General features: G+C 34.2%; 2 protein-coding genes across 2 annotated transcripts in view; both read right to left on the minus strand.

Moving 5' to 3' along the window:
- LOC128547114 (uncharacterized) overlaps nucleotides 1-18884 on the minus strand; it is a 19328-nt gene extending 444 nt beyond the window's left edge. The window contains exons 1-4 of the mRNA XM_053518838.1: nucleotides 18775-18884; nucleotides 7888-8104; nucleotides 3980-4126; nucleotides 1-1796 (exon numbers count right to left, since the gene is read on the minus strand). The exon at nucleotides 1-1796 is cut by the window's left edge and continues 444 nt beyond it. Of these exons, the coding sequence (XP_053374813.1) occupies nucleotides 1627-1796; nucleotides 3980-4126; nucleotides 7888-8092 (522 nt within the window). The 5' untranslated portion in view covers nucleotides 8093-8104; nucleotides 18775-18884 and the 3' untranslated portion in view covers nucleotides 1-1626. The remainder of the gene's footprint in view (nucleotides 1797-3979; nucleotides 4127-7887; nucleotides 8105-18774) is intronic.
- Nucleotides 18885-30836: 11952 nt separating this feature from the next.
- Nucleotides 30837-54563, minus strand: LOC123534410 (claudin-18-like). The gene is made up of 4 exons (XM_045316646.1): nucleotides 54496-54563; nucleotides 44613-44826; nucleotides 33456-33602; nucleotides 30837-31247 (listed from the first exon to the last, which is right to left on the minus strand). Exons 2-4 carry the CDS (start codon nucleotides 44812-44814, stop codon nucleotides 31075-31077), a joined length of 522 nt encoding a protein of 173 aa, XP_045172581.1. The 5' UTR covers nucleotides 44815-44826; nucleotides 54496-54563; the 3' UTR covers nucleotides 30837-31074.
- Nucleotides 54564-72089: the final 17526 nt, after the last annotated feature.

A 72089-nucleotide genomic window follows, 5' to 3' on the forward strand; every position in this document is an offset into this window, starting at 1 on the left:
TCTCCTATTAACACTACGCATTAGATCTGGGGACAACTGGTAGAGGCTCACGTTCAGACGACCTTTCCGGTAGCAAATCAGAGCCTCGCTTTCAACGATTTGAAAGTAAAGGTACAAGTTAAAACATTGTATATTTAGTTTCGGTATGTGATTATATCGGGTTTACAATTCTTATGACGACAATATCACGACTGTGCCCTCGTGTTTTTATAAAAATAAAGCAAAAAGAAGAAAGTTTTGGCGGACACCCCGCCTAGGAAACAACACGTTGCAGTCAATAAATGTGTTTTGTGTAGTTCTGTTTTTCTATATATTTGGTCATATTACGAACACCAGAACTAATGTTTTTGATTCTAAACTATCTTAAAAATCTATAAAATATCAAATAAAAAAAAACATTCCCGAGTCAAAAATCAGTCTCGAGCTGCCTCAGCAGTAAAATTTTCCTGCGTTATTGACAAATACACTAGGGAGGAAAACGTAGTTACCGGTATATTATATAAATGTGTTTCTATTACATATTATCTGTTAGTAACTAAGTTCAAAGCCTTCTAAATATAGCAACCATTTTCTTATGTATTTTCTTCTTGTTGTCATATGATCTGGTTGAAAAGTAAGCCAAATCTTGTTGAAACGAGTCGTCTAATTGGTTTAAATAAAATAAATGGAAATAAATATAGAAATATCGGAAATCCGATTATGTATAAATATGAATGTGAATGAGCAGCATTCAGATCTTACATCTAAGAAGGTTGAGTTTTTAGATGTCAGATTGACCAATAATCGCCCTGTGATATTAATGTTTATAACAGATATTTATCAGTAGCATATCCCTTACATGATTTAAGTCTAGGGAGTATAAACAATATTATGTTAGTTAGTTTGCAAATGGCCTCATGTTAATATACACATCATAATCGTGTGACATCACAATGTAACCAACTGTTATCTAGTTACATATATATAACTCTTCATACCAAACATTTTAAGATATAGCATTTATCTACTGCTAATTGTGTTGTTTACAGATACAGAAAACATCCGAATAGTAATGATCAAGGTAGCTCTGCATGTTTGATAAACCGGAAGAAATGGCTTTACATCATTTATCAAGATATATCGTAGAATAAAGCCTTGACTCGGCCTACGGAAATGAAAAAAAAATTCTAGCAACAATTGAGTAAATTTACTAAAACTTTATCTTTAATTTTATCTTTTTATGAATATTGTATCAAAACTTTTGACACATAACTACTTCCGAAAAACATCTTAACGTTAGCTTGAAATGTACGTCTCTTTAACAGCAGAAAATATCTCAATTACAAGCGTATAGACCTATTTATTTTATTTCAACATATTACATATAATACACTCATTTACGACTATGCCAATTCATTTAATTCTATCTCTCGTACACCGTGAAAATATTCTGTTTGCGAAAATGTGATCAAAATTGTGATTTTCCATAGACTTCCGTTATGAAAACGTGTGCGTGGTCCAAATTCTACATTGTAGAAAAGTATTCGTACGTGCAGAACTACCTTAACGAAAGTAAACCGTTCAAGAGTACAAACAGTTACGTATTATCATAGACAGGATAAGTGATACTAGTTTTGTTATTCAACTTTAAATGTTAGAGCTATATCCTCCACGGCGTTTCGAAATTGCCAAAAGTGCTGCAGCTACGAACCCATCTGCTCCGGACACCAGGGCTAGGTAAAAACAAGCGTGGAAATATGCTCTTTGATCTCTACCTTTCACACCAAACACAATTACAGCTACGATCAGCGCAATACCTTAAAAAAGAAATCACTTTCGTTAAAATATTTTGTTTTGATGTTAAGCCGGTGTAATAAGATATATTTACATACACTTTATGTTTTGTATAGAAGGAAATACAAGAAAACTTAAACAGCATATTTTCCTATAGTCTTCCGTCTAAAACATCTTTCAAAACTTGACCCCTAAATTTCAAAAATAACATTCATTCATAGCTAAAATAATTTTTGTTGATACATATCCAAAGTTAATCGACACGACTATATGATAACTCCTGGTTTGAATGAAATTTTAAATAAAAAATAGGTACTGTTGGCTAATACGATTCATGAGTCTGCAAAAATTCCTGATGTGGTATATACAGTCAAAACTCAGAAAAATAGCATTTACTTCTTAAAGGGACTAACCCACACATTTTAGGCGAAAAATAGTTGCTCTCGAAAATGCATAAAAAGTGAGTACTCTGAAAGTGACTAATGGTATAAACTTCTTTACATAAGATATAAATATATAAATAAATAAACTTCTTTACATAAGATATAAATAAATAAATAAAATGTCCGTAAGACAGCCAATGCTCGACTATTCGAAATATTGCCCCAGAAGCAGGAAAATATTACCCATATTATTAAAATATCAAAAGAGTTTCAAGTTCAAAAGGGGACATAATTTGACCAAAATGCACGTCAGAGTTATGGGACTTGATGCTATCAACTAGTTTTATAACCCCGAAAGTACATGTGAAGTTTCAACTTAATATCTGCATTTGTTCTGCAGATAGTAACTTGCACGCAAAACTCCAAAAGGGTGCATAATTTGCCCAAAATACATGTCAGAATTATAGGACTTGATCCAGTGAGGTTGGTAATTGATCTAGAAAACGAAAAAAATAAGTTTCAAATCTATATGCCTTTCAGATATAGCTGTATGTACTTGCACGCAAAACTTTAACCAGGATTTTCTAAGTCCAAAGGGGGGCATAGTTTGGCCAAAATGCAGGTCAGAGTTATGGGACTTGATGCTATCAACTAGTGTTATAACCCTGAAGACACATGTGAAGTTTCAATTCAATATCTGCATTAGTTTCGGAGATAGTAACTTGCATGTAAAACTTTAACCAGGATTTTAACCAAGTCCAAAAGGGGGCATAATTTGCTCAAAATACATGTCAGAGTGATGAAACTTGACCCAGTGAGGTTGATAATTGACCTAGAAAAAGAAATTATAAGTTTCAAAGCTATATGCCTTGAAATGATAGCTGTATGTACTTGCATGCAAGGTGTGACGCCGACGCGGACGCCGACGCCAGGGTGAGTAGAATAGCTAGACTATTCTTCAAATAGCCGAGCTAATAAATATCAATTAATATTAGTATCATTGCTTTATTCACATTCATGCGTGGCATACTAGTAATAAAGCAGTTTAAGAATCATAAATAATTGTCTAAACTGTGAATTGTGGACACATTGTGAATACATTTTTGTTTCACGAATCTCTTCTGAATGTTGTTTTTGACTTTGAGACACACATGTTTGAATTTTAAACCTTTTAACTCCAATGCCGGCAAGTCTGTTTAAGAAATGTGTACAAAATCTGGTTAGAAATTCCGTTCTGAATTTTGACACCTTTGTTCTGGATTTTGACACCCCAACACTTTATGACAAAGAGGGTAATACACTAAAGGCAGGCTACCAGTAAGTGCTAGAGATCTTAAAATATATTCAAAGAACACATTTATGCTTTAGTTTACCAGTAGAAGAACTGTACAGCATATAGTCCACGGTTACGACTGCAATATATAAGTATTAGATCTAGACTTGACTTCAAAATCATCTCAAAACTGTGCTTTAATATTTTAAGGACTTATTTTTCTATGTTTCATTTCCTTACATACTACTAATTCCACACTAAAACGTTTATGTTGGAATTAGTTCAACCCCAAAAGTTAAAATGACCTAAACTATGGGCGAGTAGCTTTAAATACAAGAAACTATACAAAATACGTAAATGCAATTTTCAAGATAAAGAAAATATGAAAAAGTTTAAAACAAGTTTATCATTTACCAATCTAAATACAAAGCATCTGAGTGGTTAAAGTCATAATACTTAATACCTTAATTGTGTTTGGATGTTTCTTTTTACTAAAAATACATTTTAAGGAATATGTTTTATCTAACGTTATTATAATGGAACTACAAACCTCCAAGTACGGCTGTTAACATAGCACCATGTAACAGGCTTTGTCTGGAGTCGTCTTTGCAATAAAGACATCCGAGAAATGTACTCAGAGCCAGGAATAGAATCCCAAGATTCATCAGGGCCTGAACTGATTTCCACCAGTCTTGTACTAAGAACATAAGAAGATATTTAATAATGACTACAATTTGATGTACGATATTTGTCTTTGTGGACCAGCAGAATCTCTTATCTTATCATAACTTAAAGCCCCAACATTTACTACCCTGGCAGCGAATTTGGTAGGAGGAGCCTATCAAATAACAATGTTTCTGTAGGTTGCCTGTCAGCTAAAAATAGCCCCCTTTCAATGATTCACAAGCAAAATTTAATGTAAACAATGGGCAGTTGAAGAAGAAAACGTGATAAACTTACATATTTTGAGGGTTACAAATTAATATTTTTCATATTTTGTGCATCTTTATTAGAATCAAACTTTTGAATAGTTCAAGGTTGAGACTGGCATTCCTGACATTTAAACTTTTCTTGTAAATTGAACAGTGAAACTTCAAAATCTAACAGCCATTAACCTTTTCTGTCGTAACTGACAGGCGGCCCATTAATTGAGATAATCAAGCATTCAATGTAGAAAGAAGTCAAAAGATTTTCCGCCGCCAGCAATGTATATTCGGATCAGTCATAATGAATGTCTTTTTTTTTTATTGTGAGCAATATTTTGTGGGCTAATGATCTCAAAAACAATTGGAGTCACTACAGGGCATGGCAATCTAAATATATTAAATTATATCCCAAAAATCTAATATCTATAGTTTATTAAATCTAAGCACGCTTTCCGAACCAGAATCCTAACAGATGTAATGTAAACACATTTCTATTTACTCAACAAACTTTACATATCTCTATCAAAGGTTATCATCTCATTGAACAGCTGATTATTTGTTTGCATGTTATGTACGCAGATATTGATGACGTCACACGCATCAATCCGTTGTTACAATTTCATATAAACAAAGCGCATTATTCAACTATCGCCGATAATCGTGGTAATCCTACATTACAACCAAATTATAAAATTCTTGTATCCAAGCCAAATGTACCACATGAAAGGCGAAAATTGTAAAAATAAAAATGTAAACAAAATGACAGCCGTCCGAAAGCGAAATTTGAAGATGGTCGTGTTATGAAGATGGTCGAAACGTGTCACGTGACCCAAGTTTTGTTCTTATTTTCAAAAGAATGATGTAATATAAATACATAAATATAATGTTTTACCATTTAAATAAAGCATTAGTGTATCACACATCTACGAATAAAAAACATCTGTACAGTATCGAAAACCTGTCACGTGACTTGCTCCATGTCCCACACGCGAAAGAAATTTAACATACTAATAAACCCACCGCCTCCTGGCGGCGGGTAATAATAAACTACTAAAGTCCGGAATGTAGAATAATACACACAAATTAGCAAATGTTGCTGTGATAATGTCTTAAAAATGATAAGTTATTTGATATAATGTATCACATTGTGTCTGTAGTTTAGTTGTTCTTAACATTTTGATTTGAAACCTGTTTTAAATAACATAAAAATATAACCGAAGAAATGATTGTGAAATTCTACTCAGTTTAAAAATTTGAAATTACTTCTCTAGCCAGAGATTTACAATGCATTCTAGGTGTTAATTCCATTGATACATGAAGCATTTGTTGATAACATTTAACCACATGGGAATTGTTTACATTCTCTATTACTCTAGGGTTCATGGTCTCATCAGGGCCACCAGGAAAATTCAAAATTTTGGCAGTTAGGTTTAAATTATTTTTTGAAACTGTACTTCACAATTTTTTGTTCTAAAAATAATTACACAAACTGATTAAGAATGTTTCAATGTGTATTTATGCAAGTTTTTATAACTTTTTACTCAATAGTCAATTCAAAATTTTGAAAAAGGGCTCTCTGATGTGAAGCATGCATAATTTATATAAAACCCTGCCCCAGCGCCATCTTCTGACTTTTATATGGCATATGGGGGATTAACGCTAAGTATTGGAAACAGTTATACGCTTTTGTGTAAAAGAACTTTTCTTACTCAGCACTTGAAAACTAAAAGTTGTTTTTATGGTTATTAACTTTGTTAGAATACAAACACCGAGATGTAGTTTTGCATCTCATCTGAAGATCTTATAAAGAATAAAGTCTGTTCGTTGGACTAGCTACTCTGCCTTACTATGACCTCACTGTCTTTGTCTCTTCGTCTCTCTCGTGCGGTAGGTCGGGACTTTGATCGCTAGTCGTTTACCAAGGATATCAAAAATGATACCAGTTGCTCAGCATTATGTGTATAGAACAGACACTTCTTTCAACTCGTAATCTCGCACGAATAAGATGTGGAGATTGATGTCTAAATTGGTAGAATTAGTTTCATGATTCACAGTAAATTATTCCGTGTAAAATATTAATTTCATATCAGATATAGGATCGTAAGTATTCTTTATGATTAAAAAAGAAATGTCGCATGTGCAAGTAGCTGCGGGGACAAAACGATTAGCCATCAATCTCGGAGCTGTGGGTTGCAGTCCTCAGTCTAACATCATTTTTTTTCCAAATTTTATCTCCAAATTTTACAGGACGGAAAATTAATACACTTATCTATTTCTTTTTTACGGTCCATTCATTGAAAGAAATATTCTTGTATTCAAGATATTTTGTAGTAAGTGTCGAATAAAATCTTTAAAGGTATCTTAGATAAAAAGACAAATTACTCCCGAAAATAGATACTACAAGTTAGAGAAAACAATAAGAATTCGTGAAAATCTTTGCAAAAGACATTGTTAGAATAAAAGCAAATACGGTAACACTTCATTGTATTGATTTTAAAATATATTCTGCGGTAATTTCGTACCCGTTGTAATGTGCGTCGAAGTCAGACGGTTAACTATAAAGGTTATTTGTTTAATTATAGATCGTTTCAGGATACAGTATTGCGTCAAGTAACGAAAACGTCCGAAAATATTAGCGAAGATTGATGAGTGTCAGGTCAAATACTTACGTACAATTGTACAAGATATACATTTTGTCAAAGGTGTTTCCTTTCACTAGTACATGACATCTGAAGTTGAGATCGAATATATCGTAAAATTTCTTATAATAAATACATCTCGTTTTTAACACGAACGTGAGTTGTGTAAGTTGAAACACATTCTTCTTTACTCTAACGTCATATAGCCACAAACCATGCGGGGATGAGGGTAAAGTTATGATATATTGCGAAAAATTAAAGTCGGTGACCCCTAAGTATTTATGTGTCTACTAGATGACACACATTGCGAAACAACTACCAAAATTATACGTGTTTTTTATTGAGCCGATTTTTAATAAACTGAATTTTAAGGCAAAATTTTTAGCAAAACTTGATATGATTTTTTCCGTTTTGACGTCACAAAATCATCACTGACGTCCTAAGCGTCAATTTCATTTCGCTGAATTTTATACCACTGTGTAGTATTTTCTGTTTTCAAAATGAACATTATTTTGTATTTTTCATTTATATGACATTCAGAGCGCAGGAAAGGAAAAATGCCGAAAACACTCGAAACTGGGCGGAACAGTATGGCGAAAAAGTAAAACCGGAACTCAATCGCATATATCCTGAATTTTGTACAGTATAAATTTCAGGACAATATTCGGCAAAAAAAAATGGGGCGCATTCCACCTTAACCCGAAAACGACTTGTGGCACTTACACAGGTCAGTATATCATTTAAATCTGTTTGTCTTAAAAGGTTTTGTTTTAAGCATATTTTGAGAAGAGTTCGAGAATTTTATATTGTAACGATTAAGCATATCATTTGCGATGTCTCATATCATGGATACACATATACGGATGAAAACTACTTCAAAATTATCATCTTACCATACTCTAATTTTACGCATCCTGATGCTTTCGGAAACGAATCTGGGTATTTGGCACACCTCTTCCATAACCCAATGTAATGTGTAAATGTTTTGTTAAAAACAATTCTTTCTTGATAAAGCCAGTACGGAATTGCAGTACTAGTAATACTAACTATCGTAGCTACAAGACAAAGCAGAATACCGACTACCAGCACTTTATTCATCGCCGGATATACCTTAAAGAAAACAAAAATACAAGTTTATTTCAGAGCAATCTGCATTCCATAAATACTTTAATCATACAGGCAGCTAACGTCTGACGGCGTTTTTGCAGGGTTTTCTGAATTAAGTAATAATGAGTTAAAGTTCTAAGAAAGGCATACAATAAATAAACTCCAAATTAATAAGATTAATTGAAGGAAAAAGGGAAAATGAGAAATGGACAGGTAGAAAATTATATTAAAAATAAAAGTAAGAACACCATTTTCTATTTTTGTATCCCTGTGACCTTGAACTTTGACACAGTAACCCCGAAATCAATATAAGTCGTGTACACACCAAGACCAACATACCTTTGACGTTTCAATGTCCTAGGTGAAATACTTGTCCAGATATTGTGCGGAAACCATTTTCAATGTCCAGGTCCCTGTGACCTTGACTTTTGATTCAGTGAGTACAAAGTCAATAAGGGTCATGTACACATCAAGACTAATATAACTATGACGATTTAATGTCCTAGGTGTCCAGATATTGAGTGAATAAAAAGGTTAACATGAAACTCATTTCCATCCATCCGCCCGCAAAGACCTAATCTACAAGCCGGATTTTTCTTCGAAAAACAGGCCAATATAAACGACTGATGGGCTTACCATCCGGGCGAGTAAATTTGACGTAATAGGAATATTTTTATCTTATTTGCATGGTATGTCATCCAAAGTAAATCACTATGCTGTAAAGTGCTATGCTTACTTCTCATCCAATTTTCAGTTAAAGTGCAGTGCACTTCAAAAAAGTAATAATTTAAGAAATGAAACAGTGACTGAAGTTATCTGTTACTTAAACATTGCATGTACTTTCCTTTTAATCTGATACAAATGTAGGAACAATTGTTATCATGTTTAATATTCATCAAAATGATGTTTTACAGGTACATGGTACTTCCTTCTTTCAGTTACTGTTTTGCAAAATATGAAACTGGACAGATGATGATGAGTGCATTAAAAATGGAAAAAAAAACTTTATCGTACAGAAGAAATGAAAGAGTGTGTTCGGGTTTAACGTCTTTCTGAACAATTTTTCAGTCATGTGAACGACGGTGTATACTTGTTGCAGTAAGCACAATGCCCAACTTTATAGTGCTGCCTCACTGGAATATCACGCAGGTGACACATTACATGATACCCACCCAGTCACATTATACTGACACCGGGCTGACCAGTCCTAGTACTATCCTCTTAATGCTGAGCGCCAAGCGAGGAAGCTACTAGTACCATTTTTTACGTCTTTGGTATGACGCGGCCAGAGATCGAACCCACGACCTCCCGCACTTGAAGCGGACGCTCTACCACTTCCAAGGCGGCTGAGAAATGAAAGAAACTAGTTGATTGTAATTCCAGGCCAACATACTGATGATAGGCGTACGTATAATTTGAGTCCAGCCATGTACGAGGAGAGTTCGAAAAGTATTGTATATTGTGGTCTGAAACCTTGAAAGCATGTTGTCATTTCGTACCCTCAAAATATTACAGAAGGTGAAAAATGCATACTTTTAGTCTATGGGTCCATTCCAGAAAGCATAACGGTAAGCTGTATACTACGGAGGTACTGGTGGACGGCAGAACCAAGAGCTGGTCGCGATCGATATCTACGACCAGAAAGGACGTTTTGCAGTTTTGGAAACAGAAAGAAGTCGCATGGCGCCAGATCTGGGGAATAAGGTTGATGTGGTAGCACAGTAACAAGGTATTCCATCTGCACCTTCCACCAGTGATTGAATCTTTTTCTTGCATACCATTTTTAACAAATAATGGTAAAAACAAATTCAAACAAATTATTTTCTTATAGCACTTTTTCCCTAAAGTGGTGTATTAACAAAGTGCGGGAACCTTACCTCCGTGAACAGGAAGTACATCATTCTGATAAATATTGGTATAATACAACAATACTACATGATGACAGGTGATCAATTTAGGCCCTCCCTGAATTAATGTGATTTCACAACTTTACCAGCAAACGTATTCAGTTAATCCTTTTAAGTTTAGTTTTAAAAACATAAGAAATAACTATCTTACTCTGTATAAGAAAGTGTTATGTCAACTTAACTTACTACCTACTGCTACGTTTATTTAATAAAAGGTCTGGAGATTAAACACATTGTCTTGGCCCAATATATGTTGCTGTCAATTTGTAATTAGATATTTTTCGCAGTTTTTCATGTAAATTATGTATAAATACCACCATTGAAATGCAACAAAATACAGCCGTTTTGTGGTTGGTGCGCCTTTAAGAAGTTAATGCACAGTAACGACATACTTTTTCCTATAATATGATACTTATGACAGATTCAGCATAATACTTGTCCTGTTGACAGTTAGGCACGTGGAAATCATTCTTAGTATAAAGTTATTAAAGTTAATTTACGAGTATATGCGTTGTTTTGGTTTTCAGTAAATCTGAAGTTTAAAATATACGACTTATGAAAGCCAGAACTAATACTTCGTCAAAACCAAGTACAATACACATAATTGAAGAGTTTGGCTTCCCAGTACCAATTACCATGTGAAATTCCAATAACACTGAGATCCTCGAACAGCATGAGAAATAATTAGGAATAAAAAAAATTGGTTTAACAACTTTGAAAAAAATATCTCTCTAAGTATATTGTAAAGTATCTATGAAATACAAAAGCGTGTCCCGACAGTATACTACAGGAAAATTGCATAAACATTTTCGGTATCGTATGTCGCTCAAATTTATACAAAAAAATATTCGTCAATCGAGGATAATTATGTCTTAATGCATAATAAATCAGCAGAGCGTTATTTTTCTAAGAATCGTCGTTAAACTTTCTAACACGAATCACACGTGCACTGATTTAATAAACAAGAGCTGTCGGAGGACAGCCAGGCTCGACTATTCAACAGTCTTGTCGATTGAATGAATACGAAAGTCAAAAAGGGGCATGATTTAGTAAAACAGCAAAATAGTTATGGAACCTGCATAGTGCTTATCAGCTCATGACAGTGGACAAGTGTGTGAAGTTTCAATCCATTCCCATTAGTGGGTACTGAGATACCAGCTTACATATAAGAATTAAACCCTAAACTCCTAAGCTGAAAGCGGGGCATAATTTTGTAAAATGCGAAGTTGAGTTATTGACTCTTTGCACAGCATGTCATATCATGACAGTGAACATGTGTGTGAAGTTTCAATTCTTTCCCATTAGAGGATACTGAGATACCAGCTTACAGACAAAAACTTAACCAAAAATGTTGAAAAGGGGGCATAAGTTTGTAAAAAAAGCAAAATAAAGTTATGGGACCTGCTTTGTGCATGTCGGATTATGACAGTGAATAAGTGTGTGAAGTTTCAATCCATTCCAGTTAGTGAATACTGAGATACCAGCTTACATACAAAACCTTCACCAAAAAAATCTAAGTTGAAAAAGGAGCATAATTTTGTATAAAAGCAAAATAGAGTTATGGAACCTGTGCAGTGTTAATCAGTTTATCACAGTAAATAAGTGTGTGAAGTTTCAAACCAATTCCCACAAGTGGTTGCTGAGATACCAGCTTACATACAAAACCTTAACCAAAATAATCTAAGTGAAAAAAGGGGCAGAATTTTGTAAAAAAAAGCAAAATATTTAGAGTTATGGAACCTGTGCAATGTAAGTCATTTTATCACAGTGAATAAGTGTGCGAAGTTTCAATTCATTCCCACAGGTGGGTGCTGAGATACCAGCTTACATACAAAAAAATAACCAAATCGGGACGCCGATGCCGACGCATGGGCTTGTCCAATTGTTCTACTATTCTATGAATAGTCGAGCTAAAAATATCCGCCATGATTCCTTCAATCAAAGCAAAGAAATAAAAGGAGTGCTCTACCTTAGACTTCCTCATTGTATAATGCCATTCAATAGCGCTCAGTTCATTTATACGGATAATTCAGCTTTATTATGTATGTTATACTGCCTGATGATAACAATTCTAATACTTGTACCGAAAACAAATATACGCATAGCCGTTTTAGCTGTAGTCTTCTAACTGAACTTAGAGGTCAGTACTTCATGGTTTTAACTTATTGTCACATCGGAATAGAGTTTGTTTTACATCGACTTTGAAATTCCATTGAGATAATATCATGTACCCCAACCATATCAACTCAATGTTCCAACTTGACAATGTCCGTAACTAAATCGTTAAATCAAAATATATCGATGTTAAAGTCAAATTGGTAAAAGGACCTCGGGCATTTTCCTATTCAGATTGCCTATCCAATTAAGTAAAAACTGACGTAGGGCTAGGCTACTGAAATAGCATAATAAAGATAATTAAGGACCATTTCTTGATACATTCCACTAAATTTTACAAGTTTGTTAAAAAAAAAAGATGATTTTCTTTTACCTTTCTCATTGTCTGTTCATTTCTATTGAAATATGAACATTAATCAGTTTACGTTTTAAACATCTTTCTCTCTCCCACCCCATTCCTCCATCCCCTCTCAGTGACGCAACAAAATATATCACATGCCTTCTGCCTTCGTAAATGATTACTATATACGTATGCTGCAAAAAATGGTACTTGGCCACAGGGGGAAATGCATACTACAAACTACATATTACATTTTGACAGGCGATACAAATGCTAGGACACAAGACTTTCTAGATTTTATACCTGTTGATAATTTAGATAATATTTTTGAAGATGTTGCCTATGACGGTAGCAATTTTAATTTTGACATTCCACGAAACAATAAAGATAACCTAAGGGGAAATAATTTTGATAAAATCCTAGCAAATCTGTGTGGCATTTTTGATGTGCATATTTTAAATGGTAGAATGCACGATGATAAGGAAGGTAATTTTACTTGCTTTGCGAAAAATGGAGCCAGTGTTGTAGATTATATGATAGCTTCTGGTGAGTTATTTCCATTGGTATCAGGGTTTAATGTTTTAGATCGTGATAACTCCGATCATTTTTCTATTTCATGTACATTAACTTTATTTTCCTTCAAGAAGGGAATAACCCAATTAATATTGATACTAATGTCATACCGGTACCTAAATTTAGGTGGAGGGGAAAACAGAGTCTAGATTTCCAAACAAGATTCGCTGAAATGATACCAGTTCATAATGATAAACTTTTACATGATATATACATACAATCACTTCTATTTATTATGAAGCTGGAAGTAAGATGCGTTTTAGTCGTATACCTTATCACAGCTCCCAGCCTCCATGGAGGGACGTGGAATGTGATAACCTTAAAGCAGCTAAGTACTCCACATTGCGTATGTCCAGTTCAAATGATGATTTACAAGGATAGGCGAAATGAGTTTAAAAATGCATGTAGTAGGAAAATGGCCAAATTCCAACGTAGTACATGTAAAAGACAGTCGCTTAAAGAAACTAGAAATAATCCTATAAAAATGTGGAAATTCCCCAAACAGTCACGCACAAATAAGTCTGCTGATCCTGGTATAACAGCAAGTGATTGGCATAACTATTTTAGTTCATTGCTTTATGATGAGCAGAGTGAACCAATTCAATTTGATACAACAGATATTAATTTTGATGAGAGTGCAAATTGTTTAAATGAGCCATTTTCAATTGAAGAAATAAGGTATTCCATTACAAAATTGAAAAATGGTAAAAGCTGCGGTATTGATGGTATTCCGTCAGAATTTTTTAAATATACTATAGTTCTTACAGAACCATATTTACTTGCTTTGTTTAACAGAATTATGGAAACAGGTAGTTTCTCAGATTCTTTGGGTAGTAGTATTATTTGTCCTGTACACAAATCTAGATCGACTGGTAATCCAGGAAATTATCGGGGTATTTCTATAACAAATGCCATGTATAAGATATTTTCATGTGTTGTGAATAAGCCACTTTATGACTAGGCTGAAATGAACAATAAAATTGATGAATCTCAGGCTGGTTTTCAGCATGAGTACTCTGCGGTAGACAATATATTTTCATTACAAGCAATGGTACAGAAATATCTCTCCAAAAGGGGTAGCCGTTTTTATTGATTATATGTAGATTTCCGTAAGGTCTTTGACAAAATAAATCACACCAAGCTATTCGAGTCACTAGAAAAGAAAGGTCTACATGGCAATTTCCTACATTTACTAAAGGTTATGTATAGTAGTCTGCAATCTTGTGTTAAAACAGTTAATGGTGGGACTAAAGACTATTTTCCATGTAACATCGGAAAAAGACAAGGGGATAAGTCAAGTTCAACAATCTTAACACTATTCATTGATGAGTTAACAGCCCTTTGCGGGAAAGTTGTGGGTCAGGTATCTTTATTACTAATGATATTCCTGATATCATATGTCTATCATTTGCTGATGATGTAGCAAACTGTGCTGAAACGGCAGTTAAACTGCAACAACAGTTAAACTATGTAGATATGTTTTGTCAAAATACTGGTATGGAGGTAAATCTTGATAAGACGGAAATTATTGTCTTCCGTAATGGTGGCATACTTAGGAATTATGAAAAAAATGGTATTTCAGAGAGGAAGTACTTTATATTACCTCTGTTTATAAGTATTTTGGATTATTCTTCACGCCCAAATTATCTTGGAGTTCTTCACAGGATAAGTTAGCTGCTCAAGCTCAGAAATCCATATTTTCAATTATTCGCTATCAAAAACCATTTGAATATTTCCCTACACATGAATTGGTTAAGATTTTTGATGTGGTAGTGAAACCAATTTTATGTTACGGGTCTCAGATCTGGGGGTATCAGTATTTTCATATTATTGAAGCTGTGCGTAACAGCTTTCGTAAGAAGCATCTTTTCGTAAGAAGCATCTTCGTGTAAATACTACTACTAATAATTGTATTGCTCTCGGGGAATGCGGTCGCCTCCCTTTATGTATAACATACTTTACAAATTGTATCAGGTATTGGTGCAAATTATTACATATGGCAGAAAACAGATACCCTAAAAATTGTTATAAGATGCTAAAATCACTAGATGAAGTAGGGCGGATATGTTGGGCTACTAAAGTAAAAAAAGCATATCCTGTATAAATATGGTTTTGGATATTACAAGTGGTATTTTGGATAGTACAAGTACAGGTGATGTCAATATGTTTATTCAAGTGTTCAAGCAACGCTTAATAGATTGTTTTAGTCAGAATTGGCACAATGATATAAACAGCTCAAACCGCTGTAAACATTATAAAACTTTAAAACACTACTAAATACTGAATGATACCTGCATCTTGATATACCTTTAAAATATAAAATTGCTTATGCGAAATTTAGATGCTCAAAACATAAGTTTAAAATTGAAACAGGTAGACATATGAATATCTCTCGAGATGCAAGAGGCTGTAAGTATTGTGCAGAAAACATTTATATAAATGTTGTAGAATGTGAATTTCATGTATTTTTCCAATGTCCAAGATTCGATGCAATTCGTAATCAATATCTATACAACTGGTATACATTAGGTACTACTGTAAACGACTTTTATGAATTGCTAAAAACTGATAATCCTGAAAAAATGTAAGAGAATAGCAGTGTTTGTTCAACATTTACTGAATGCATAGATTACAAAATGTGAATGTTAAAGGGAAAATACTCACTTTGTTTAATATGCAATACTTAAGAGTGTTGTCTTTCTTTGACAGACAAGGTACACAAACTACATGTCTATACTTGTAAACATAAGCATTATTAATTACAAAATTGAAATTAGAAATGAAACAGGCAGGCATTAATATACCTCCTTATACAAATATCTGTCAGCACTTTATTGAAAACATTGAAACATTGAATTCTATATTGATGCTGTAAAATGGTAATTTCATGCTATTTTTTCCAAAGTCCAAGATCTGATGCAACTAGTAATCAGTACTTATACATGTACACCTGGTACACATTGGTTCTACAGTATTTTTTTCTAGAATAGCAGTGACTGTTTACCATTTACTGAATATATAAATTATTGATGTGAATGTTAAAGGGAGAATATTCACTTGATTCAAACATGCATTATTAAAACGAGTTGTCTTTCTCCTAAATGCTGGGTGCACAACCACATGTCTTATTACTTGTGTGTTTATGTATTGTGGGCCAGTGGCCTTTAATTACAAGATAAAATTCTTGACTTGACTTGATACAGGGTGTCTGCAAATGAATTTTACATAAAATATTTTGACACTTATTACATGTGTTTCGTAAACCGTGCATATCTACAGCTTTATTCGTTTTTGTAAATATTTCAAAGATAGAAAACACTATAACAAATGAATAGTGGAAATAGAAAGGCAAGCTTGAAAGCAGACTGACAAGTATATCTTATGAATTTTTGAATCAGGTCTTAACAATCTAAATCTGTCGATTAAGTGTCATCAGGATTGAGACCACTGCGTCTGTCGCAAGTCATGAACCAAGCAAGTGGGTTAGACAACTAGAGGTATGTGTCTTCAATTCAAACATGACAAAGCGATATACACGGACTTTTATGGGAATAGTGCCACAATGGTGCAAATGCCTTTTGAACCTTAGGACACAATTATGGCACACCTAGACTGCATTTTAAGAACAACCTTTGCTTTAATTCGCACCAAAGAACCACTGGATCAAACATCCTCAACACCAGATACCAAATCTTGAACTGACCCTGGTCCCTTCAGAACTAACACTGATGCCCCCAGAACTAGCACTGACGCCCCCAGAACTAACATTAACACCCCAAGAATTAACACTAATTCACCCACTAACACTGACGCCCCAAGAATACCTACATAAATGTTGATACTAGCTAGCAGCTTGTGAAGTTAGGTTCCATTGATATTGAACCAGTCGATATTTTAGTACTACATTGTATTACTATGTTGTTTTCTTTCTTCTTCCTTTTTTTTTTTTTTTTTTTTTTTTTTTTTTTTTTTTTTTTTTTTGATTTTTCGCATTCGAGTAACAGAAAGCACATGTAAATGTTTTCTAGGCATTAAAAGATATAGGCTAAATGTGCATGACTCTGCGGCGTTACCGATATCAACTAAGCATAGCTGGACTGTGCCTACAGATAATTTCGGAAACTGAAAAAAAGAACACACCAAAAGTACAGTATTAAGAGACCTTGAAAAGAGCAAACGATGCATCTAGAACGTGCCTAAATGAGTCATAAAATGCTACTAAAACCCAGGCACCCCCTGACCCCATTGTGGCCTAGGCAGTCTCCTATACCCCTCCGCTACAACTGAAAAGGCCAGTATAGGGTATGATCAATGCATCAGTTATTATGGGCATTCCGGTGGAAAGAAATGACGTACAGTTGTGTGACCAAAATTTTCGTTCCACTTTTATGTTTTGCTTTTCAGTTTTTTTTTTTTATTTAAATCTTAATAAAACTAATAGTCTGCATGGTGAGAATTTGTTTATTGTTTTAAAACATTTTATAACTGACATACCTTAAATGTATTATGCTCATTTCACTAAAAATACACGTTTTAAATTTTTTCAAAAAATATTACCCTTAGTCACAAACAGTTCGAATTTCAAGATAACGAATATGAAATAAAGTTATTTTTGTGACAGTTTGATAGTTTGATAAGAATATAACTTATTTTCGAGTATTTGAAGCCATTATATGAAATTATCACTGATTGAGGTCATGAAATGGCATTGAAAATCCCTAGCGTAACGTCCGATGTCCTTTATACAATTCATATATAATTCATGTGGTACAGTAATGTAGATTTAATCACGGTCTGTTACAGTTTTGAAACATTAACGATGTTAAATAATTTACACACCATGCACTTTATTATAAAATTACTTCAAATATTTAAGACATTATTATAAAATACCAAAAAAAAAAAGGTTTATCGTAGAATAACCCGAGTCTGGAGTTCTTATGCGTATTAAAATATCACGAAGGCCGAATGCCTGAGTGATACATTTCTACGTATAAGAACGACACACGAGGCTTATTCTACGATAAACTTTATTTAGATACTTATTATTTTAATTCTAACACGACTTATTTCAAATAACGTTAGACGAGAATCAGAGGAGTATTTTCATCAAATGTAAATTACAACTGCGTTCTACGTCGCAGCATTTGGCCCAAACACGGTGTGTGCATAGCATAGTTCAAGGTCGGTTTATTGCATAATAATTCGAGACAGATTTTGCTCTACATGTATGCATGTTATAAGCTGGTCGTACTAAAATGTTGTGATATTTTTATATTACGCAAATTCTTGTAATACTTTGTAACTGAATTCCACAAGTTTATCTTTTGAAGAGGAACAAAGACACGAATTTTTGCAGTTTTATATTATGATAATCCAATACGGTTTCTTAATTTGGTTTGTTTGATTTAAACGCCGTTTTTATGTCTCAGTTAACCTGACTGTTTCTGAATTTAAAACGATTTGGAATAATCCTTCTTGATTAAATGAAAACCTTCCCGCACACATCCGAAGCGAATGCTGAATGATTTCAGACACCACTCATCTCGCCCGGGGATAAAATCCACAACTTATCGCTGATTCATTCCTTTTCAGAGAATTTTGCGCATATAAGTTTATAACTACATATATTATTTTTCATTGGTGTTAAAATTAAATCTAACAAGTATGAATCCTAGATCTCATACAATGCCATCTTATCGGGGTTTTTTTCGAAATGAAAAATAAAATCTACTCACTTATATCAATTTAAACAATCCTGAAATTTTAATGTTTTCTCTTTATCCTTGTTTACTGAATTTAATAAAGCCTGTTAAATATTATTCACCCAGGTGCAAACCAGCTTGAATTTTAAACAGGTATGAGGAAGTTAAGATATAACGATGAGTTAACTTTGTTTCGCTCTTACCAGCTCCGTTTTGGTCGGCGGTGTGTGTTTTTTGTTTGTTGTTACTGTTGTTGTTGTTATATCTGGTTAATCTAAAGAACTCAAAGACAAATCTTTTTTGTTGTATTGAAAAACGTCTCGGACTCTCATAGTGTATTTAAAGACACTGATTCTGGTATGCAAGGTATGTGGCCTATGGTCTGCATATTGGCGGTAAGAGCCAATATACAAGACTGGACGATTGATAGACTTGCTTCTGTTTATCATAGTAAGCTACTGTATAGCTACTGTGCAGTAAATAAATTGCAGGTGATATTTCTCACCTTTATAGCAAATCAGTTCTCAGCTTTATAACGAGTTTAGAAAGCTTGATTGAATTAGGGCTAAATAAACAAAGTGATAAGATACAACAGTGTTTTTATCATATTTTTAATAAATCAAGTTTTCTAACAATTACATCTCATCATTACTGTTTTTTATCAAAAATACAAAAAATGTATTCAGGCACATAGCTTAATTTAGAAATAATAAATTATGTGTATTTTGAACAATGACATATCTTTATTGCTGGATTTATTATATAAGAACATTATTTAGTTGAGCTTGTTAAGTTCATATGTAAATAAACTTGTAAAATATTTTAATAGATACTAGCATGTAAGTTTTAGCTGGACTATACAAAGTATAAGAAGAGCTATCCTACTCGACCCTGCGCCAGCGTCTTTCCTCATTCCAATTGGTTAAAGTTTTTATACTTTCTCTTTTTTCTTCTTATCTCTGTAATTACTTTATGGATTTGATTCAAACTTCAAGTAGTTATTCCTCTTCACCCACATCATCAGACATAAGGGTAATAACTCTTGCACCATCATTTCATGGTTCATCCCCCATTTTCACTCAGATTTTAGGTTAAAGTTTTGGTGCAGTTTCACTCTATCTCTGTTATCACTGAATTGATTGGATTCCGACTTAAAAATTGCTTACAATCATCACTCACATCATGGTGTTTACAATCACCACTCAAACAACTCTTGCACAATTGTTTCATGAATTATTCCCCCTTTTTACTTGGATTTTCAGGTTAAGTTTTGGTGCACTTTCACACTATATCTGTTATTAATGAATGGATTTGAACTTAAAATACATGTAATTGTTCAGTATCATAGTGCATAATATTATGTTCCCTATATGTTGAGTATTTCTTAATATTTTTGACACAGACTCTAGGTAAAGTGCAATATTCTTATCCTCCACTGGAGTCATTAAACACTCTATTGACAGCTCAGGTTTCCTCAGATTTGCCCACTTCCACTATCCAGCACTGAAATAGTCAAGGGCGTCATCTTCTGTGACAGCTCTTGTTTTTTTTTTCAAATATCAGTTTTAGTTGACTATTACCTGACATGTTCTCTATTTCTGTATCAGTATGTAACAATAAACTTCACTAAAGCTTTGAAAACATACTCTAGGCTAATCTGAACAACTTAGTTTTAAGCATAATTTTCAATCATATTTTGAATCTGGACCTAGCAGAAGTCAATATCGTTTGAATTTTCTTTTTATTGTTTGCAATTGGATAACCATTACAACCTGTCTTTATTTAAAATGAATTATTTATTTGTTACTAAAAAGATCAGGGCTTTGTTTGTATTTTTAATTATGATTCTGTTTGTATATTTCATTATGATTCTACTTCTTTTTATGGCATAAAAAATTAGAAGTTGACATTTTTGTTGTTATAGATTAAGCTATATTTCAAGAAATGCATTCAGACATTGTGGAAAAGTCTTCAAACTTCCCCTTTTATTAAATGTATATTTTTAAAAATAAAAAAAGATAATTTAGTGGACTTGTAAACAGAAGTAGTGAGCTGCAGGATGGAGTAAAATACTAGTTTTATTAATTTAAACACATTTGAATTTTAAATCATTGATTTCAACTCCATTTAATGGCTTCATTTTAGTTTCAATTATAAGGAAAGATTTGTCACATTTTTGATAGGATTCAGATTCTGTTCCAGTATTTATCTATTTAATATGTGTAAAAGATGTGTCCCTAGTTTATAAGGGCATATATCCATTTCAGTTTTCATTATTTGTAGAGTATTTTTAAACACAAGCACCAAAATTTGATATCATATTTTGTATTGAACTGAAGATAATACATTTTATCTGTGTATCCACCTTTGTGTTTTACTGTGTAATGAATCTTTGTACTTTTTTCTGTAAAGAGAAGAACTTAGATACAATTTTTTTATATTTAACTTACCTAATTAGGGTAGTTCAGTACCTTTCCATCATTTTTTTGCTGTAATATAGATGTTTAGTATATCAAGGGTTTTCAGAACATTAGAATTTACTTTAAAAATTCGGCAAGTAAAGAAAGAGGGTCATATACTTGATTGTTGGCTAGTTTGTTTGAAAAATTCAGATCCCACAAAAGTTCCATAATGCGACTCTATCATAAAATTCTGATGAAATTTTTTGCAATATTTCAAAACTGTAGATATTAATGAAATTTCCAATAACCATAAATAAACATGTTTTATATTATGGTTAAATAAATTGTACGGGTCAGTATCTTGTTTCTGGGGTATCTGCACACCTGTAGAAAACACGTGTGGAAATTTCAAGCGGATTTTTAGACTTTCTTTGGAATTGGTTAACATGTAAATATTTTTATATAATATTTTATCTTTAAAGATGGCTGCCATTTGATAAGTTTATTCCCAGGTTGCTGTTAATTTTTGCTGTTTCTGTATATAGAGTTCACTTTTCATGGTATGTTTACCGGATAAATGACATTACGCCATTACTTCTAGGTTTATCAAACATGCATAACAACCCTACAAATAATATACATCATAACTATGTTTCAATTAGATATTGATTCGTAATTACATTACGTATTGTTTTTGATGTAATTTAGTAAATAATGTGCATTTTTAACTCCACTATTCGGGGAATATGAAAAAAACTTTAAAAAAAAAAAAAAAAAAAGGGAAAAAAGAACCAATTTCTTGGTTAAAGTTTTTTGGCAACCTCTTTTTTTCACTGTTACTATTGCTTATATCTAACTGTAACTTCACATTAACATTGTTCAGCAAGCAAACAAATTATATGCAAGGGCTGGGTCCATTTTACCCACATTCAAGGTGATCAAGGTGTTATACTTTGGCTATTTTTAAGTTTTTCAGCAACCATTCTATTATATCTTTGTTACTATTGCTTGTATCTTAAATACTGTCTGGTAACACTGACCAGCATACAAAGTATGTGCAGGGGCTGAGCCCTGATATCCAATGTCAAGGTCACCATGTTGTTGCATTCATGTTAAATTTTTTTCCAAAGCTTTTTTTATAGACATACTTTAAAAGTTAATGACTTTAAATTAAAAGTATTTCTTTATAATCATCATCTGCATGTGTGGTGACAATACCTTGAGTTGTATTTATGACAGAATTATTCTTTCAGCTTATAACATAATAACATTTTCTGGATATAGCATAATGATTTGAAGTTTAAAGTAGAAGTCTCTTATTGAGACAAATTCATTTTAATGTCAAATCGTCGAATAGTGGAGTGCACTGTCTTACGGACAGCTCTTGTTTACTGTTTTGTTCATTTTGTTGTATGTTGATTAATAAAAGTCAAATATGAATACAAGCTTTATAATGTTTAACTCCATACTGTATTTAAATCTTTTTCGCAATTATTGTCCCCCACCTTTTTGAAAGAAAAAAGGGGGACATAGAAATAGGCTGTGACCTTCCATTCATTTGTCTGTCACATTTTTTTGTCCGGTCTATAACTCTGCCATTCGAAGGTCAAGGCCATATTTATAATTTTTATTTTTCTGGTCTATCTTTTTTAGCTCACCGGTCACATAGTGACAAGGTGAGCTTTTGTGATCACCTGTTGTCAGTCCGTCCGTCTGTCAGCAATTTCTTGTCTGCTCGATAGAGGTTTCATTTATGATTTTATTTTAACCAAACTTGCACAGAACTTGTATCACCATAAGGTTTTGGTTCCTGTCTTGAACTGGCCAGATCCCATTATAGGTTCCAGAGTTATGGCCCCTGAAAGGGCCAAAATTAGCTGTTTTGACTTTGTCTGCACAATAGCAGCTTTATTTATGATTTGATTTTTACCAAACTTATACACAACTTGTATCACCATAAGATCTTTGTTCCTTTCTTGAACTGGCCAGATTCCATCAAGGGTTCCAGAGTTATGGCCCCTGAAAGGGCCAGAATTAGCTATTTTGATGTTGTCTGCACAATAGCAGCTTCATTTATGAGTTGATTTTAACCAAACTTGCACACAACTTGTTTCTCCATAACATATCAGTTCCTTTCTTGAACTGGCCAGATTCCTTTATTGGTTCCAGTATTATGGCCCCTGAAAGGGCCAGAATTAGCTATTTTGACATTGTCTGCACAATAGCAGCTTCATTTATGATTTTATTTTAACCAAACTTGTATCACCATAAGATCTTAGTTCCTTTCTTGAACTGGCCAGATTCCAGAGTTATGGCCCCGGAAAGGGCCAGTATTAGCTATTTTGACCTTGTCTGCACAATAGCAGCCTCATTTATGATTTTATTTTATTAACCAAACTTGCACACAACTTGTATCACCTTAAGATCTTGGTTCCTTTCTTAAACTGGCCAGATTCCATTATGGGTTCCAGAGTTATGGTCCCAGAAAGGGCCAAAATTAGCTAATTTGACCTTTTCTGCACAAAAGCAGCTTCATTTTTTATTTGATTTTTGCCAAATTTGCACACAACTTGTATCACCAAAAGATCTTGGTTCCTTCCTTCAACTGGCCAGAAACCTCATTGGTTCCAGAGTTATGGCCCCTTAAAGGTCCAAAATTTGCTATTTTGGCTTTTGCAGCCATATAGAGACTTCATTTATGGTTTGATTTGGTACGTACTTCCAGAATATCTTCAACAACAATAAATCTTGGATTCCATGACGAATCTGTCAGATCCAATTGTAGGTTCCAGAGTTATTTTATATCTGATTACCTCCCCTGATTGTAATAAAAATGGATTTATATCAGTAAGTACTTATAGGACTTATTTGAAATTTCAATATTGTCATTAGTTGGACTGAGACAATCAGGGTAGATAACTATGGACTGATTTTATGTCAAATTACCTCCCTTTGTTTCAATTAAAAATGGGTGTATCTCAGTAACCAATGAAGATACTGATTTGAAATGTAATTTATGCCATCAGATGGACTCGGACAATCGGGGTAGATAACTTTTGACTGAACTTATGACAAATTACCTCCCTTTGTTTTATGTAAATAAATATAGGTCAGGACCCTTAGGACAAAACGGACTGTTACAAGAAAATATTTATCCTGATGAAATTTAATGTCTATGGCTATGTGGTCTATGTCAAAACTTGATTTTTTCATGAAGAGCAATGGTACTCAGGTGAGCGATATAGGGCCATCATGGCCCTCTTGTATACAATGGTGTATATTTAAATAACGTTTAAATATTCACCATTACAAGATCACAGGCACCAAAGTTAACTTTCTTTTTTTGTACCATAAATTGCCTCCCTTTAATATGATGAACAATAATATATGTGCCGATAGAGTTCTGGATTGGCTTGAGGCAAAAGTCTTATCTGACATTGATTAGAGAATTGAAATTTTCTATTTTTAACATACAAAATCATCAAATAATAACTATGAACAAAGGAAGAAAAATGGATTTATAAGGGCTGTCAGCATTTTCATGTCCTTAAAATATGAAGGTTTCGGTGGAAAATTCTTCCCTTTCTTATAGAAAACATTTCCCACAGGAACGTATTCCGATGGGAAACTTTTCCAATGGGAAACCTTTCCCTTGGGAACAATTTCCCATGGGAAACTTCCCTTGGGAACAATTTCCCATGAGAAAGTTTTCCCTTGGGAACAATTTCCTATGGGATTCACATAGGAAGTCTTTCCCATGGGAAAAATAAAAAGTCTATTTCTTAGAATTATAAACCTGCAAGTACTAAAAAAACATTTTTATAAGACAGCTATGATGCTTTTAATATTAATCAATAAAAAAAAAGAAAAGAAAATTCCCATGGGAAATTCCCATGGGAAAAGTTGGCCAAATGTTTCCCATGGGAAAACACCGTCCCATGGGAAAGCCATTTTCCCATGGGAAATGACCGTTTCCCATAGGAAATCGGCTATTTCCCATGGGAAATGAAATGTTTGAATCGCAATATCTACAAAAATAAGATGAATAGAATAGTAATAAATGTTGGTTGGTATAAGATAGGTAAGGGCTTACATTGAGTAGTACTTTTAACTTTGAAGTCATTGTAGAAGTACTTGCTGTTTTTGCCAAATATTGTCCGTGGCAAATTAAAATTGGCGGCCATTATAATAACTATTATTATCATTATTATGTACAACGCCATTGAATATATCATTGTATAAAAATAGGCGTTTAATCAAATTATTCAGTTTCAGTTTCAGTTTTACTCGGGAGTCCTTGAAGTTTGTAATAGAACTGTTGTCATCGATTATAAGCAAGTTAAAAATCTCCCATTATAAGTAAATTGTCATAATGTGGTAAAATATTTTCGATGAAATAAAAAAAATCAGCAACTAACTGGTTACCAGTCGATACAACCGGGGATCTATACACACCCACTACGTGTATGGTTAAATTTTGCAAACGAGTTTCCAAATACCATATTCAAAGCTTCGAACAGTGCCATGAGTTACCCTTCGCATATTGATCGAGTTTATACAAGTGATCGCAACACTACTTTTTTTTTTCTTTTTTTCTATTAGTTACGCTTAATTTATATCCATTCTGGTTCAAGTCAGAAGTTTCAAATTGATGCTGTTTCTCGTCCGAGTACCAAGTTTCAGTCAAAATAGAGAAATCTATTCTCTCATCCCTGAGGTATTGGCCCACACAATCACCTTTGTTCACAACAGATCTACAGTTCAGAGTAATGCAAGATACATGTTTGCGTACATTTCTATATTGATTGTATTTCTTAGGGTATATCAATGTTTTAAGTTGGCACCATTTTGCTTGGGAATTATTTTATTTCTACCACCTCGTTTACTTCTATGAGTTTTCTTTTTACAGGATAAATTGTGTAAGTTTATAACCCTATATGCCGCAGGGGCTAGTTTCCTAATCCGCTATTGTTCGATACCGTAGATCCAATATCCAATATTGACCTCTAGTGTAGGTATACATTCCAGGTGAATGACAGGTAAAGTCTGATGTAAATTCATGAAGAAAATTATCGAAAAATTTCACTGGATGCAATCCAATGAATTACCGAAGCTGCTACGGCATAGAAGCACACACAGATGCAAAGTACATTCATATCCATTATATCCAAGTTTCAGCAAAATGTTAACACAAATAACGGAGTTATTATGGTGAAATTCAAGAGCAAAGAAAAAACGTCTGCCATATACAGTGACAGTGTAGCCTTCTGTCGATACAACCAGCATTAAATTATAATACTAACAATACTGTTTACAGTATCTCCTACTAAAATCAAATACTCTATTTTTAAAGGGCGTTTGAAATTTAGCATCATGTCATTTTTGTGTATGATGTATACGGCAAATATGTGATACGCAAGAATAACCTCTGTAACAAATATCAGGGATCAGCATTCTAGCTCTCCCAAGCAAAATCAGAGATCGCACACATAAGTTTCATTAACATCATTATTATATTCTTATGACCTTCATCACTCTATGACCATGTAATTTAATGACAATACTGGATGATAATGGACTTGATTTTAAATTAAAGACATTTTCCCTGCTTTAGTTCATAGTTATTTGAAATGATGTTTCAAAGTCTACTACTTTTCGCCTTTGATAATGTATCTGAATAACAATTAAAGCTTATTGAATAGGGAGAGGTTTTTTTTTTTTGAAAATAAAAGCCTATAGCTTTCTACTCAATCCTCTATGTTTGTATATTTTCAAAACTGTAACAATTATAACTATATTAATAAATACTGTTTAAACCAAGGCTTGTAGAATATTATACTTTTTCCCGAAAAGAAGTCAGAGTCCAAACATAAAGAAACAGCGACCTAAACAAAGCTATATTCCATTAATGTCATTTTAATTTTTGTTGCCGTTTGATTTATTTCACAAAGTTAATTGACGACTTAATAAGGCATTTCATTGAACATTTAAAAAAGTTCTATATTGAATTTATCCATCCATTCTTTAGTTTTGAATCAGTTTCAAAAACCCTTAAAAAGCAATACTAAGCAAATCGTTTTATTTTCGTAGAAATATCAAATATCTAAAAGTGAAAACATTTCAGCGGTTTGGAAAATAAATTAATGATTTGTCATGATTAGTTTAAAATTATCTTCAGGTATCAAATAAAGGCAATCAAAACTGAAGTAGCAACGGCGTTAGCAAATACGTCTTAGCTTTTGTATCTTTAAAACTTTGATAAAACTGTAAAACTGAAAGAAAATATATCACAAATAAAATGTATCAATAGTTAATATTCTAGTTTCTGAGCTTGAATGAAAAAGAAGTGATATGAAGATTCCTTCCTGCTACTAAATTACAGTGTTCAAGAATAAATAAGAAACTGTTTCTACATGCTGAAGTCAGTATCAACTCATATAAAAACTATTCTTGTTTTCAAGATGTCTACATTTAGAGCTAATCATGTAGTATAACAAAATAATATAAACATATATTTAAATACTGGTAAATCAAACTCTAACATCAACACTTTCTACACAAGTAAATAAAGATTATGATATAGAATCATCATGCAAGCTTTTCAAATAAACGTGTTAAATGATACTGATCATTTCAAGTGACTGGTTTTCTTAGATGATATGTATTTATATATGAATATGTAATGAGATACACATTTATGTTAATACTCACTTCTTAAGCCATCAAGTCCAATATCTTTTATTTTTATTTTTCTATGCACAAATAAACGCATAAACAACTTTCATTAAAAGATTTTTGGGAACATTGAAAAATGAAAGGTAGAACTGAAGAAATGTCTCTCAGGTTCACAATAGTGCAACGGTACTGTGCATGTTCTTTGAAGGAAACAAGTAAAATGGTGAAGCAAATTACTATATTTAATATATTGGGAAAGTAGTGAAAAACCCACAGATTGTTTCCCGAATCGGAAGTTTCAACTACCGACTGCCAACTGCCCATAACCAATGTAGACATCAATTTGAAATAACTTGATTCTGAGAATTCTATGCGAAAATACGAACGTATATCAAATTTACAAAAGATTCTCTATATGTAACATAAATACAAATGTACACAATAGTAAATAGACATAGATACAGTCGGAAAACACACCATTCTTGTTTTCCAAAACATTTTTATGCAAATCGTTTTCTCTCAACATTCATTATCAGACAATAACAATTCTTTGAATTAAGATATATTTACTTTTTAGTCACCTTTCATAATGGACACGGTCCACAAAAACAAAACGTTTCCAAGATATTACATTAGGACTACTACATTTTCTCAAATTCTACTTTGTGTGAATTGTTTTTCCTCTCAGATTCTTCTTAGATCACTAACATATTTTGTCATGTAAACATAAGCACTTTTACACCTGTTTATCTTCACAGCTTAACAATGGTTGATTCCTTAAACATGAAAATAATATGTACATTCCTTTCTTGAAGACTACCCTTTATCAACCTGATTACATGTATAATCATCTAATATTAACGCTACACAACAGAACTGAGGACAGCCGATAGACGGTCACATTCAGACGACCTTTCCGATAGCCAATTAGAACCTTGCTTTCAACATTTTGAAAGTGACAGTAGAAGTTAAAACAATCTACATTTAGTTTCGGTATGTGCTTATCTCGGGTTTATCATTCTTTTCACAACAACCTCACGGCTGTGTCTTCGTGTATTTTACAATAATAAAGCAAAATGAAGATAGATAAGGCGAAAACCCCTCCTAGGAAACAACACATTGCAGCCGATAAATGTGTTTTGTGCAGTGTGTCATATTATGAACATTAGAACTTAAGTTCTAGAAATGTCAAATCAAGAAGAAACCATGCCCGAGTCAGGAATCGAGCCTGGGCTACCTCGGCAATAGCATTTTCCTGCGTTCTTGACCAATACACAACGGAGGATGACGTAGTTACCGATAGCAAAATATAAAACTTAATAATTAAGGCAGCTTACATCCGGTACCAAGTTACAAACGCTTTTCAACTTGGAATGAAAAAAATAGTAATAAAAACCAATTTACTCATATGTGTTTCTATGACATAATATATCAGTAAACTAAGTTTCAGAGCCTTCTAAAATATAGCAATAATCTTGTTGATGTCGAACGATCTGGTTAAAGGGTATGCCAAATCGTGTTGTTGAAACTTGTTGTCTAACTGGTTTAAATAAAAACAGATTGGTGAAATAAAAATAGCAATATCGAATATCCAATTATATAAAAAATAAACGTGAATGGGCAGCCTTCAGGTCTTACATTTAGGAAGATCTAGTACTTCAGTCTGATTGACCAATTTTCACCCTGTGTTGACAATAATATTTATAACACCTATTTACCAGCAGCACATCCCTAAATTGATTTAAATCTAGATAATATAATCAATATTTTGTGGATTTTGCATATGGCCTCATGTTAATATACACATCATAATCTTGTGACATCACAATGTAAACAACTGTCACTGTAAACAAATCATCTCTTGATACTAAACATTTTTAAATGTATCTTTTATCATCTGCTCAAATAACAATATCGTCTGCGTACAGCACACGAAATGTGTTATCTCATCTTAGTTATTAAATGCATCAAACACATGTAAAGTGGAATGATCTTCAATGTCAATTACAATTCATTAACTATAAATTATTCTGAATGCATCTAAAAGCTAATATTTTACTCTATTTTTCAGAAAAATAAACTTAAAAAAACGTTGTCGCACATATATTATGTATCAAGACGGCTTTAAGTGTTTTGGGTTTTTTAATAGATCTTTTGACATCCGTGGCCCAGTGATCCTCGGTCTTCCTCCACCATCAAAAGCTGTAAAAGTCGTAATGTGACCTAATTGGTGATTGTGTGACTGCAAACCAAACAAACAAAAAACTTATAACAGTGATCAGTTAAGCAATGTTCATGAAAATATTAACTAGCACGCACGTGTTTTTCCTTAAATACACACATTGTATTATATACAGACTTTGCGAAATGTTAACGTCTTTACATTTCAATTAGAATGCAGGCCCATATATTATTTTGTGATATTCTATTGAATAACTGTTCAATGTCATATGAGTTTTGGCCGTTTCGATCTTATTCCATGACTGCTATTTCATCAATTCACTGAGTTGAGATATAGTGTTGATTGTAGAAACTCCTTCTGTTATGTATACCATGTCATATATTGACGAAGTAGCAAACTTTTATTGTTGTTATTACAACATTGATCAAAGACTTTGCAAATGCTTATATAATTATAGATGACTTCAATATTTTTACTGCATCTTGAAAGTAGGTGTGTGTTGTTTACAGATACAGAAAAATCAGAATAGCAATGATCAAGATATACTTAAAGTAGCTCTGCGCCTTTAAAATGGCGTAATGTCGTTTCGTTCATCAAGATAACGTAGAATAAAGCCTGGACTCGGCATATGAAAATAATGTAAAGAACCCATAACAACAACTGAGTAAATCTACTTTAACGGATACGATATTATCTTTTAATAGATATTATATTAAAACATACTTAGAAAAAATAACTTAAAATTAGCTTTAAATGTTGGGATCTTTTTAATAAGAGCAAATATCTGAAAAAAAAAACAAACGTATGGACCTATTCAATATATAACAATACACTCATTTACCACTGTGACAATTCATTTATTTCTATCTCTCGTACATCGTAAAAAATCTGTTTGCGAAAATGTGATCAAAATTGACTTCCATTATAAAAACTTGTGTGAGGTCCAAATACTACATTGTAGAAAAATATCCGTACGTGCAAAACTACCTTATCGAAAGTAAATCGTTCAAAATTACAAACAGTAACAATCATAAACAGTATAAGCGATACAAGTTTTTTATTGAGCTGCAAATGTTATATCGAAATATATCCTCCGCGGCGTTTCGAAATTGCCATAAGTGCTGCTGCTACGATCGCATCTGCTCCGGACACCAGGGCTAGGTAGAAACAAGCGTGGAATTGGAATTGTGAGCTGGATTTGTTTTCTTTCACTCCAAAGACAATTACAGCTACGATCAGCACAATGCCTTAAAAGAGAAATCACTTTCGTTAGCACCAATCAAAACACAAATTTGTTGTGATGTAAAGCCGATTTCATAGAGGATGTGTAATACGATATATTTACATTCACTTTGTGTTTTTTGTAAAAAAATGTGTTTACTTTCATACAAACAACATTGGTGCAAAAATATCAAGGGTGGCGATTTCCGTAAGATTTTATTTTGATGTTATTCATATACAAAAACAAGAGTGCCAGAATGTCACAATATATGCCCGTCACAGCAAATTTCTTTACACTAGCAACTGTATTTGCAAATGGAATTTTAATTTTGTGGTTGTTTAGTAATTATTGTAATTCTTTTGTTTTTCTAAATCCACAAAAAAACTCCTTAACAGGTAGAGATACCTTGATATACACCTACAATTTGAATGTAACATCTATGTTGTACCACAAAATAGTGGTCCTGGATTTTCCCTACGGTCAATTATAAAAAGGTTACAAAATAAGTTATTTATATTAACAACTAAGAGAAGTTTATCTTTAAAAAAATAAATAAAAGAATAGAAAAATCCCCCCAAAAAACTGTAAGTCCACTCAAAAATCCTTACAAAGTAGAGATAAGTCAAAATACACCTCAAAATTGGATGTAACATGCATGTTGTACTACAGAAAAGTGGTCTCGATTTTTCCCTTTGACTAGTAATGAAAAAGATACAATATAAGCTATTTAAAGTAACAACGAAGGGAAGTAATTCTAAAGAAGGGACCTACGCATGACACATGTCTCATGATGATGACATTGTACAGTTGTGCCAAGTTACATCAAAATCACTACATGCATGAAGAAGAAATGCTTCGGACAAAGTCATTCTTGTATCTGACCTTTGGCCTCTAAGTGTGACCTTGACCTTAGACCTAGGCACCTGGCTCTTGCGCATCACACTACGTCTCGTGGTGGTGAATATTTGTGCCAAGTTATATCAAATTCTCTCCATGCATGAAGAACAAATGCTCCGGACAAAGTTTTCATTCTTGTATCCTTTGACCTCTAAGTGTGACCTTGACCTTAAATCTAGGGACCTGGTTCTTGCGCATGACACACCGTCTTATAATGGTGAACAATTGTGCCAAGTTACATCAAAATCTCTTCATGCATGAAGAAGATATGCTCTGGACAAAGTCATTCTTGAATTTGACTTTTGATCTCTAAGTGTGACCTTGACCTTAGACCTAGGCACCTGGTTCTTGCGCAGAACACTCCGTCTCATAATGGTGAACAACTGTGCCAAGTTTCATCAAATTTCCTGCATGCATGAAGAAAATATGCTCCGGAAAATGTTTGTGGACGCCGCCCGCCCGATCGCCCATCCGCCCGCCAAGGGCGTTCCCATAATACGTCCCGTTTTTCAAACGGGCGTATAAAAATTTAAACACCAATGAGTGGTTCGAAAACATTTTTAAAATTTTGACACCTAAATTTCAAAAAGATCATTAATTCAAAGCTAAAAGTATTTTTCGTCGATAAAGATCAGAGCTGAATCGACACGACTATATGATTAGTCCTGGAATATAACCGTCAAAACTCACAAAAACCAAAATAACATTTACTTCTAGGCATAGGATAGTTTCTTTCAAAAATTGATAAAAAGTGAGTAGCCTGATATTCCTATAAACAATCAAATATATTGTGCAGATGGTATTAAACCGTTGCAACGCTTTTGTAATAATGCAGAAAATGTTCTTTCTCCTTGCATTTTTACTAATATCTTACTTTTATTTTCCCCCACTTTATCATTTTAGTGTCATATACATGTTCATTGTATGCCAAAGTTGATGGATTGATGGAAATTGACTGGTTGAAAAAAAGCTTGATCTGAACTGTGAGCGAGTAACTTTAAATACAAGAAACTATATGAAAGTATTCGATACGAAAATACAATTTTCAAGATGAAGAAAATATAAAAAAGATTAGTAAAGTCAAACCCGTGTTAAAGATCACCACTGAACAGAGACCACCTGGCTCCAAAGATCACATGCCACAAGGGTGGTCTTTATAGACAGGTATGATTGTACAAGTATTATTTTACTAATTTTAAAGACAAATTCATTTGAGTGGTTTAAGTTATAATACTCAAAATTTTATATTATTTCCCATTGTTTCTTTTGACATATATATTTTACTACACTTTAAAGAATATGTTTTATCTAACGTTATCATAATGGAACTACAAACCTCCAAGTACGGATGTGAACATAGCACCATGTAACAGGCTTTGTTTGGAGTCATCTTTGCAATAAAGACATCCAAGGAAAGTACTCAGAGCCAGGAATAGAATTCCCAGAATCATCAGAGCTTGAACTGACTTCCACCAATCTGGCACTAAGAAAATAAGGAAAAAAATGTATTTAATGATGACTACAATTTGATGTGCCATATTTGTATTTATAGACAAACAGAATATTTTATCTTATCATATCTTAATGAAGTCTTGTTATAAGTGATGCACTTTTGTGTAACCGAACTTTTTTACTCAGCACTTGAGAACTAGAAGACTAAATTGAGTTGTTAGCTCACCTGAGCCATAAGCTTTTGGTGAGCTTTTGTGACCGCTCAATGTCCGTCGGCCATCGTGTGTCGTCCATCGTCAGTCGTCCGTCGTGTGTTCGTCAAAATTTTCTAAAAAATCTTCTTCTAAAAAACCACTGTGCAAAATTACACAACACTTCACAGGAATGTTCATTGGATGGCCCGCTTTCAAAATTGCTCAAAGAGTTGAATTTCATGCAGAATTCTGGTTGCTATGGCAACCAAAAGGAAAAAGAAACTTTAAAAATTTTCTTTTCAAAAACCGCAAGGCCTACAGTCTTGATATTTGGCATGTGACATCATCTTATGGTCCTCTATGAAGATTGTTCAAATTATGCCCCGGGGCTGAAAAGAGGCCTCGCCCCGGGAGTCCCTAGTTTTACATAGACTTGTATAGGAAAAGCCTTCAAAACCTTCTTATCTGAAACCGCAAGACCTAGGCGTTTGAAATTTGGTATGAAGCATTGAATTGTTGTCCTCTACCCAAATTGTTAAATTATTACCCAAGGGTGAAAGTAGATCCTAAAATAAAATCTATATAGTATAAGTCCACACAAACCTCTTTACCAGGTAGAGATAAGTCAAAGTGAACCTAAACCTTGGATGTAACATGCTTGTTACATACCAGAGAAATGTAGTATCGACCAGTTATAAAAAGGTTACAATGTAAGCTATTTATAATAACAACAAAGGGAAGTAATTCTAAAAACTAGATGTGTGTCCATAGGACACAGGTGCCACCGCTCCTGCCACTGTAACATGGTTTAATGACTCAGGTTAAACAGTTTTTAAGAGGTTTGCAACACAAACTTTTAAGAACCTTATGTGTATTTTTCACTTAGTTGGCCATAACTCTGGTCAAGCTGAGTAAAATTCTAAAGAGAACACTTCATAGGCTATAAAACAATCCCCTAATGTTTTATGATTCTAGGTCAATAATTTACATGTTTCACAAACATATTTTTAGTAAGTCTGGACAAGAAGCCTGGTCTTGTGTAGTGAAATAATGAATGTAGGTAAAATATCGTCGCACCACGAAATTTTACGCACACCTATTTCGACGCCATTTTTGTTTTGACCTCGTTCTCGATTAACTTGGGGTTTCCGATGACGTAGTTACTCGGTGTAATGACAGAAAACATCATGGTTAATTTTACCGATAAAAAGGTTGGAAAGTTCAGGAATTTGAAGATATTTATCAACTTACATTTACCCTATACATGATTTTTAATGTTTCTACTAATGCAAATTTTCATCCATTTTAAAAACGTCCCTGTGGAAGCTTAGATTAAAAAAGTTACTGGAAATTTTGTTGTACGTCTGCAGCCAACTTTGGTGCTATCAAGGTCACATCACTGCCACGTGACATATGTAATCGCAATATTTTATGCACTGTTTTGGAAGGTGTACGCATTATATATCAATGCGATCATTACTACACACTTCATTTTTTTTCTCTTGTCAAGTAGGCTGCGAACACTGGGTTCATCTAAAGTTTTGTATAAAACAAAATGTGCCAAATTCCTCTGTAAACACTACAGTCCAGAAAAATGAAAGAAAAAACATCAGACATTGTGTATTAAAAAAGCAAAGTGATTATTTATGTTCTTAGCCCCTTATGTTGATGAATGTTTAAATGTTTTCAGATTTATTTATATCATTTGGCCTTTAATATTGATTATCTACTTGCATCTGCTTTTATGTCCAGTTTTATTGCAGCATCCATGACAGTTATGGTGTAGCGCATTACTTACAGTGATTGCACAAATATTTAAGCCAATCAAAAGCTTCGTAACAAGTATCATGTAAGATGCGTCGAAACAGGTGTGTTAGAAAAAGTATGGCCGATCACACTAGTTGTTGTTAACCATTTGATTGTCAGTTGTTTAGAATAAGGTGTTATTGGTATGATTCAATGCATAAAAGGTTAGTGTACATGCAATATCTAATAGAGTCACGTATGTTACTGAATGAAAAAGCGCGGCCATGTTGCTTGTTATGTGCGTCGAAACTGGTGAGTCTGGGATATTTTTGGACCTACGCGCGACAAAACATTAAAATGACAATTTTTCCTAGGTCAAGGGCCATAACTCCTACAATACTGAATGAATCCGGACGCGAAACCCCAGATGCACAACTGCACATGCTGACCAACATTCCTATAAACTTTGGTGATTCTAGGTCAAATACTTTTTGAGCTACGCGCGAAACAACATTAAAATGACCAATTTTTAACTAAGTCAGTGGCAATGACTCCTATAATACTGAATGAATACGGACGCGAAACGCGAGGTGCACAACTGCACATCCTGGCCAACATTCCTGTAAACTTTGGTGACTCTAGGTCAAATACTTTTTGAGCTACGCGCGACACAACATTAAAATGATCAAATTTTTACTAAGTCAGGGGCCACAACTCTTACAAGACTGGGTGAATCCAGATGCGAAACCCCAGGTGAACAACTACACATGTTGACCAACATTCCTGTAAAGTTTTGTGACTCTACGTCAAATACTTTTCGAGCTAGGCGCGAAAAAACACTAAAATGACCAATTTTTACAAAGTCAGGGGCCACAATTCCTACACGACTGAATAAATCCAGACGCGAAAGCCCTGGTGCACAATTACACATGCTGACCAACATTCCTGTAAAGTTTTGTGACTCTACGTCAAATACTTTTGGAGCTAGGCGCAACACAACATTCTCTGAAGTACGGACGGACAAGAGCAAATCTATATGCACCCACCACTCAATTTTTGGCACACCGAGAATGCCTCATTGTGGTGAATATTTGTGCCAAGTTACATCAAAATCGTTCCACGCATGAAGAAGAAATGCTACGGACAAAATCATTTTTGAATTTGAGCTTTGACCTCTAAAGTGTGACCTTGACATTACACCTAGGGACCTAGTTTTTGCGCATGACAATCCTTCTCATAATGATAAACATTCGTGCCAAGTTACATAAAAGATCCCTCCAGGCATGGAGAAAAAATGCTCCGTCATTCTTGTATCTGACTTTTTGGCCTCTAAGTGTGACCTGTATCTTAGATCTAGGGGGACCTGGTTCTTGCGCATGACACTCCGTCTTAGGGAGGTACACATTTGTGCCAAGTATTATCAAAATCCCTTTAAGGATTCTTGAGTTTACAGACTGAACGGGACGAAAGCCCTTTTCCCTATTGACTTCCAAGCGTGACCTTGACCTTTCAGCTAAGGGCTCGGATTTTGCGCATGACACGTTTTCCGGGAATATCCTATTGACAGTTGATCTTAAAGTGTGACCTTGATGTTTAAGCTAGGGTTATGGGTGTTGCGCATGACACGTCATCTCATCATGTGGAACATTTATGCCAAGTAATATTGTAATCCCTTGATAGATGATAGAGTTATTGACCGGACAGAAAAAGACATGTTGACCTTTGACCTCCAATTGTGACCTTGACCTTTGAGCTATGGACCGGACACGAAATAGACCTTGTTCATGCCATGTAAACACCTGACTGCAAAGTGTGACATTGACATTTAGTTAGGTGCCTGAAAGTTGTGCCTGAAACATAGTCTTATTATGAGGTACATTTGTGCCAAGTAATTAATATTGAAATCCCTTTGTGGATGGCAGAGTTATGGACGGGACAGAAAAAAAGCTCTGTTGACATTTGACCTCCAATTGTGACCTTGACCTTTAAGCCAGAGGTTCCGGTTTTGCGCATGACACGTCGTCGCATCATCGGGAACATTTCTGCCAAGTAAAATTAACATGCCTTCATGAATGACAGTTATGGACAGGGCACGAAATTGCGGACGGATTGACGGAATGACGGACAGAAAAGCGCATTCCTATAGTCCCCGAAACTGATTTTCAACCAGTAGGGGACTAATAACAAGAGGGTCCTTGACCCTATACGCGCTCACCTGTGTACAAGACTTCAAGTGTGTTTGTTTAACGTAATGGTACAAATACAGATTTAGGTTTCATCTATGTTAGCCCATATTATATACATGTCACACACTTTCATGAACCTAGGGCAATAATTTGAACAACTACTTATGGATTCAGAGAAAATATTTTCAAAGTTTCTTGTATATAAGCCTTTGGAATGTACATTTCATAGACAGGGGCGTGGCCAATTTTGACCTTTGAGCAATAACTTGGACAATTATGGTAGAAAACCCTTATATCGCATGGCAAATATCAAAGCTCTAGAGAAAACTACTTTTAAAGTATAATAGCTGAAAACTTATTTTCAACCAAAAAGACCAATATGTTCAATGAACCGGAACCATTTGAACAACATTGAAAAAGATCTACATAGAGATGATTTGTGTAAAGTGTCATCAAAATCTATTCAGTGGTTTTGGAGGATATGTTGAAGAAAGAGTTGATAAAAAGTAGCCACGCCATCTGGCGGCCATGCTTTTTAACTGATCAGAAAAATGTTTTTTTCACGAATCAAAATATTTTGAATAATATTGGTAGAGGGTCATACAAGGATCATTTATGTAAAAATATTTTAAAATCAGACCATCGGTTTTGGAGGAGATGTCGTTTAAAAAAAATATATTTTAGCTCTAGCTGCCCCTATGTGTAACCAGGCGGGACCACCCAAGCAATATTCGGGCCAAGTTTCATCAAAATCCATTCTGTGGTTTAGGATGAGATGTCGTTTAAACATAACTGTTGACGACGGACGATTTGACGCACGGACGAACGATGGACACAACGTGATTACAATACCTCATCATGAGCGCTTTGTGCTCAGGTGACCTAAAAACAGAAGTCGTAACTCGTATCCCTCCGACTCAGGCTCCTGTAAAGATATTCTGAGACTGTATCTTGTGTCTTCTTACCATTCAGTTATTTTGGTGGAGGATTAGTCCTTTTAGAATTTTTTAACATGAGAACTATACAAATCATTAGAACTTACAGCGCAAATGCCAAAAAAATGCAGATATAGTTTGACACAGTCTGTTCTTCGATGTATTGGAAAGTGCAACACCAGGAACGCGAACTAGCCCCGGTTCTTTAATTGCCAAAATAATGCCAACATTAATACGATGTTGCTTGCTACTGATGCCATATGTTAACAACTTTACTCGAACATGACTTGTAGCATTTACAGAGCTCAGTACATCATTTAAATATGTTCGCATTAAAAAGTTTTGCTTTGGCCATATTTTGAGATGATATAAGTTCGAGGATTTTATATTTGGTCCGAGAGCTCACGGACTTTTATCGCAACAATTGTGGCCAAAAGAAGTTTACACATTTTTGGAAACAACATTTATATCCTCTATAAAAATCCATTTCTTAAGTGTCAGAGCCGGGCCTATCTTTATTTTGTTCAGTTACCTTTGTGATAGTGGAGGTAAAACTCGCTTGAAAAAAATATAAGGGGTAGGGTAAAGTTAACGTCTACCAACTATTTCACTGTTTGATAACAGTAACTATCTGATTGTCAGTAAATGTATATACGTCAAACAATCTTTAAAATACGTTTGTTATCATAAGTCACTTATCTTTATTCATGTAATGTGTATATATCAGCCAAAGACCGAAATGCAAATCTTATGGCAAAATGTCAAGGTCAGCCCTGATAACTGAAGGTCAAAGTTCATTTTCATGCAAAAATGTGAAAAATATTACCGTTACTTTTTCAAATCTGTGTAATATTTCTTAAAACTATTAGTCGCTGAAGTTTAATTCGGCTAAATGTTTGCATGTCAGGCAAAGTCAGTAGTGTAAATGTAACCCCAAAACTACAAATATAATCACCTTTTTGTAATAATTTTTAATTGTTTAAAAGTATTTGTTTTAGTAACTGATCGTAGTTTATTTTAAAATATGTCAAGGTCAAATTAAAGGTCAGGAGTCATTTTTGTGTAAAAAAAATCATAATGTAGCATAGGTACTCATTCCTTTGTTCAAAAATAGCTTGGTGCTATTTTTCACTGTTAACATTTTTAATGTATACATGTCATGCAATGTCAGCAATGTAGGTCCTATCAAAATCAATCAAAGGCAACCCTATTATTAAAGGCCAATGGTCAAATTTCTGTGAAAATTTGCAAAATAGAGTACTTTTGCAATAATTGTGCGCTGTTGTTTTAGGGTATTTTTGTCAAAACTAGTAACTGATCATTTTATATATAACATAATGAAAAGATAGTCAAGGTCAAACCTGGCAGTAAAGGTCAATAGTCATTTTCATGTAAAAAATCAAAATACAGCATATTTATTTTATTTTCTGCCTGTAAAAATCATCTTGTCATTTTTCATTTAAATTATTTTTCTTATGTATAATTGTAAGGCAATGTCAGCAAAGCAGATCTAATTTCAAAAACATCGAACAGGAAAAAGGTCAAATTTGTGTGAAAGATCGCGAAAATGGCATTTTTGTGATAATTGTTATTGTTTAAAATTAATTTGTCATTATTACATGTAGTAGCCTATAGTTATCCCTTGAAGTTTCATATATCAATGTCAACGATGAATTCAGATATCATCAACAATGAGTCTAGATCAGCCCTGATGTTAAAGGTTAACATTCATATTCGGATAAAAATTCAAGATAGCACTGTTATTTTATTTCTTTGTTCAAACATATCTTGTCGTTGTAACTCATTGATGTATTTTTAATGTTTACATGTTAAACAATGTCAGCAATGAAGGCCATATACCAAACACCATTTACCAACTGTTAACGTAAAAAAATGGTTAAAGATCAAATTTGCAGTGGAAAATCTCCAAAGAAAGAATACTTTAGTAAAAAAATTGTATTGTTCAATACTATTGTTTTTCATTTTTAGAGTCTAATCATTGTTAATTTTATTACATATATACATACATATGTCAGAGATGAAAAAGTCATCACAAATGAGTCAGTCAAAACGGATATTAAAAGTCAAATGTCATATTCACGTGAAATCGTAAAACGCCATATTTAATGATTTCTCTTAATTATTACATGTACATCATTATCAGTCACTCGTCAGTACCTATTTCAAAGTCATAACACTGTTGGCAAAGACTTGTTCATAAATCTAACTTTATCAACTTTGTTTAAAATAATTCACGAAAAACAGCTTGTAATTATTAAATTATTAACTTGTATTTTTTAAAAAAGATGCGTCAAGGACACCACACCTACCATTTAAGACATTTCCATAACGTATAAATCTAAAACCAGACTTATTTTACAATTTTTTGTTCAGAAACATATAGTGGTCCGTTGCCGAGTGGTTAAGATCACTGACTTTAAATCACTTGAACCTCAGCGATGTAGGTTCGAGCTTCAGTTAGAGTGTAGAATCATTCATGTGAGGAAAGCATCCAACTGACTTTCAGAAGGTCGTTTTTATCTACCCATATGCCCGACTGTAATAAAATAATGTTCAGAGGAGCACACGGCGTCTTCCTCCACCAAGAAAAGCTGGAAAGTCGCCATGACATATAATTGTGTCGGTGTAACGTTAACACCGTATTTCCAACCTATGTCCAAGATCTTTTTTTATGAAATGTTTATAACACAGATTTAACCTAAAAGCCACATTTTTAGATTTTGACATTTAGATGATGTTTGATCTTTAAATAGTAGTTCTACCTTGACAAATATTTTTCGAACAGTACAAAATCATAAATAACAAGAAATGTCGATTTTTGTGATTTAACTTGTACGAATACCTTTGACTTTAATGTCAGATTAGATCTTTGAACCCTTCATTGATTACAATGTCATGACAAAAATATGTTGAAATCTCTACAGATAATGTCAGATATGTGTTTAAAAGTGATGAAATATAAAAAATACATTTTGTTTTAGATTTTTAAGATGACATCTGACTTTTAACATAAGGTTTGATATTGACCCATTTCTGGTAACATTTTCTTCGATGCCATTATGGGTCATATATACATTAAAGACAATACCGATCAGTTAATAATAATGACACAGAATAATTTTGAACGTTTTTCGCTGCGATTTTCTTAAACAATTTTGAACCTTCGTTGCTGACAAAAAGAATTAACATCAATGACTTATTAAAACAAGGTATTTTTGAACAAAGAAATAAAATAATAGTGTTATCTTTTGCAATTTTAGCCGAAAATGAATTTCAGCCTTCCATATCAGGGTTGATCTACATTCATGTCTGATGATATTGGCCCATATATATGAAACTTTAAGGAGCAACTGTAAATCACTAAACAATATAAGTTATTACAAAAAATGCAATTTTTGCGATCTTTCACAAAAATTTGACATTTTATCTTTTAGAAATAACTTTTACCAATCACATTTTTAAATTAGATCTGCGTTGCTGACATTGCATTACAATTATACATAAGAAAGAATTATTTTAATGAACAAAATGACAAGGTAATTTTTAAAGAAGAAATAATGAATATGCTGTATTTTAAATTTTAACATGAAAATGACCTTTGACCTTTAATGTCAGGGTTGACCTTGACTATTTTTTCATTATTATTTCAACAGTTTTATCATCTGTTATATATACTTTAAAATGAATGGTGATCAGTTACCAGTTTTGACAAAAAATACTCTAAAAGAATTAAGAAAACTCACAGCAAAAATGCTGTTTTTGCGAATTTTAAAACAAGTCTGATCTTTGACCTTTGATAATAGGTTTGCCTTTGACTGATAGGGATAAGATCTACATTGCTGTTATTCTTGACTTGTATACATTAAGATAAATTGTTAACAGTGAATAATAACAACATGCTATCTTATAAACAAAGAAATGATTAAGTATGCTGCATTTTGACTTTTTTACATAAAAAAGACCCCTGACCTTCAATACCAGGTTTGACTATGACTTATTTTCGATGATCTCTTCCATGACAGTCAGATGTATATAAAATAAAACAAACAACGATCAGTTACTAAAATGACAAAACAAAAATTTTTAAACAATTGAAAATTACTACAAAACAAGAAGGCCATAAAGGCCCTGTATTGCTCACCTGACCTATAGACCTAAAGGTCATCAAGATTAACATTCTGACCAAGTTTCATGAAGATACAGTCATAAATGTGGCCTCTAGAGAGTTACCACGCTTTTCCTTTGATTTGACTTGGTAATCTAGTTTTTTACTCCCTCTGACCCAGATTTGAAAGTGACCTATAGATTATCAAGATTAATATTCTGACCAGGTTTCATTTAGATATGGTCATAAATGTGGCCTCTACAGTGTTGACTAAATTTTCCTTTGATTTGACCTGTTGACCTAGTTTTTAATTCTACATAATTTAGATTCATACTGGATTTTGAGATCATCAATATTAACATTATGAACAAGTTTCATGAAGATACAGTCATAAATGTGGCCTCTACAGTGTCAACAAGCTTTTCTTTTGATCTAAACTGGTGAGATATTTTTTATTCCCAAATAACCCAGTTAATGAGGGTAACATTCTTACTAAGTTTCATCAAGATTGGGCCAAAATTGTGACCTCTGGAGTGTTAAAAAGCTTTTCCTTTGATTTGATCTGGCGACCTGGTTTTTGACCCCAGATGACCCAATATCACATTCGTCCAAGATTTTATTGAGGGTAACATGCTGACAAAGTTTCATTAAGATTAGTCCAAAATTGTGACTTCTAGAGTGTTAACAATCGCCTCCTTTGATTTGACCTGGTGACCTAGTTTATGACCCGATGACCCAATATCAACACTTCCAAGATTTTATTGAGGGTAACATTCTGACCAAGTTTTATTAAGATTAAGCCAAAAGTGTGACCTCTGGAGTGTTAACAAGCCTTTCCATTGATCTGACCTGGTGACCTAGTTTTTGACCCAAGATGACCTAAGATTTTATTAAGAGGAACATTCTGACCAAGTTTCATTAAGACTGGTTCAAAATTGTGACCTCTAGATTGTTAACCGTCAAATTGTTGACGACAGACGACTAACGGACGGACGGACAACGGACACAGGGCGAACACAAAAGCTCACCTTTGAGCACTTCGTGCTCAGGTGAGCTAAAAAGGTGATATTACTGCAACATTTTACACATATTTTACCTTTGATATTATAGTTAACATTGAATGTTCAGAGATCAGACATGCATACCAGACATTTATACATTGAAATCAATTTATATCCATGACAAGACATCGGCAAGATATTATTAACAAAGAGAAAAGTTAAAGAGATATTCTTTGTATTCTTTTACTTGAAAATGGAAAATGACCTTTGGCCTTTATATTTGTTATTTTGCTGACAGTAAGCTATTAATGAGTTTTTCCACACAAATTTGACCTTTGACCTTTGGTATTAGCTTTACCATTGGCAATTTTGGAGTAACATCTGCACTGCTGACTTTGCCTGAGATACAAACATTAAAACGAATTAATTTCAGCGACTAAATCTAATAATTTTAAGAAATATTAAACAGATTTGTAAAAGTAAAGTTAATATTTTGCATTTCGGACTTTGGCTGATATATAAAAATTTCATAAATACATTTTTACATAAATTTGACCTTTGACTTTGAATATTGACCTTCATTCCTTTTTGATGAATTTCTTATTGCTGACATTGTTTGACATATATACATGTAATAACAATCAGATAGTTACTGTAATCAAACAGTGAAACAATTCATAGATGTGAACTTTACCCTACCCCCTTATATTTTTACAAGCGAGTATAAACTTCTTTTGGCCGTCAGTTGTTGTAATAAAAGTATGTGAGCTCTCGGACAAATTGTAACGATTAAGCAAATTATTTGTGATGTCTCATATCATGGATGAACATAAACAAATGAAAGCTATCTTACCATTCTCTAAATTTGCGCATACATATGGGTTTGCAGTAGAATCTGATTTGACACAAGTCTTCCATAAACCGGCGTATACAGTAATTGTTTGGCCATAAATAGTTTCTTCAAGATAAAGCCAGGGCGGAATTGAAGTACTTATAATACTGACAACAGTAGCTCCTAGACAACACAGAATACCGACTGCAAGCACTTTATTCATCTTTGAGTATACCTTTAAGAAAACAAACACATCTAAAACAATCTGCATTTTACCAATACATATATAATATAAAAACGATTGATAGGCTTGCCATCCGGGTGAATAGGAATGTTTTGATCTCATTTGCATAGTATGTCATCGAATCACCATGCTGTAACATGCTAAAAGCACTTCTCATCAAAATGTCAGTTCATTTGCACTTCAATAAAATATAATTTAAGAAAAGATACAGTGACTGAAGGAATCTGTTACTTAAACATTACCTGTACTTTCATTTTAATTTGATACAAATGTAGGAACAATGGTTATCATGTTAAGTATCCATCGCTATGATTTTTGTTTTACAAGTACAAGGTACTTCCTTCTTTCGGTTGCAATTCCTTTTTGCAAAGTATCAAACTTGACAGATGATTAGGGTGCATTAAAAATGGAAAAACATACAGAAGAAATGACAAAAATATTTGCTTGCAATTCCAGAACAACACACTGATAATAGACCTACGCATTGTTTGAGTGCAGCCAGGTACATACCTTTATGAAAATTACATATTTTTCATGCAATACATTAAAATGTTAAAAAATATACATATCTTGTATTCTTTATCAATGTTTCTTTTATCTTCTTCTTCCGTGGCACTGATTAGGTTTGTTATGTTAAATAATTGCAGTAATTATGCTCTTTCATATTCATATCAATTTGGCGTTTTCATATTTATAGTTGTACAAATCGAATTTTCAACTAATAGTGGTTCATATTGGTACCTTTTTTCTCTATGTGTATCATAGAAAATGTGTAATTTTCATTAATGTTATGTATCTTAATCAAAATGCCGGAATTGCCTATTTATGTTTTGTTTTTATTGTCTTTTGTAACATATTTCGATGGATGCTATAATTTATCCCAGCGGTCTGGATAAAAATACACTAATATCATAATAGACAAGAAAAAGTAGCAGAATGCGATAACCCTAAAATGAAAGTACTTAAAATGCTGTATATATGGTTTTCTAAATGACTGCTTGTCAAACGGATTTTTGTAGCGAAATGCCTATAAATTCGCAATGACTATTATATAAATTTTCCTAAAGCTATCTGCTTATAACAGTGATTTGAAAGAAATGATTCGAAGAAGAATAGCATATAAAAGAATCAGAAGAATAGTATAAATACACAGCAAACAAAATGCCTGAAATGTAAGTACAGGCATTCTTAAAACATACACCTGTGCAAAACAAGTGAATGAAGTATTGCCATGCAATACAAAGTCCCCTACTGGAAGGCACCTAATTTTCTCTACTGCAGTATAACATAATGAACTGATATCTGTCAATGATGTATAAACAATATTGTACTATATATAGAATATGTTATAACAACACTTGGATTAAAAGGTGCATATATAAAAACCCACAGTTGTTTTCATATTGAATTGTTTTGGCTGATTATAAAAATGTTATCATATAAGTTATTTATAGTAACAACAAAGGGAAATTAAAAAAAAATCTAAATAATATAAGTCCACAAGAAACTCTTTATCAGGTAGAGATAGGTCAAAATACACCTAGAAATTTTATGTAACATGTTACATACCACAGAAAAGTGGTTTCGATTTTTCTCTACCGCCAGTAATAAAATAGTTACAATAAAGGGTGCCTCATGGTGGTGAACATTTAGTCCAAGTTACATCAAAATACCTCCATGCATGAAGAAGAAATGCTCCGTACAAAGTCATTCTTGAAATTGACCTTTGACCTCTAAATATGACGATGACCTTAGACCTAGGGACCTCATTCTTCCGCATGACAATCCGTCTTATGTTGGTGAACATTTGTGCCAAGTTACCACACAATCCCTCCATGCATGAAGAAAAAATGCTCAAGACAAAGTCATTCTTGTGTCTGACCTTTGGTCTCTAAGTATGACCTTGACATTAGACCTTGGGCCTAGGTTTTGCGCATGACATGTTGTCTCATCCAGGAGAATATTTGTGCCAACTGATATCTAAATCCTGTTTTGCATGATAAAGTTATAGACCGGACAGGAAAAAATTGTCCTTGACCTTTAAGCTAGGGTACTGGGTGTTGCGCATGACACGTCATCTCATCATGGGGAACATTTATGCCAAGTAATATTGTAACCCCTTGATGGATGACAGAGTTCTGGACCGGACAGGGAAAAAAACTTATTGAACTTTGACCTCTAATTGTGACCTTGGCCTTTAAGCTAAGGGTCTGGGCTTTGCGCATGGCATGTTGTCTCATCATGGGGAACACTTGTGCCAAGTAATATTAAAATCCCTTCATGGATGGGAGAGTTATGGACCGGACAGGAAAAAAAGCCATGGTGACCTTTGACCTCCAATTGTGACATTGACCTTTAAGCTAGGTGTCCAGGTTTTGCGCATGACATGTCATCTCATCATGGAAAACATTTATGCCAAGATATATTAAAATCCCTTCATAGATAGGAGAGTTATGGACGGACAGGGAAAAAGCCCTGTTGACCTTTGACCTCCAATTGTGACCTTGACCTTTAAGCTAGGGGTCCGGGATTTATGCATGACACATTATCTCATCATGGGGAACATTTGTGCCAAGTAATATTAAAATCCCTTCATGGATGACAGAGTTATGAACCGGACACGAAATTGCAGACGGACGGACGGACAGACGGACGGACGGAATGACGGGAAAGTGCATTCCTATAGTCCCCGAAACTGGTTTTCAACCAGTAGGGGACTAATAAATCTACTATGATTTTGGAAAAAGCTTCAATAAGCATTAATTTGCTTTCAGCTTAATCCTTTTCATCTTTGTTGTGTTCAATATGTTTTCATGTAGCTGTATATAGACGAATAAAATATGTTTAAACCACAATATGGCTGAAAGCAATCAACATGGCTCATTATACAATCAATATGGCTGAAAGCAATCAACAATCAATATCGCTGAAAGCAATTAACATGGCTTATTACACAATCAATATGGCTGAAAGCAATCAAATGAATATGGCTAATTACACAATCAATATGGCTGAAAGCAATCAACATGGCTAATTACACAATCAATATGGCTGAAAGCAAATTAACATGGCTAATTACACAATCAATACGGCTGAAAGCAATCAACATGGCTTATTACACAATCAATACGGCTGAAAGCAATCAACATGGCTAATTACACAATCAATACGGCTGAAAGCAATCAACATGGCTAATTACACAATCAATACGGCTGAAAGCAATCAACATGGCTAATTACACAATCAATACGGCTGAAAGCAATCAATATGGCTAATTACACAATCAATACGGCTGAAAGCAATCAACATGGCTAATTACACAGTCAATAAGGCTAAAAGCAATCAATATAGCTAACAACGCAAATAGCGTAGCTTTTGGTTGGAAGCATATGAAGACCGCAGATTTCGACATTCTGTTCTCTAGGGGTGAACAGACCTTTAAGTTCAAAGCCACTGTGACATTGGCACTTGATTTTTGCCACTTGTGTCAAGCGTCCTAAAATTAAGAGACGTTATTTTCTACCCAGTTTTAATACAAACATTGAAATAAATGAAGGCAGTCTCGTGTGGTCAAATACTTTCCTGACGATGATATTTACAACTATACAACAAGATGAAAGGTGGACAATTTAGAGCCCCTCCCTCCCACTCTACTAAATAAATGTGAGTTCACAACTTCATCTGCAAACTTATTAAGTCAATCTCTTTTCAGTATAGTTTTAAAAACATAAGAAATAACTATCTTACACTGTATAAAATGTGAGGTGGAAACTCAACTTACTACATACTGCGCTTCATTCATTTAATAAAATGTTTAGACGTTAAACGAATTGTCTTGGCCTAATATAAGTTACTGTCAACGTGTATGTCTCAATTTTCTATGCAAATCATGTATAAATACCAACATTGAAATACAACAAAATACAGTTGTTCTGTGGTGTGTCTTTAGGAATATATGTATTTTCTTTCCTATATTATGATAACACTGTTATTACCCTAAGGGATATAGAACATTCAAAGACTATAGTTTTCATATTTACCAGATAACTATTGACATTCCCTGTATATCGTAAATATGTTTCTATCTTTAGCGGGACTTAACAACATTACGTCAGTTCCGGCTTTGTATTTCATTTGTTGTTGTATTGAGAGACCGCTATGATATAGAGAATTACGCGAGATTGTCATTTTCATAAAGGCCTTAAGGCCGAAACGTTAATGGAACAGAACTGGGTGAAAACTATAGTCTATAATTATTATGATAGTTATGAAGCATTCTGAATAACACTTTTCCGGTATGGAAATCCTTTAGTTTAATTTTGCTAAGACTAATGAGTGTTGTTTTTGCTTTTTTGTTGTTGTTCTTTTATTTTTGTTCAAACAACAACCATTTCCTCGTAGTGGGTGAATTGTAATCGCAGTCACGTGAAATTCTTCCGGGATTTTGACTTAGGTAAGACCATTTCATCATTTGACAAAAGACAGCAATAGAAACTCTATGTTTATAATAACGTTATGTATATTGATTTGCACTTACGTTTTCTGACATCTGAAAAATATACCAAAAGTAACCTATATGCTTTGATCTATATGATACTTTATCTACTGCCGAAATATCACCATGTTGATATCGTAATAGTAGCATATAAATGTGCAAAATATTGTCTGAACGCATGAAAGAGTACTTTAACATTCATTTTCCCAACAAATATATAAACAAAATATCAATAGATAATTTCAAATGTTTAATCAATGTCTGTCCCGATTCGAATACCTAATAAATAATACGTAGCATAATTATCATAACAGTGTAGTATTTAGTTGTTGCTTTATATCGATTGTTGCGTTATCATTGAGATGGTAACACTTCTTTTCTTGTTTTGTTTTTTTAAATACTCTCATTTACTGTAAATATGGGATACTATTGTATTTTATACAACTGAAATAGTTACAATACAATTTTCCTTTTCCAAGATTAATAAAAAGAGTGGAGAAAACAGGAACAGGAAGACTATTAACTATTGACATATTGATATATAGTTTTGACTTGAATAGCAAGCCTTTCAACATGACATTAGATATTAATCTTCTCAGTCCAGAGCGAACTTGCGTTTATACCAAATTAAATTTATAAATTACCCAATACAATTTTCTTTTAGTTCATACCGAAGAGTATTCCTCCGGTAAATAATTGATAGAGGTTCTATAAGATTTTCTATAATAATAAAGGCCTTTACAAATTTTACTTGATAAAAAGAATCCTTAGGTGCAAAAATATTATCAATGTTCAACATCTGATTCATCACACGCTATTTTGAAAATAAAATATTTTGATTGACCCACGCGACGATTTATAATGCCATCATTCATCATTTTTTCCTTCTATTTTCTATATAAAATGTGTAAACATCACATATACGCATTTGCTTAAAGCAACCCATTTACATGAAAGCTAAGGCGCAAGTGATTTCTTACTCTCAATGAATGTATCTTTTAAATGATATACCGTACATTTCATTTTTGTAAAAAAAAATGATGAACCCACAGACGGTTTATTTCCACTGATTTTGAAGAGAATTATCTTCAGCGCGAAGTTGTTGACGATACAATAATGTCGCGTAAACATGCGGAGGTTAAAGTAATGTTTTTGTTGTAGCGTCATATGCAGACTATACAGTAATTACGGTGTTCCGTTTGGTCAATCGTGACTTTTTATTTTATACTAAACCGCGGTACACGATGGTACGATGACGAAAACGCGATGGCGCGATGGCACGATGATGAAACAACGATGGTACGATGGTGAAAACGCGATGGCACGATGATGAAATCGCGATGGTGCGATGGTACGATGGTGAAATGTCGATATAATATCGCGTTTTCACCATCGTACCATCGCGTTTTTACCATCGTATCATCATACCATCGCGTTTTCACCATCGTGTCATCGCGTTTTCATCATCGTACTATCGCGTTATCACCATCGTACCATCGCGTTATCACCATCGTACCTACGCATTTTCACAATCGTACCATCGCCTTCCGGTGGTCATGCGCAGTGATACAGAATATATGTCAGTAAAGAAAACAGGCTTGATACAATCTCATTTTCACATTGCACTATGTACCTTCTACATCCTAACAAGAATAAGCTGAGTTTGAATAATATAATGTGACTATTACACCCAGTTTTTTATTTACTTTCGTGAATACATAAAATACAAAGGACGTGGCCTTGAAGATTTTACAGTTTAAATGAACTGAACACTGAACATTTTGTAAAACATTTTGTAAAACAGTAGAATCTAAATGGTAAATTTCGTCTCACAAAATACATTGAGATACATTCATCTGTTGTTGACAAAAATACAAGTGTACTGGACTACGCATTTCTAATCGGAAGGCAATGGTACGATGGTGAAAACGCGATGGTACGATGGTGAAAACGCGATGGCACGATGGTGAAACCACGATGATACAATGGTGAAAACGCGATGGCACGATGGTGAAATCACGATGGTACGATGATGATAACGCGATGGCACGATAGTGAAAACGCGATGGTACGATGGTGAAAACGCGATGGTACGATGATGAAACCACGATGGTACGATGATGATAACGCGATGGCACGATGGTGAAAATGCGATGGTACGATGGTGAAATCGCGATGGTACGATGATGAAAACGCGATGGCAAGATGGCGTGATGGTGAAACGCTATGGTACGATGATGAAAACGCAATATTACATTGACATTTCACCATCGTACCATTGCACCATCGCGATTTCATCATCGTGCCATCGCGTTTTCACCATCGTACCATCGTTGTTTTATCATCGTGCCATCGCGTCATCGCGTTTTCGTCATCGTACCATCCTGCATCGCGGTTAAGTATTAAATAAAAAGTCATGATTGTCCAAACGGAACACCGTAAATAATGTCGCGTAAACATGCGGAGGTTAATTAAGAAATAATAAGTATGTTCCTATATTTTATCAGTTAATAATATATGGGCAGGAGTTTGGATGCGTAATAATTAAATCACGAGTGCGTAGCACGAGCGATTTAATCATTCGCATCCAAACGACTGCCCATGTTTTATTAATTGATAAAATTATTGGAACATATTAATCATTTCGATTCTTATAACGCAAATAATTCGCATTTTACAGTACTACATTTTCAGCGTAATACGTCATTCGGGTCATATGCTGTTACAATTTACCCCCTGTGGTTAGAAAGAGTTGCATAGCCAATGGAACGTATAGATATTTGTTTCTTTTTATCAGAATTTTGAGAAGTATTTATAATTTAGTAATCTAACAGCTCGCAAACTAATTATGAAGAAAATCATCAAATTTGGCGAGTTGATCCTGTGTTACAAGTTACGAGCTTAACTTTATATAACGTCACATCATTATGACGTCATACTTTATATCATACATTTATGACGTCACCGCTGAATCTTAATTAAGCTTATTGAATTCGCTAGCAGAGATCGAAACGTGTTGTACGGTCGTACACATAAGTCAGTATGACTTTTTATCATACTTATGTTTTTGAAATGTTGTTTTCAACCGTTTGGCTCTGAAATAATTTGTATGTAATGGAACTGAGGTAGAATCTCTTATGCCACACTCACAGGGGGTGAAATGTAACAGCCAACCATATTTTATCGTAGATTCATGTATAGGCGATTTCGCTATATTTTTCTATAGCAATTGCTGCAGATTGTGTTAGAAATCATGATAAAGCCTCATGCAAGGTTTCATCAATTTATATCAAAAACGTTTTGAGCTAGGCGTGCCACAAGGTGAAAATGTGCATTTTTGACTATTTCAGGGGCCATAACTCTGAAAATTGGGGCGGGGCCAGACGAAATATAGGAGGTGCACAAGTTCATATCATGATAAAGACTCCTGCAAGGTTTCATTAACTTATATCAAATATTTTTCGTGCTAGGCGCGTCACGAACTTCGGACGGACGCACGCACGCACAATACCAAATCTATATGCTCCAACCAGTCATGGGGGAGGGGGGCACAAAAAGGAAAAAATGTACGATTTACTGAAGCCGTATAAGTCCAAAATGTTATAGATATAAAGTATGTTTTTAATTGCAAACCCTGATATTGTAATGTCAATCAAGATTTATAAGTACTTTCGAGTTTTTGATAAGTGAATAATCCCATTTTTAAACATACACAATGTAAATATGTTAGAAATGTCACCCTTCATAAAATATGAGTTGGGAAAACATGTGTTCTTTTCTTGGGTCTGCGCATACAGCAAATGTAATAAATTTACAAGAGACATCGATTTCGAGTCTTCACTTTAAAATCTTGTCTGGCTGTCCGCATGCATTTCATAACAATGCTATTATTACAAATGAATGAGAAAATAAGGAATGATCATATTTAAACACCACGTGTAAATAGTTTAGCTGAAAGACACACGCAGACAGCAAATGTAATAAATTTACAATAGACAACAATTTCGGTGCGCATGCGCGGCGGATATTGCGGTGGTGTCAATATATTCAAATTGAGGCCCGTCACGGTTGTTAAACTACAGGTTAGATAATGATATCAGATATTGGAAAAATGTAAAAAAGCATGATAGTAATTCATATAGGATATGTACAGACAGATGACCCTGCGACAGAAATATGAACCGTATACATCGTTCCTTGTTGCAGTAAATTTTATTACTAAGAATACAAGTTGTTTTTTATGTAAAAATGAGACATATAGATCTAGCGAAAACCTTATTATATTTCAAATTTCATGACAAATAACTTGTTTTATTTTTTATGAAAAGTCCCTTCTTTTACATAGTTTGTTACTGAAGTGACACGTCAGTCAATTGCGACTGAGCATGAAAATAATATGAAATTGAAATAACACGCCAAACATGCAGATGACAATACCCTGAGGTAATAAAGATCCGGCATCGCAATATCATCAATAACGATCGGCCATTTTGATACCATATATGTGGAACCGAAATACTAAATTGCCATTCCGATGCATGCATATCGCAGTCAATGTCCTAGCAGAATTGTCCAGCTTGTAGTGTCAGACAACCGCAATGCAGACCGAAAATATAAAAATAAATGATGTATATAAATATTTCACTAAACATAAAGCTGTTCTACGCTTTATGGCGGAAAAAATTCACGAAGATCTGAAGCAAACGGCTGTTATTACCATTTTCATAATAGTAAATCGGCCTTGGTTCGGAACAAGATGTGAAAGTATTTTGAATAAAACACCTTTAATTGAATGTGAATAGTTTAACTGAATACACAAGGTGATTTTAAGAATTTAATTCAGTTTATGCAATAGAGCTACCCAATTCAATATTAATTAGAGCTATATTGACTCTGGTATTCATGATATTCTTATAAATTAACAATGAAATAAATTCTTAAAATCCTCCTCTTGAATAAATCAGAACATGCTTCATTTCCGCATTATCAAACATTTGACTCAAACAACTCTAGCCCTGTGGTCGGTTATATGGCGCACCTAAGAATTAACTTAACTCTATCAAATAAAATACGCAAACAGTAATTAGAATGTATCTCTTACAACAAAGAACATCCTTTACTTCATATGTATGCACGTTTTCAAAGAAAATTACGTTCAAACTTACTTGCAAAACGTCTAAACACACCACCCTCCGATCTGAATCTGTTTTCTTTGCCGGTAATATGGCACACGTATAATTATGACGTCATTGTGTAGAGTAATCAGCTGAATCAGCTATTGACGCGTGCACCGGTATTTAGTTTCCACATGCAATAGTGGAACTCCGTTATGTAGTGATGACTCAATGGAAATAGCATTTATACATGTCGAATATTAGGTGTGTAAAAAAATCTACATTTTGGAATAGAAAAGGAACAGTTAAAAATAAGGCACAAATTGTTCGACTTTTTCCATTTAACAAATTTTTACCATTACTTGCAAGACATATAGCGAGTCGCTATATTACAATATTCAAAATCTTCATTCATTCAAACATATATTCCTTATAATCACATTTATATACATACATTTAGTGCACATAAAATCCTCATCACTCCCAAGATTTACGACATTTGTACAATATTCAAAGTGAACCCATCCATCACATCTGTCACACTATCCCCACTGTAAAAACTTCAATTGTTTTCCTCAACTTTAATGCGTCTGGTACCCTCTGACTGGATGTAATACTAACTTCATCATCTACATCTTCATCCTCAGTATTTAAATCATTTGGCACTGGTTCCTGTCCTGCTTCTTGCCTTGTTCTTTCTCGACATGGTCGATTATGATAGTTTAGGATTGTCATTTTCCTTGTATTTCAGGTGTTTTGTTTTCTTGTTTTCAGAATTTTTATTTTCTTCACATCAAGTTAGTTCGTCTTTTTTCATCAAGTTCCATTTTCTCTTTTACAAATTCGTAAAATTCGTCGCTTGCTATTGTTTGGCCACATTAGGTAGGCATTGTAACTAAAAATACAAACTTCAAGTAGGAGCTATCTTTATTAGATATATATGTAGTTAACTGCATCAAAATACAAAGACTGAAAAAATTATTAAAATATCATTTCCTGAAAAAGGGTTATTTGAGTTGAAAAAAAAATGATCCCGGATAAAATATTTAGAAAAAGTAGAGACAACACCGCAAAGACTTCATGATAGGTTTAGGTGACTATTGACCTAGAACCTCATGCAAACTATGCACTTTTTAGCTCACCAGAGCACAAAGTACTCAGGGTGAGCTATTGTGATCGCTCACCGTCCGGCGTCCGTCCGTCCGTCGTCCGTCCGTCCGTCCGTCCGTCCGTCCACACTTTCCTTAAAACAACATCTCCTCCTAAACCAACAGGCCAATTTTGATGAAACTTCACAGGAATGTTCCTTGGATGGTCTTCTTTAAAAATTGTTCAAAAAATTGAATTCCATGCAAAACTCTGGTTGCCATGGCAACAGAAAAGAAAAGAAAAAATTTAAAAATCTTCTTCTCAAAAACCAGAAGCCCTAGAACTTAGATATTTGGTGTGAAGCATTGCCTAGTGGACCTCTATTAAGTTTATTCAAATCATGACCCCTGGATCAAAATTGACCCCGCCCAAGGGGTCACTTGATTTTACATAGGAAAATCTTAAAAAATCTTCTTCTCAAAAAACCAGAAGCCCTAGAGCTAAGATATTTGACACGTAGCATTGCCTAGAGGACCTCTACTAAAGTTGTTCAAATCATGACCCCGGGGTCAAAATGGACCCTGCCCCAGGGTTCATTTGATTTTATATAGGAAAATCTTCAAAAAATTTCTAAAAATAAACCAGAAGGCCTAGAGCTTAGATATCTCACATGTAGCATTGCCTAGTGGACCTCTACAAAATTTGTTCAAATCATGACCCCAAGGGTCAAAATTGACCCCGCACCAGAGGTCATTTGATTTTACATAGGAAAATCTTCAAAATTTTTCTAAAAATAAACCAGAATGGCCTAGATCTTAGATATTTAACGTGTAGCATTGCCTGGTAGACTTCTACAAAATTTGTTCAAATCATGACCTCCGGGATCAAATTGACCCCTACCAATGGGGTTACTTGATTGTACATAGAAAAATCTTCAAATTTTTCTAAAAATAAACCAGAAGGCCTACAGCTTAGATATTTGACATGTAGCATTGCCTAGTGGACCTCTACAAAATTTATTTGTTCAAATCATGACCCCCGGGGTCGAAATTGACCCCGGCCCAGGGGTCATTTGATTTTACATAGGAAAATCTTCAAAAATTTTCTAAAAATAAACCAAAAGGTCTGGATCTTAGATATTTGACGTGTAGCATTGCCTGGTAGACTTCTACAAAACAATTTTCAAATCATGACCCCCGGGGTCAAATTGACCCCGCCCCATGGGGTCACTTGATTTTACATAGGAAAATCTTCAAAAATTTGCTAAAAATAAACCAGAAGGCATAGATCTTAGATATTAGACGTGTAGCATTGCCTAGTAGACTTCTACAAAAAAATTCAAACTGGAACCCCCAGGATCAAATTTACCCAGCCCCAGGGGTTACTTGATTGTATATAGGGAAATCTTCATAAATTTGCTAAAAATAAACCAGAAGGCCCAGATCTTAGATATTTGATATGTTACATTGCCTAGTAGACTTCTACAAACTTTGTTCCATTCATGACCCCCGGGGTAAACTTGGCCCTGCCCCAGGGGTTACTTGATTGTACATCAGAAAATCTTCCAAAAAAATTCTAAAAATCATCAGTTTGACATTTGAAACATGTAGCTCATATTACTCTGGTGAGCGATCAAGGGTCATCATGACCCTCTTGTTACCTCTAACCATGGAAATAGCATGCATATTTGCCACATGGATTAGCAATCTGAATACAAAACTATGTAAAGATCAAATGATTGATTGCCCTAAGAAAGTGGGACATTTTCTGTGGTGAATTTTGTCAACAAACAGACGATTTTTTTTAAAAAGTCAAAACCCACAGAATTTCACAAGGTGAAATATGTTAAAAAAGGCTACTGCTGGAAAGAGAACAATCTCAACTACCCATACATATGCGTCAAAGTATAGGAAAAATATCTAGAAATATGAGAAAATCGAAGAAATCAATTTCAAGACAGTTAGATGCATAACTGTGTTATCATGCATGGCATTTAACATAGATAAGTTACTTTTCCTTTGCACTGATATACAAATATGAATGTAGTTAATAGTTTTAAACTGAATAAGTTAATTTACTCAGATAACATTGAAATTACTCAACTAACGTCATACTTAAACGCGTAAAACTTATTAATTTAAATTTTAATGTGCGGTCGAGGTCCAGAGCGCAAAATTATATCCACCGCCAACATTGCAGCTTGTACTATAAAACAATCATTCTAAGAGGGATAAAAGTTTGTATATTTTGTAAGACACAGCCTACCTGTATCGACACTAGAACGTTAATAATGTATTTAGCATTATTTACACCTCTTTAAATCTTGACCAGTCAATTGATTAAATTGTTTTATATTGAAATGATACACAAAGGACCGAGTGTTTGTTTGTGAATAAGTGTGAACTACTCATTTGTCCAATTACCAGGCGGCACATGGTTGACTATATTATTATTTGCAACACATTTTATAACGGCCCCGACTGCTAACATTAATTCGTATCAAAAGATGGAAAAGTATAATATTTAAGCTTACTGGGACTTCCAAAATGTGTTCGTATCTACCGATTATTCGTATGAAGCGAGTTCGCTATTACCGAAATAATTTTATAAAGAAAATAGAAGGACTCGGCCGGGGAATTCGGACTTTGTTCGTTTAATCCGAAAATTCGTATCAAGCGAGTTCGTATTAAGTGGATTCGACTGTATCATGGACAGGATTAGGATTAACAAACGGTGATCACTAAACAATTTCACTATATAGTCGGATTGTGTAAAGAAGGCTTAGGGTAAGTCTCTATATTAGGAATAAATAGTCTTCTTGTCGTAGCTTTGTTAGTCTTGTTAGGGCCCATTTGCTTTAACGAGGTCTTTTCAGGTCTAAGTACTTGCAGCTTTTTTTCCTTCGCAATAAAGATCTGTTTACTTCTTTCAATTCTTTTGATTATTTTGTCCGCAGTTTTCTTTGGAAGCTTGCTGATTATTGCATCGGAAGAAAACAGACATATTCCGGCAGTTGTTGGCAATAAGTTCTGGTAGCTGATACCTTGTGATGACGTTGTTTATGTTGTTGTCAACGTATTCATAGCATAAAGAGCTGAAAGCCCTCCTAAACGGACTAAACACGCCTACATCTATGAGTTGGAGGATATGACTACTGTGCGGAGGTAATACAAAAGTATCCTTTCCAGCTGGTTTCCGTTATTACATTCATCGTGATATGTGTCAAATGTCCATCGTATAAATATAGCAGGTGGGTTGACAAATTGTAGGAAATGTTTCTTAAAAAAAAAAAAAAACAAGAATGTTTTTCTCTGCTCAACCCAGGGCTAGAGGGCGTGAACGGTAGTTTACATTTCCACTGCCGTCCATGAACAGGCTCAAACAAACCGAGCCTGCAACATGTTCGTTTTTGTCGTGTTGAGCGATCTGTGGAGCTTCCACTTTTTCTTTTTTCCATTAGACCACCCAGCAGACGTAGTAGTGTATTTGTGTCAGGAAAGCCTTCTGATACAAGATCTTTACTTAAAACATTGTCATGACGTCACTCCTTTGTTCTCGCTGTACTGTATTTTTAATATTGGACTGCTTTCAATGGGACTTAGTTCAGTATTTTCCACGTGGAGTCCAATATTATTTTAATATTGGACTGTGTATTTAATATTGGACTGCACGAGGAAAACGATTTATATACAAAATCAATGTCTTCGTGTAGTCCAATATTTATCAATACATGTAGCGTAATTCCATATAGAAATATTGTAATCAAATGAAAGCAGTCCAATAAAATAACACAGTACTGATAATAAAAGGGAAAATTAATATCAAAATTAAATTTTCATGTTGAACAATTCTCCTCTTAGGCGATCTTATCAGTACATCTACGGCACATATTCTGATAAGCCATCAGACAGCGCAACTGATAATTCCTGTTCCTATAGTTACATTGATTTATATAGGAAAATGATACATTTACCATAGAAAATGTCATAAATTACATATTTCTATTTATTCTATTATACCATCCCGGATATTTCCTTAAAATACAATTCAATACCTTTACGATGGTATTTTTTCCTTCAAAATAAGTCAATATTTGGTTGCTTAAAAAGTCGTTTGAAAAACATCTCTCGAATGCAATATATTCTCTATACATATTTGGCAGAATTACACGATAACCCTGTTTTTACTAAGTATTTTTGAAGGAAAAGTTAAAGTTAAAATACCATCCCGGATATATTTGGAAAGACCTCGTCGTGCACATTCTAGATATATATTTTATTATAAAATAACTCATTTCTTTCTTGCTTCAAAATTCCTTTAAAAACAGGGTTTCAACGCTTTCTGTATATTGACAAAAAAAACTGCTAAGTTTTACGATATTAAAGATAGAGCCGTATCGGAATAGGAATACATGTATAATTATATAACAGAGTTTAACATGATTTTTTGGTGCGTTCCGTCTGACAAATGTGCTTTTAAAAGTTTTTAAAGTTTTTCATGGTATTTTCCTTTGAAAATACTGAGATATGTTTTAAAAAAATAAAAGTGTAAGCATTTCCTAATGTTGCATTATAGTAATAGCCAAAATAATAATACAAAATATTTAATATGACTTATTTTGACATAATGATTGGGTGTTTCAGTAAATTAGTTGAATTTGAATTTTAGATTTTTAAAAGTGTCATTTTGGTCAAGTAGATTCCTGTTTCTTGTATACATGTATATCTTTGTGGCACGGGACAGCGTATTTTATTGACAAGATATTAGCATTATAAATTTTATGGCCATGTGCCTTGAATCAGTGTACGCAGAATTTAAATTGTGTAAACAGTTGATTAAATTTTAAAGTGACACGTATGTTGCCATCCTAATTACGGCACGTATGAATGAAAGGTATAATATCGTAATACGTGCCGATGTTTTATATATTAAGCATTTGAATTTAAACGCGTGATTTACGTCAAAGTAGCGGATTGTATCTGTGAATTAAGAATAAAAATGACATTAAGAAAATTTACAAGATATTGGCTATGATTTTGATGCTCTGAGAAATCAGCAGCAAAATCATTATTTCGAAATTGCCTTAAATTTTCTTACATTAAATCTAAATGGCTTTAATTATATTATTATGTAGTACTAAACTTAAATGCCGTTTAAAGAATTAATTTGATAACAGTTTTCTAGTGTGTGTCGTTTTACGCCAAAAAGATGTTTATCTCTTAATTAGATTATTAATTAACAGTTAACAGATGCACATGTGTTTTCATAATGAAGCAGGGACCGACACCTAATAATTACCACCAGTGTTCATTTGGGCCAACATTTTAGGGTTGTTGTTTTTTTTCATGTTTTACCCTTTTATTAAAATAACAAGTAACAAGGAAAGAAAATAATTCTCAAATATGTTAAACTGCAAATATTATGTTAAATTGCAAATATAATTACGTATATAGGTTTTATTGTTTATTAAAGTCTCATCAAAGTACACAAATCAATATTAAAGACATGATAAAATTCTATATATACAGCGAAGTAGATCATCAAGCAAAAAAAAACGAAGAATTGAGTTTTACATTCAGAGTGCACATAAGAAATTTGAAAAAGAAAATGAAAACCCCGCCAGTGAAATGACCACGGAAGAACTAAAAACAAAACTGAAATCGCTAGGAATCGTCACAAAAATTAGAAAACACAATATAAGCTGATAGAGTTATTACGCAAAGCTACACTGATGCGTATTGATAAGGATGTATTAAGATGAAGCAGAGATAAGGACTCTGAAAATAAGGGGAATGGTGTTGAAGATGATATATTATAAACAGATGTGTTGATATTGTATATAATGTACCTGTTTTAATATTATCAAGTTTCATAAGAACTCTATGTTTTATCATAGCTGCATACATTTACAACAGAGTATAGCCATCCATCCATACATCATATACATGTATGCTTTGATTTGTTTGAATAGCAATACATGATATTATTAAAAGATGTGCAATGAAATTATTGAATAAATTTGGTGAACTTGATAGATCTATCCTTGTTATTCAGTCTGAAGAATACATCAATTATTCAAGTTAATCTGATTTCTGATCTGATAATAAATACTATCACAAACTATAACACTATATCGTATTGAAATGTTTTCCTCTGGTACAGTTTAGATACTTTCGTTGGATTAAAATAAATTTCAGATCAGAAATCAATACAATGTATAACAAATAAATATAATAAATTTCTAATGAAACACTTGTGTATTAATAGGTGCGAAAAAGTATCCATTGTCCCGTGCAAAGAACAGAAAATGCTATTTTTTTTGTTTTAAAAAACGTCAGTCACAACATTCACATTCTCAATAAAAATGCTATTTATTTATATTCTATATTCATTGAATGTATAGATAATCAAGCCTGTAAGAGATGATGTCTGGTTACTTGGTCGCTGTTTGAGATAAGAGATATCAAAGCGCTATCGCTTTTGCTCACCAGGGGAGAAAACGCTAATAGCGAAAAATGACTTAAAACGTAGTATTTGCACACTTCCTTCCCCTGATAAGTGAGGAAAATTTCTCAGTATGATGTATAGATCTAGATGCAAAATTTTAAAAATAGCATTATACATATATGTATTCTGCATGCGTCAACGTAGTCTTACTCCTTAAACGACGTTTCCCTAGAGCAATAATTTCTTCCAGTTTTAAAAATTGTGCAAGAATTTATTGCTCTCTATTGAAAAAGCAGTTTTATAAGACCAATCATGATAGTTCTTTTAGGCCGTACTGTCAATAGCCTTTATGATTTTGTTAAGTTTAAATGAAATGTCATCAATACTTTTCAAGTAATGCTCCGGAAAAAGCCTTATTTTGTATAATAAAGGGAGATAATCTAACAGCTAGGTAAGGTAGAGCTATGGTTCTTTGACACTGCTCTTTGATTGCTCTATGATTATGTGAAATTTTAATAAAATGCCGTTAATACCTTTTAAGTTATACAACGGACGGACGGGCGGACGGACGGAAAGACGCACAAAGTGTCAAGCAAAGTGCTCGCCCTTCGGGAAGCATAAAAATAATAGTAATAATAATTTGCGATATACGAAAATTAGGTGAAGCATTGCATCATCGTATACATGCCTCATATTTTGTTATGTCACATTCCACATTTCCCGTATTTATCCGTTCATCTGTACATAGAAAAAACTAAACAAATGCTTACACGTTAATGTTCATGTAAACCCCTGAAAATGATATGAGCCGCGCCGTGGGAAAACGAACAGAGTGCGTTTGCGACCAGCATGGATCAAGATTAGCCTACGCATCCACGTAGTCTGGGCAGGATTCATACTGTTCGATAACAGTTTGTCTAATGGCATTAGGCTTTGAAAGCGAACAGCATGGATCCTGGCCAGACTGCGCAGGCTGGTCGCAAAACCAATATGTTGGTTTTCTTATGGTGCAGCTCATAGATTTGTTGGGTATTGACAGTTACAGTTTATGTTTATTTAAGTATTACATCCGTATTGAAAAAAAACTGTAAAAAAAACAGGATGTTCATTTAAAAAAAAATGAACGTTTATTGCACCCTACGTAGAATAAATTGCCTTTATTTCTTGTATTTGAAGCCAGTGTGAAGCATTTGCTCACATTTGTTCAGTCTGTGAGATGGCCCATTCGGAAAGAAAAAGGAACTGCAATTAAGGGACACATGTACTTGCATGAACCTTAGTTTTGTCGAAATATCTTTTAATTTTGTACTCGTATATTCTATTTCATTCTATGCTATTTTATGAAATACTGAGATTTTAGTGAAAATAAATCTAATAGATTCAAAGTGAATGATATTAAATATATTTTTCAGTATTTCAGTTGGGACTACATTTTACATCCGTTGTAATAATAACAACATAAATACGAGTAGCTTCGAGTGCATCAATAAAAATCATACTGAAAGCAAGTTTTCCTTAGTTTTCTGCATCCGCCTCGCCACTATGCGTCTAAAGGAACGAAAATAATATGATTTGGACTTACCAGTAGCTGTATCCGATAATATATTAAAATGTCTGTTCTGTAAGTCTTCTTGCACTAAATTTGAAGATTTTCGGGCAAGTTCATGTACAACCCAACAAAAACTGTCATTGAATTAATAAATCACAACAGTATATTGTCAGGCGTGTAAACAAACAACCCATTTTCTCATTCAGTGCACATGCAGCATTCATTTTCTCCAGCTGTCCGATTTCAACTATACTTTCAGTGAAACATTTTCTGATTATCATAATCCGCCATACCCTTGTAATTTTTAACACAAAGAAAGTTTCCTTGTACACATTTAAATAAAAAAACATAATCAATTTATCCTAGCCATGAATTAAAATAAATCCTTTCTAAAATGTCACAAAATTTATCTCCTCCCGCCGCCACTCATGAGAATACTACTGCTTATTCCGTACATCAGTGTACATGTGTAAACACAATTAATAGCATCACGAGAATCCCGGGCTAACGAAAGTCCAATATCACGAAGGCGAGAAACCCGAGAAAAACGCAATCGTGCATTATGAGAAAAACGTGCGTAAAATTGTCATGAGGATCTACAGGGTATTTCATAATCATATAGCAACTTTTATTAAATGCATTAATGTGAATAAAAACCGAATTAATTCAAGAATATTTTACGTCAATGGTTTATACGTATTTTTTTATAGGTTATGTCATAAAAACAATGTTTTAAGTAAGATATAAGCCTCAAACGATCCAATATGTAAAATACTGGCCGGTCCTCAGCGCTAACGCGCTTCGGACAGTCCAGTATTTTACATATTGGATCGTTTTCGTCTTGTATCCTATACAGAGACGCTCACCTGTGTATATTACATACTGCGGAAGCCTGTGACTCATGGCATTCCCACGTGGGAATGCAATTACGGTAGTAGGTGGTGATTTACAATTTGTTACTGCGTTCACTCTGGTATGCCGTGATGTCAGATTTTTACATGGGTTATGATCAGTTTAGATTCCAGCCTCGTCTGTATTCCATATACGGGAAGTTTGGTCAAACAGATTAATTCCTGTACGTGTTAACTTCAATTTTTTATATTAAGCGTCCACTGTACTAAGGGATACACAAAGAGCACGAACTCGATCGAGTTTTTGTGGTGTTTTCAGTAGCATAAGTGGAAATCTATCAATAAAAATCATCAAATCAGTGTTTACTTGGCTTTTCATCCTTAAACTTGTCATCAAATCCCATTGCATTGGCTAGTTCCATTGCAATGTCAATCACCTGCCACTTTGTACAGCCGTACCGCATTTGTGCCATAAATGCACAGTGATCAGCAAGCTTTTTTTCATTTTCATACGAAATTATTGGTGGTGGATCAAGGGCGGGATTCAAACCACCAAATCTACTATTCAGTTTATTATAAAGGGTTGTTTGTGGTACTCCAAACTCTCATGGGAAGCAATCTTTCTACCGTGAATGTTTTATTTTCATGCGTACATTTACTGCAGCAAGAACTGTAACAAGATAATATTTCCGTCGTTTGGACATACTCGTACCTAAAATAAATGAAATAGACAAATTACTTTTAATATTTCATTTCTCCTCACTATAGGTCTAGGCCTATTAGCTAATAGAAACAGCCGATTCGCGTATAGATAGAAGTTTTACATGTATGACGTAGAAACATTTCGTCATTAGTTGTGTGCATGCATAAAAATGGGCCGATATCGGAGGGAGATTCTGGATGTCCAAAGCGCTGAAAATTTTACTTCCAGTTCCAGACTCAGTCAGAGATTTTAAGGATAACAATTAACACAACCACTTGTGTTACTACTTAATAAAAGTGGATGCCTTAAAGCAGGCATAAATCAAACATAAGTACATTGTCAAGTGTATTGTAACTTTTCCAAGTATCGATCTATGTAAACATTGTGATGTCATGATGAACGTTACACAATGACGTCAGTAAGTCCTACTGACTGTGTGATAAATGTGGAGAAAAGCATGTTTAAGGAAATTAGTTGAATTTACAGAATCGTTTTAGAAACAAGAGGGCCATAATGGCCCTATATCGCTCACCTGTTATCATTGCACTTCAGGACAAGAAGGTCAAAAAATCATAATCAAGATCATTCAAAAGAATCATAAGTAGATCTAGAATCTAAATATAGTTGAAATTTTCTTAAAGGTACAGATATGTCAAAATACACCTAAAAATTGGAAGTAGATCTACCATCCATGTTGTACCACAGAAAAGTGGTCTCGGTTTTTCCCTACAGCCAATAATAATGAATTTACTAAAGAAGCTATTTATAATAACATAAAATAAAGTAACCCCTGGGGTTTGGTCAATTTGACCCTGAGGGGGGGGGGGGGTCAAGATTTGAAAAAAAAAGATGTAGAGGTCCACTAGGCAATGCTACATGTCAAATATCTAAGCTCTTCAGGTTTATTTTTAGAAAAAAATTTTAAAAAAATTCTAGGTACATTCAAGTAGCTCTAACCTCATGGGGTGGGGTCAATTTGACCCCAGGGGTCATGATTTGAATAAATTTTGTAGAAGTCTACTAGGCAATGCTACATGTCAAGTATCTAAGATCTAAGCCTTCTGGTTTATTTTTAGATTTTTTAAAGATTTTCCTATGTAATGATCCCTGGGGCGGGGTCAATTTTAAACCCGGGGAACATGATTTGAACACATTTTGTAGAGGTCTACTAGGCAATGCTACAAGTGAAATATCTTAGCTCTAGGCCTTCTGGTTTATTTTTATAAAAATTTTGAAGATTTTCCTATGTTATATCAAGTGACCCCTGGGGCGGGGTAAATTTTGACTCAGGGGGTCATGATTTGAACAAATGTTGTAGAGATCTACTAGGCAATGCTACATGTCAAATATCTAAGCTCTAGGCATTCTGATTTATTTTTAGAAAATTTTTGTAGACTTCCCTATGTAAAATGAAGTGACCCCTAGGGCGGGGTCAAATTTGACCCCCGGATCATGATTTGAACAATTTTAGTAGAGGTCCACTAGGCAATGCTACATGTCAAATATCTAAGCTCTAGGGCTTCTGGTTTTTGAGAAGAAGATTTTTTGATATTTTTTATGGAAAATCAAGTGACCCCTGGGGCGGGGTCCAATTTGACCTCGGTATCATGATTTGAACAATTTAAGTAGAGGTCCACTAGGCAATGCTACATGTCACATATCTAAGCTCTAGGGCTTCTGGTTTTTGAGAAGACGTTTTAAGATTTTCTTATGTAAAATCAAGTGACCCCTGTGGCGGGGTCAATTTTAACCCCTGGGTCATCATTTGAATAAAATTGGTAGAAGTCTACTAGGCAATGCTTCACACTAAATATCTAAGCTCTGGGGCTTCTGGTTTTTGAGAAGAAGATTTTGAAACTTTTTCCTTTCGGTTGCCATGGCAACCAGAGTTCTGCATGGAATTCAATTCTTTGAACAATTTTGAAAGGGGGCCACCCAAGGATCATTCCTGTGAAGTTTGGTGTAATTCTGCCCAGTGGTTTTCAAGAAGAAGATTTTTTTAAAAGTTGTTGACGGACAACGCACGACGGACATCAAGTGGTCACAATAGCTCACCTTGTCACTTCGTGATAGAGCTATCAGGCACTTTGCATATAGTACATGTAGTTGCATGATAAATACAAAAATGCTACCATTTTAATCAAAATTGTACAAAATCAGCAGTCCCTCATAAAAGTTAAGTAATGTGTTTACATACAGTAAATGGCAAAGAATTTCACGACACATTCTTGAAAGTGTTTGTGGCTGGAAGAGGCAATAAGTGGGCTCCTGTCTCACTTGTTGTTCCCAGCCGTTTCTGCTACAAATCCTCCGCCGTCGCGGCGTTGGAACCACGACTTCTGCGAAAACTACGGCAAGTGTGAAAATGTTGATTTCCAGATTTATACATGTATATGAAGCTGAAGCAGAAATAACGTTCTTAACAAGCCTTCCAGAAATGGAAGTTACCTTTAAAATTCCGACTGCTGATACAACTAGCATTGAATTATGGTATTCATAATATTGACTACGGTAGCTCCTACTGAAATCAAATGCTCTATGTATTGTGAATAATCATTCATAAGAAAAAAAGGCGTTTGAAATTTAGCACCATGTAACTTTTGAGTATGATGTGTACCTCGAAGATGTGATGGGCAGAAAGGATCTTTGTCACAAATATCACGGATCAAAATTTTGAGTCTAGAGAGACAAACCCCTCTTAAGTAAAACTAGAGATCATGTATACATACACATCCGTTTCACTTATATTCGTGAAAAGTCACCACAATGTGAAAGGAAAGAATACTTTCGTATCACTTTTATCATACTATCATGTGACTTTGTCCGTGCAATTTAAAGACATTGGTGGATGATAATAGATTAAAGTTTCTGAATGAAATCAAGTGCTTTGCAACCAGTTGCGTAGCTTCTATAAGGCACTGCAGGCCCGGGCCTGCAGATTATCCGAGAAAGTGAAAAAATAAAAATGCCAAATATGCAAAAAAAATTGAAGGGTAAGGGGGTTAGACTGTAGGAGGTAATGAATCAGTCACTAACGGGAGCGTACCTGGATGGTTTTGAACTGTACGCTAGATATGAGCAGCATAGTTACGAACGAAGCAGCGATGCTGCGAGTATGATGTAGGTGAGGGAGGGGGTCTCCATCTCCCAGACAATTGAGATTTAGTGAATGTTTTAGGCAAGAGATGCGTTCTCTTGCTATATTCCAGCGTTAATCTATTTTGTTTGTCACATTTGTACTACATATTACGGAGGTAATCATTTAAAATCAAAGATTAGCACACCGCTCATGCTTAATGGCAGGGATCGAGCAGCCCAGGATATTTTGAGGAATACAACCATTTTTCGTATACTTTATTTACAATGAAGAGTTCTAATTAACTTGACCATGGAATTGTGTATCGCTCTAGCACGGCTGAGGCTTAGAACGTTGAAGAATCAGAGTTCTGTGAATTGCTCTACACAATATACTCCCTGTTTTCGTACATTAGACATCAATAGTAACAGTAGATATATGGTTATGTTTCAAAATATTTGTGTCACTGAAACACTGTGTCATTCTATGATATATTTTATTGTACAACTGCCAAGACCCGCTCACGCCAAAGGGGCCTAACACTATGGCAGTTTGGGTAACTGCATCTAACTGCTACACACGTGAAAGCATCGAATATTCGAACCGTGTGCAAAGCTGTCACTATGATTATTTATGTATTTATTTATTTATTATTCATTTAATATCCTCCACAATGTTAAGATTACATAGGCAATGAATGGAACGTTACCTAGCACATTAAAGGTATACTAGGTTTTTTTTTTGTTTTTATCGTAATTGAAATCTTCGTCATGAATTAATGCATTGCGTCTGCATCCGCATTTTGGTAAGTTTTTGATACCTCGCACTTTAAAGGTATACTAGTTTTTTTTTTACTTTTGTTGTAATCGTATTTGAAATCTTCGTCAGTGTTTAATTTAATGCATTGCGTCTGCATCAACATTTTGGCAAGTTTTTTTATTAATGTATCTATGCACACATTGCAAACGTTTCAAGTTTTCTCACGGGAAACTTAACATTTTTTAGTCATTAAACATCTAATTTTGGCAAATGCAAATTTAAACTCCACAAATTGCTAAAAGTACTTCTGTATTCAGATCTGGATATAGATTGATAGATGTTATTGCAACCATTAATAAAGTCTTGATATCACGTAAGCAGTCACGTTTTTCTTACTCGAGATAACGGAAGACTATCATTTTTATTCTCCCACTGCTCTGTTTGATTGCATCTTATTGATACTTGAATAGCAGTCAGGCGGGTGATCCTTTGTGCAAACAGATTCCGACATGCCCAAATTGAGTATACCGAAGTTTAATGGGCAAAGTGATATGTAGGTATGTTTGTAGAGAAACGAGCGCTCGGTAGTTGCCGTAGAAACTTGCATGCACAACAGAATCCCGCTTTTGACTGAGTATCGCAACTAGGGGTTTGTGGCCAAATGTTTCGCCTGAAGTTGTGGTCTAAATCTAAAACATCCAAACATCCAGTTAATATACATGTACCGGTATGCTGAGATTTAGTGTCAATTAAATATAAATCATTGGCTAAACTTTTTGTAATAGCAGCAAATATTTATACTGTGTTTAGCTATACATGCATTACGTGTTATTTTAAACCTAGGGCATGTAGTACTGTTAATACAGATAAACCTGTTACCTTATGTTTACCTCAACTATATGTAGTAACTGTTCATATTTTCAAATATGAAAGTCTTTAGCTTCTATCCGCTTGTATCTTTGTATGTTCGAAACCTCGCACGAGGTGTCTGTTTTTTCATTTTTCATTGTGAGGAAACCACCAGGTTGGCGTTCTGAACAATTTATGGCTTTATCCAGGTATCAGTTCATACATCAGGTTGGTTTTCTGAACAATTTACGGCTTTATCCAGGCATCAGTTCATGGCCTAAAGTTATGTCCGAAGGAGACATCCGGGGTCTTCCTCCCAACATTAAACACTGTTAAAAGCTGGACAGTTCTTTTGAGACATAATTAAACACGTACTTGTAAAAATTACAGTTGATGATTTTATACTAAACCTCTGAAACTGTTTAGGGTTTACCTACATAATTGTTTTCCGTGGCATTAAAACACTTGCTTTACTTTCATGTTTTGCTTGTTTCTACTTAAGTTTGTCACTTAGGCAGACAGAATTTTTAGTTCTTGTGAGACATATCTATGCGAAATGTCTTCTACATGTATAGAAAACTTCAACTAAACGGATGCACAATATACACATATGTAATTAAGATCACATGACATTACGAATTCATTTAAAATATACGAAACTTAAAACGATTCACAATATATGTTCGACATCAAATGATATGTCCGTACTCCCTATATAAGGATTGTTCACTTTTACGCTACAGATCAGATCACAATAATCCAGAAGCCACTGATCATATGAACTGCAAACTGCAAAGAAGATAAGTATGATATACAGAAATGAAGCAGTATCAGTATGCCCAGCTTTGTAAGCAATGTGTAATTTAGAAAGGAGAAAAATACACATTTATCGTTCGAAGGTGTTGCCGCCGGTGTAATGAAGTATTTCGACCCCCATAGAATAACGACCCCCCGGTCATTATTCTATAGAAAATGTGACTCCATTCCTGTAAAATATTGACTCACCTTATAAAAAACTGACTCCCTTTGAAAACTCTATAGAATAACGACCCCCCCCCCCCCACCCACCCCGGTCATTATTCTATAGAAAAACTGACCCCTCCAAGTAAAATACTGACTCCCTAAAGATGACTCCCTTCGAATCTCATAGAATAACGATCCCGGTTATTATTCTATAGAAAAAGTGACTCCTTCCATGTAAAATACTCACTGCCGAAATTACTACATTCGAACTCTCATACAATATCGATTCCCGGACATTATTCTATTTAAAAAAGTTACTTTTTTCCGTGTAAAACACCGGCTCCTAAAAAGACTTTCGACGATAATATCTATTAAAAAGTGATCCCCACCAAACCTAACGGACAATTTTACTAGATCTACAACTCTAATACCCTCCATTGCCAATAGTCAACATTTTGATTGTACTACTACTACTGGTGCCGCTACTTCTATTGCTATTACTACATGTACTTCTTCTTCTTCTACTACTACTACTACTAGGACTTCTACTACTACTACTACAACTGCTACTACTGATACTACTATACCTGCTTCCACTAATACGTCTTGTACATCTACCTCTTCTTCTCCTGCTGCTGTTGTTGCTGTCACTTATTCCTCTGCTACTGCTGCTGCTACTGCAACTGCCACTGCCACTACCACTGCCACTACTACTACTACTACTTTCTATTGTTGCCGCTACCGTACTTTACTGCCACTGCTAAGTATTGCAACTTCTATTAATACTAAGTTCTATGCTAGCAGTTTCTTGTGCAGTTTTCTTCTGAAGAATTACTTCATACCGAAGTTTGCAGGGATTATTGACACTGGTGTGTTTTGTGAACGTATTGTTAATTGTTATTTTCCTGAAAAAAAAAATGTATACACCAAGATACAGCGTTTAGAAATAGAATCCCTTTTCTCGTTGCGGAATGCTTTGATTTCTGTGTCAAGTGATGGTATCTGGGGCTAATGGTCAAACGGAAGGACGGACGGACGGACAAGGGCAAATCTATATGCCCCCCTCCCCCGAGTGGGGGCATAAAATGCAGCAATTAGGCCTTAGATACACGAGTTATCACTAAATTTGACCAAATGACCGGGGTCGTTTTTTATGGGAGTCAATATTCTTCGTGAGGTTCAGTTTACTTCACGTGGGGGAGTCATAGTACTATGATCTGGAGGTCATAATACTATGACCGGGGGGTCACTTTTTCTATAGAATAATGACCGGGGGGTCATTATTCTATGGGGGTCTAAATACTTCATTACACCGGCCGTTCCTGTGCGGTTCCCACTGTGTTCCTTTATATGTTCGTT

This window comes from Mercenaria mercenaria, chromosome 12 (assembly GCF_021730395.1).
Source record: "Mercenaria mercenaria strain notata chromosome 12, MADL_Memer_1, whole genome shotgun sequence".
Classification (NCBI taxonomy): Eukaryota; Metazoa; Mollusca; class Bivalvia; order Venerida; family Veneridae; genus Mercenaria; species Mercenaria mercenaria.

Bases quoted from the DNA above. Each gene is read 5' to 3' on its own strand.
- LOC123534410 (XM_045316646.1), bottom strand. From the start codon at position 44,814: ATGAATAAAGTGCTTGCAGTCGGTATTCTGTGTTGTCTAGGAGCTACT. The intron at 33,603-44,612 runs GTAAGATAGCTT...TTATTTTCTTAG, and splicing joins ATGCGCAAATTTAGAGAATG to TGCCAGATTGGTGGAAGTCA. The intron at 31,248-33,455 runs GTTTGTAGTTCC...TTCTCTTTTAAG, and splicing joins GTTCACATCCGTACTTGGAG to GCATTGTGCTGATCGTAGCT.